A 72,089-nucleotide genomic window follows, 5' to 3' on the forward strand; every position below is an offset into this window, starting at 1 on the left:
ACTTTTTATCCATTCAGTCAGTCACTTTTCTCACCATGAGAGCAATGCCATATGATTTATAGCAAAGTCTACAGAAATTCATTAAATGAACATTATTTTTCATTTAATTTCATAAATATAAGCCATAATTTATTTTAAAATGCTGTTTTTTATATTATTATTTAACAGCAAGTATAACATTTTAAAACAAATGATTTTTATATAAAACTGAACAAATGATTTTCTATTGCATATTTCAGTGATTTATTTTAAAATGTACAATGAAATTGAGGAGAAAACCTGAATAAATCACTTTAAATGCATTTCCTCTTGCATTTCTGCAAACACAACTGATCATCATTTTTGAGTTTGTTCACTAATTAAAGGACACGTTATAAAAAATGTTATGTGGCATTTTAAATCATCAGCATATGAGAACTCAGAAAAATACAAACAAAATGTAAAAAGTGAATAGAGAATAAAAATCTAACCTATATATGAAATGATATGAGACACACTGAAATGACTCCCTTTAAATGAGTCTCTCTGAATAACACTTTCTTCAAATGACTCATTTGATTTTATCATACAGATGAGCTGAACACCTTCTATGCTTGCTTCGAGGCTCCAGCTAACGATGCTAATGCTAAAGCTAATGCTAATGGCTGCCGACAGGAAGAGAATGCCAACACCGGAAACATGTTCATCATCTCTGAGCATGACGTGAGGAGAGCCTTCAGGAGAGTGAACACCAGGAAAGCAGTAGGACCAGATGGAATCTCAGGTCGATTCCACAGAGCCTGCGCTGACCAGCTAGCACCTGTGTTCACAGACATATTCAACCTCTCCTTAACCCAGTCGGTAATCCCCACATGCTTTAAAGAGTCCATCATTGTTCCTGTCCCGAAGAAATCCCTCAACAACTATCGCCCTGTAGCCCTGTAACAATGAGACGGCCTACCTGGAGGAGACTAGGAATCTGGAGAACTGGTGCCAGAGGAACAACCTCCTCTTTAACGTCGACGAGCTGATAGTGGACTTCAGCAAAAAGCAGGAGAGGAGCTACCAGAACCCTGTGATCATCGAGAGCCCAGTGGAGAGAGTGGACAGCTTCAGATACCTCGGTGTTCATATCACGCAGGACCTGTCATGGTCCTGTCACATCAACACAGTGGTGAAAAAGGCCTGGCAGCGTCTCTACCACCTCAGATGCTTGAGAGACTTTAGACTGCCCTCTTAGGTGCTTAGGAACTTTTACTCCTGCACCATAGAGAGCATCCTGATGGGAAACATCGCAACCTGGTTTGGGAACAGCGCAATGCAGGACAGACAAGCTCTTCAGAGGGTGGTGCAATCAGCTGAGCGCATCATCCGTACCAAGCTCCTTGACCTGCACTAATTCTACAACAAGCGGTGCTGGACCAAAGCCAGGAAGATCGTGAAGGACCTCAGCCACCCCAACAATGGACCGTTCTCTCTGTTGAGGTTAGGAAAGCGCTTCCGCTCCCCGAAGGCCAACACAGAGAGACTGAGGAGAAGCTTCTTCCCGCAGGCTATACGGTCTCTCAACCAGAACTCCACATAGAACTGATTTGACTTGCACTATATTGCCAAAAGTATTCGCTCACCTGCCTTGACTCGCATATGAACTTAAGCGACATCCCATTCCTAATCCATAGGGTTCAATATGACGTCGGTCCGCCCTTTGCAGCTATAACACCTTCAACTCTTCTGGGAAGGCTGTCCACAAAGTTTAGGAGTGTGTTCATGGGAATTTTTGACCATTCTTCCAGAAGCGCATTTGTGAGGTCACACACTGATGTTGGATGAGAAGGCCTGGCTCTCAGTCTCCGCTCTAATTCATCCCAAGGGTGTTCTATCGGGTTGAGGTCAGGACTCTGTGCAGGCCAGTCAAGTTCATCCACACCAGACTCTATCATCCATGTCTTTATGGACCTTGCTTTGTGCACTGGTGCACAGTCATGTTGGAAGAGGAAGGGGCCAGCTCCAAACTGTTCCCACAAAGTTGGGAGCATGGAATTGTCCAAACTGTCTTGGTATGCTGAAGCATTCAGAGTTCCTTTCACTGGAACTAAGAGGCCAAGCCCAGCTCCTGAAAAACAACCCCACACCATAATCCCCCCTCCACCAAACTTTACACTTGGCACAATGCAGTCAGACAAGTACCGTACTCCTGGCAACCGCCAAACCCAGACTCGTCCATCAGATTGCCAGATGGAGAAGCACGATTCGTCACTCCAGAGAACGCGTCTCCACTGCTCTAGAGTCCAGTGGCGGCGTGCTTTACACCACTGCATCCGACGCTTTGCATTGCACTTGGTGATGTATGGCTTGGATGCAGCTGCTCGGCCATGGAAACCCATTCCATGAAGCTCTCTGCGCACTGTTCTTGAGCTAATCTGAAGGCCACATGAAGTTTGGAGGGCTGTAGCGATTGACTCTGCAGAAAGTTGGCGACCTCTTCGCACTATGCGCCTCAGCATCCGCTGACCCCGCTCCGTCAGTTTACGTGGCCTACCACTTCGTGGCTGAGTTGCTGTCGTTCCCAAACACTTCCACGTTCTTATAATACAGCTGACAGTTGACTGTGGAATATTTAGGAGCGAGGAAATTTCACGACTGGATTTGTTGCACAGGTGGCATCCTATCACAGTTCCACGCTGGAATTCACTCCTGAGAGCGACCCATTCTTTCACAAATGTTTGTAAAAACAGTCTGCCTGCCTAGGTGCTTGATTTTATACATCTGTGGCCATGGAAGTGATTGGAACACCTGATTCTGATTATTTGGATGGGTGAGCGAATACTTTTGGCAATATAGTGTATCTATGGTTACTATTATTAAGTTGTATGTAATAGGTGGTGTTTGACGGCAATCTGGGGTACTTATCTAATTATTTTGACAGGCTAACCCCTGTCTGGCACCCGAACTAGTAATGTTTTAGTTAAAATGTTCAATTGGGTGTCGCCACCGTTACAGAAGTGGCACCCGAACAGGGACTTGAACTAAAAAAAAAAAAAAGTGCATGAACTGAAAGACTTGAACTTGAATTACTGTGTTTACTGAGTTTAATGTGTTTACTGGGTTTAATGTTTAATATGTTTACTGGGTTAAACTGTGTGGTGTTTTGAACCTCTGTGTTGGGGGAAAACCTTTAAACCTCTTGTAAATTTTGAACATATTGTTTACAATCTTATAAATCTTGCCCTGTTGCCCCCAAACAAACCCATACATTCCAGTATTTCTATTTTGATTTTATTTGCCCAACATTTCATATTGCCCACACATTTACGAACACAATACGAACATGGCCACTACTCCCCTTTCCTCTTCAACTTCTGTGGAAATTGATCTCCCAGACATAGACACTCCTCTTTGGCCACCCGTGCAACAAGGACAATTTCTTCCACCTATTCAGGTTCCCAGCTATCACTCTACACCCACACACGTTGCACCCCACCCCAGGTCCCAAGTGCATTTTTCCACCACAGCTCCAGATGGCAGTCCTTCATGTGAGCCTGACCCGATGCAACTGTGTACCAGTGCATCCGCTGGAGATTCACCTCCCTCCTCACCAATCCAGCATGACCTCCCTGGCTACCTCCCTACTCCAGGAAGGGAAATCCATCAGCTCACCACCCATGTTCAAGGAAACTGGGATCAGTTAATTGACTGCATAAAACAGCAAGAAAAAGCTGTGAAAGAACTTACCTAAGAATCTGTAAAATCCATTTCTTTACATGAGGAAAAGCTTGCAATTCTGGCTGCAAAGGTGGAATACAACCATCAGCAAATCTTGGATATGGTAACTGCATGGAGACGAGATGAGGGAGAAAGCATAGATCAACTGACAAAAGCCCTGAAGGTGATGGTGGCAGAAGAAGTCCAGAGAAGTGAAATTACCTTCATGGTCGAACAGGTTTAGGTGGAATTACAAAAGGATATTCGAGCTACACAAGAATGTGGGAAGATTCATGAAAACCTTTCCAACAAGATTCAGCACTGTAGCACTCAACTAGATGTCATCAGAGACCACCTAAAAGATCTTCATTTGGAAATGAGGAAATATTTCAAAACACATGAAAAGCAAGTGGCAGACCTTTCAAAGACCTCACCAGTATCGGCACCCGGAACCAGTCTTTCATCTGCTCCTTCAGTGACTGCTCCATTGACACTTCCACCGCTTGCTGTCAAAAGTGATCATTTGAAACTAACTTTTCCAACATTTGGAAGACCTTGAGATGATACTGATCCACTGTTATATCTAGCTCGCTGTCAGGACTTTTTGGCCTTACATTCCCTGACTGATGCTGACCTCTTGGCTACCTTCCTCACTGTCCTATATGGCACGGCACGTGATTGGTGGGAAGTTGTTCGATCTTCTGTTACTACCTGGAACGAGTTTGAAACTGCTTTCCTCTCAGCCTTCCTCTCTGAGGACTATGAAGATGAGCTGGCGGAGAGGGTCCGAACTAGAACACAGGCAGAAAAGGAATCAATCAGAGACTTTGCTTTCTCATACAGAGCCCTGTGTAAACGGTGGAAGCCCTCCCTAATGGATAGTAAGCTAGTAAAAGTGATTCTCAAAAACATCAAGCCTTACCTAGCCAGCCAATTTCGTGGCAGAGTAAATACAGTGGATGAGATGGTGAAACTAGGCTTTCAGCTGGAGAAAGATTATGTTCAGCAGTTACACTATGAAGGACGGATGACTCAACCACAGAGCCCTACCGTCAATCGAGCTGTTGAAAGGCCACCAGTCCAGTGCTGGAGATGTAAAGGATAGCATCCACCAGGTAACTGTCCACTCTATTCCTCCCTGCGGTGACCCAGTCATCCAGTCAGCATCCATCTGCAGGAAATAAACGTTCCTTCCAGCCACAGAAGCATGGAGTATCACCATCCAGTAATGCCCTGTCAGTTTCACTTCCTACAAAGTCATCCAATAAGTCTGCCACTAATAAGTTTGTTTCCATACCTCAACAGTTGGTCGTACCCGTTCATATTGGAGATTGGAGAGGAAAAGCTATCTTGGATACGGGAGCAAGTTATACCCTTCTCCATGAGAGTCTCTGGAAGGAACTGGAACCCCCTACCAGCCTTCATCCCTGGAGCCTTGGTCCACTTCATTTGGTGAATGGAGAGGCCGAAGTGCCTTTAGGATGGACAAATGTTCTGATCACACTTCACCACAAAACCTTTCCTACTCATGCTGCCATTCTCACCTCCAAGGCCCTGGTTTATTCTGTTGTCTTAGGCCTGGACTTCATTTATTCCAGTGGTCTGCAGATTAATGTAGCTGACCAGAAATATTCCTTCAAGGCAAACCCCTAGGAAGACTATCCTTTTCAACCAGGATATGCCAGCGTTCCTGTTGGAAGATCCCCACATTTGGAAAAGAATTCCCAAACTCCACATTCAAACAAAACACTTTCAGTATTCAGCTCTATTCCTCCATTTCAATTCACACCATCACCACCATTAACCTATCTGGATGACCAAACCTTGATAGAGATGGCTGTTCATGAAGCTTGGAAGGACGACTGTTCTTCAACATTGTATTTACACCACTCACCCAGTTCCCATAAAGCAACAACCATATTGACTAACCCCTGAGAAACAAGCGGTTGTAAAGGAACAACTTAAAGAAATGCTGGAAAATAGCATAGTGGAACCGTCTTACTCTGCTTGGGCCTCAACGGTGGTGTTAGTCCTGAAGAAGGATGGGAGCTTGAGGTTCTATGTTGATTACCGTAAGGTAAATGCCATCACTGAGAGAGATGCTTATCATCTACCTAACATCACTGAGCTTTTGAGTCTCTCTCAGGAGCAGTTATCTTTTCCACTATTGACCTGAACAGTGGTTACTGGCAGGTGATGATGGACCCTGAGAGCAAATCTAAGACCACCTTCAGTTTAATGTGATGCCTTTTGGACTGAAAAATGCCCCAGCAACATTTCAGAGGTTGATGGAAACTATTCTTGGAGAATTGAGAGGGAAAATATGTTTTGTGTACATTGATATCATTGTATACTCCCCATCTCTGAACCAGCATCTCCAGGATCTCCAAATTGTCCTTTCTAGATTGCAAACTGCTGGTTTAACCATCAACCTGAAAAAGAGCAAATTCTGTCTGGAGGAACTGACATTCCTTGGTCATGTGGTGAACATCAAAGGCATTACAGCAGACCCAAGTAAAGTGGAAGCTATACGTTCTTACCCTGTGCCTGCCAACCTGAAAGAACCTTTCTAGGACTTTCAGGATGGTACCACAGATTTGTGCCCAACTTCTCTCAGGTCGCTGAACCTATCAATGCACTGAAGAAAAAGGGTTGCCCATTTCAGTGGACACAGCAATGTCAGGAAGCTTTTGATCAGTTGAAAGCCTGTCTAATTTCATCTCCCATATTAGGTCATCCTGATCTGCAACAACCATTTGTGGTCTATACTGATGCCAGCGACACTGGACTTGGTGCAGTTTTGGCCCAAAGGAAAAACAGCGGCCTGGAGGAGGTAATCGCCTATGGGAGTAGGACATTGAACAAAGCAGAGGTAAACTATTCCGTGACAGAGAAAGAATGTTTGGCAGTAGTGTGGGCACTAGAAAAATGGCAACATTATCTTGAACCCAAACTATTTACCATTGTTACTGATCATTCAGCTTTACAGTGGGTGATGAATTCCACTAAGACTACCAGCCGACTGATTTGATGGGCTCTCCGCCTACAGAGATTTGATTTTGTCGTGGAATACCGCAAAGGAAAACTTAACCTGGCACCTGATGCCCTTTCCCACATGCACTCCAGACCTGAATGCCATCTTTATTCCACCCAGAAAGAAGATCCAGAGTTTCCAGTCACTGATGCTGTCATCTGGAAGGAACAACACAAAGATGCAGAAATTGCACAAATATTTCAAGAACTGGCCAATGACGATAACCTTCTTAAAATGCAATTTGATGTAATTGAAGATAAATTGTTTCACAAGACTCACCTACCCAGTGGCCAAGTACATTTTTGAGTGTATATTCCCAGAAGTGTGATCCCAACCAACCTACAACATTATCATTCACATCCTTTGAGTGGTCATGTAGGAATTTTCTAAACTTTCAAAAGGCTGCATCATGTTGCTTTCTGGCCAGGAATGTGGACAGACGTGAAGCAACACGTCAAGAGATGTGTGAAATGCCAGACTGTAAAAGGTGAAAACCAAAAGCCTGCGGGAAAACTCCAACAAGTTACTACCTCACGACCAAGTGAAATGCTAGGAGTAGACATCACGGGACCCCTGCCCCGCAGCACTCACCAACACCAATATCTTTTAGTCTTTGTAGATTACTTTTCGCAGTGGGTTGAGTTGTTCCCCATGCGGAATGCCACTGCACAGACTGTCGCATCTCTCCTCAGGAAGGAAATTCTCTAACTGCCTCTAACTGCATTCTGTCTGACCAAGGTACACAGTTTGTTTCAGCTGTATGCAAAGAGATCTGTAAAATGGAGGATAAATCAAAAAAACCACAACAGCATATCCTCAAACCAACATGACAGAACGGGTGAACCGTACCTTAAAACAAATGATTGCACCATATGTTGAGGATAACCACCAAAAATGGGACCAGTATCTTCCTGAGCTAAGGTTTGCCATCAACTCAGCTGTACAGGAAACAATTGGAATGTCTCCAGCTGAACTACACCTGGGAAGAAAATTACAAGGACCAATAGACAAGGTACTGCATGGCCAGAATCTTCTTCCTGATACACCCTCTTACGGCCTTGTTAAACAGTTATCTCAGCTGCAGTCGAGAGCAAAAGGGTGTTGCAGAAAAGCTGCAGAGAGACAACTGAGAAGCTACAACAAAAAGAGAAGAGAAATTGTATTAAATAGAAAGACTGTGTGTGGGTAAGAAATTTTCCCAGTCAAGTGCACTTCACCACTTTTTAGTACCAAACTAGCCCCAAGATGGAAAGGACCTTACCGGGTGATTGAGAAGTTGGGCCTGTTGAACTACAGAGTAGCGATGGAGGCCACTGGGGAAGATGTCCGCACTGTCCATGTGTGCAATTTAAAACCGTGTTTTCCCACTGCAGAAGAGATAGACGCCCAAGAAAAGCAGAAACTCCGTGAAGTATTTCAGGAATCTCTGAAGATGAAGAGTTTCTAGGATTTTAATCTTGGTAACCTCTTCCAGCAACTGTGGGTTGTTTTCTCTGGGGGGGGGGGGGGGGGTTGGGGGGGGGGGAACAACTAAACGTCATGACGGCCAGCGAATAGGAACGGGAATTTAATTTGGGGAAGGAAGTGAGATAGTGATATATACAGCGGTCTAGGAACAAAATGGTGGGTTTTTGTTTGAGTGAGGATCAGAGGAAGAAGCCGCGAGTGTCCAGGGTGGTGGCTGCACCAGTATCAGCTGAGCACAAACTCACGCAGGGGTACAGCTGGAGTAAAAGCCGGAGGGTCGCCGAGATCAATATCCGAGCGCAGGACCACAAAGCCAGCACAAAGTCGCGTGTTGTCTCAGGAGTGAATGGGAAGTACCTTTACCTGGATGCCTTCTTTCCATGATGAAGATCCACTTCAGATCTGCTGTGTGAAACTCTGTCCCGAGTTCCCAAGCCGACGCTGCCGGCTGGATGGCCCACGGTTTGCCCCACACACACACACACACACACACACACTCGTCACTTGCATATCGCAACAACTCCCCTTAATGTGAGTATTTTTTATTTATTTTCTCTTTCACATCATAGCCCTTTGTTTTCCTTAATAAGAGACCGTCTGGATCTAATCTCGTTTGTGTTTCCTTTTTTTTGATCCTCGGTTCGGAACAGTAACTAATCGAGCACCAGAGGCTCGAAACTGCTGCTGTGAATACAGAAACCTCGCGATCGCCTCAGATTGTGTGTGTTTTTTTGAGGGTTTTTGATGGTTTTTGTGAGGGTTTGATGGTTTTGTTTAGTTTTGTGTTTTTCTTTAATTGTGGTCAAATGTATGATGTATAGTTTCCTATTTAAAGAAAATATATGCAAACCTTAAACGGACATTTTCCTTTCATGTGCATTTATTTCTTTTTTTACATATCTATGGTTACTATTATTAAGTTGTATGTAATAGGTGGTGTTTGACGGCAATCCGGGGTACTTATCTAATTATTTTGACAGGCTAACCCCTGTCTGGTGCCCGAACTAGTAATGTTTTAGTTAAAATGTTCAATTGGGTGTCGCCACCGTTACACTGCTTTTTCTGTTCCTGTATCTGCAAACTAATTCTCCATTGTGTTTGATGTCATTCCCTCAGGTGTGATTATGCTCTTGAGAGGGTCTTCTTTCTCAGCTGCTGCTATTTCAGATATTCAACCCAATAAAACAAATAAACTGAGTTTCTCAGTCGCCGTCACAATAAAAGACTGAGAGCACTTTTTTTTTTTTTTAACTTTTTTTACTCTGTCACTGGCCCTCATGTGATGTCATACTGGGATGGTTTATCAATAATATACCACAGAAATACATCTGGACTTGTAAGTATTATTTATCTAACAAGATGAGAGAAATTTGATTTAAATTGCTGTATAAATATTATCCTGTTAAATCCTTTATTTCCTTGAGATGTAAAAAGGACATTGATGCCAGCTGCTCTTTCTGTAACTCTGCTCCTGAAACAACTGTGTATTTGTTTTGGAGTTGTGTTTATACAAAAAACATTTTGGTCAGATATTCTTTTTTCATCCACAGTTTGTTTCCTGAGTTTACAAGACAGGTGTATATAGGACAGAACATCAGGGTAAATGGGAGACAGGTGACACAGTGGGAAAGCAGAACAACAGGAAGGGCGTGGCACAACACATTTGTACATTTGTATTGTGCCACACACATTTGTTCGTTGCTCTGGATAAGAGCGTCTGCCAAGTGCCAGAAATGTAAATGTAAACACACGTGAACAACAATGACAAAGCAGGCTATCATGAAACACCTGAAAGTGCCCCCTCTGGTGGTCTGACAGGGAAGTGTCCCAGTAACTCCTAACAACTAGAAGGAGAAATATTTTATTTTAAATGTAATCTTTATAATTGCTAGGTTGTTTATTTATGAATGTAATTTTATTAATTTATTAACTAATTTATTAAAGCACTCTGACATTGTAAGATATTTTAAAACTATTAAAAATAAGTTTTAAAAAAAATTCAAAGGCTGTTAGAATTTCACATTATGTTAAAAAACATAGCATATGCAAGATATTTATAATTTTTTATTTAATATCATATTTGTGAAAGTGTAGTTCTCTGCACTGTGTCAGCAGGTGAATCTGTAGAAGCAAGGTTCTATAAGAACTGAATAACGTTTAAAATCAGTAGGTTCAGATAGGATAATGAAGGGCTCTATGAAATGTAGAACAGCTACATAGATGGGTGTCATCAGTTACAGTGTAAATGAGGTAATGACATTTTAAGGAGATAAAACATACTGAAATATTTAGATTTTATATCAGAGACAGCATGGGTATTAATCCAGAAGGAGGGTCAAAGGTTGTTGCTGGAACACAGGAGAGAAAGAAATCAGGAATGAATTCACGTGTCTGCACTGTGATTAGGAAACTTATGGACTTTGAGTGCTTTTCTGTTTAGACAAACTGTGTGCTATTTGCTACCAGTTACAGGTACAATGTCTTATTAATTTGTGGTTTGGACTTCTAGAGTTACAGAAATACATCCTGTCATTGTTCACTTATTTATTCCTGATCAAAATCTGTACCACAAATGTATAAGGTGGTGTTTTTCAGTTTATTGATTCTTAGGTAATCTAAAATATACAGCAGACACAAGAGCAACACATTTGTTTAGTATAGACATAACGTAAGCATCTTTCCATCCAATTCACACACTGTGCTCACTGAAAAAGTGTAAACCAAGTCAGCTGGAATTGTCACGTCTCACTGTAAAAGAAAGCTGCACCCTGAAACACATTAAATATGTTGGGATTGAAATATTTGTGTTGTGTTTAGTGAATCTGGTGTTAATCTGTTGGAAGAAGCAAATCTTAGGTTAATACAGTCAATGTATTATGACAAAACATTTTTTTCAGCTAGTTACTTTATATGTGGTCACTCATTATTTTGTAGATTTTTTTTTACACATGTACGACTTTCAATATGCTGCTTCCATAAATAAACCTCCTACACATTTTTGGATTAAGTATTCTGCACATAATACTTAATTCTTTGTAACTGGAACCTGTTGTACACACAAGAAGTGGCTTCATGTTCAAAAATATCTGGTTATTATATTTATTGGTTCCTCCAAATAGCTAGAAGAAATATAAAATGCAAGCCAAACCAAAGTTTGGGTCTTAGGAGGTTAATAGTCAATGTACAGCAGAAAGTCATACAAGTGTAGAACTGTAGCTGGTTTTTCCCCCAGTTCTTGTTTCTCTCCAGTAGATTATTCTGAAAAAATGAGCAGCATACCAAATTATCTGTTGCATTTTATTTTCCATGTTTAAGTCCTTTAATATTCTCCCTGTGTGACTTGTCTTGTTGTATATGAGACCATAATGGGGTTACTGACAGAAACAATAGCAGGAATAAGAACTTAAAACAAGCTTAAACCACACTCAGAACGAGACGTAACACACAATCTTTGATGACTGTTGTGTAAGAATGAAACTAAATAAACATAAATCTCTACAATTAGTCTAAATATAAAAACGGCTAATACACAGTCAGACTGTAACAATAATTCTCACTTGTGTTTAACTCTCACTCTTAGACATCTATTTCATCCCAACATCAAGATGCTCCAGTATCTCCACATCACCCAGTTTCTCTCAGTGATCACACCAGTTAATGGATGAATGAGATCAGTAGCTAAGGGAGATACACTCATGAATATTAATGAGTCTCCTCCTGCCATCCTATGGTTTAGAAATTTGTGACAAATCCATCTGATGTTTGTAAAACCACAAAGTGCAGGTGGAGTGAAACGGAGAGCTTGAATTCTCCTCCACTGTACAGTTTCACACATAACACACACAGCCAGCTAAACATTTCACCCAAGATTAACAGCATAGTGCTAACAAGTACAAATACAGTAAAGACATGAGCTTTCAAAGTCTCAGTTTATTTCAAATGATTTAAAATACATCAATAAAATTAAATCATCTATTTCAGATTTCAGATTCTACATTTAAACAGACTTTTATTATTTTATTTTCCTCCTGTGGTTTATTTGTGTGTTGAAGCCCTGAACTGAAAGCTGTGGAGGAAAAAGTTCTTTGTAGTTATTTAAACTTAATGTCACATTATTTTAAATTAATAACTCTATTTCAACAAAGTAAATAATTCTTTTAACTCAAAATCAACTTTAATTTCATCTAATAACTTTCAGGATGTATCATTTCCAGTTTCACATTATTTTGATTTCATTGACAAGGTGAGCTGAAATAAGGTCACAGCACTTCAATAAACTTTTCACAATGAACTGTTCAGTGCTTCTGTAAAAACAAACTTTCACAAAGAATATGAATCTTTTAATCTGCAATATTTCATGAATGATCTGGAATAAAACTATCAGCTCTAACTGATCTGATTCACTCTTACAGAGCACTGAAGTGGCAGGATCTTTAGAGGAGATTCTTTACCATAAACACCTAGATATGGCAGTAATTTATCAGTAAATGTGTGTGTGAAAGTGTGTAAGTGTGTGTTAGTGAGAGGGTTGGAGAATGACAGCTTTCCTCTGTCCCAGTCCAGTTTCACTCTGATCCTCTGGAGTTTCTGTTCCACTGAGAGGTGAGTGAATGTCTGTGGTGTAGAACATGCCAAATATTTACCATCATAATACCTCACATACCAGATTCCATTTTTGGAGTATATCATCCCCTTCCTCTGAGCAGATTCTGTCATCACACCCACTAACCAGTCTGTACAGTCTCCAACTTCAACATCCCAGCAGTGTGTCCCTGAGTTAAAGCCCTCAGAGCCCAGGATACACCAATATTGATCAAATCTCTCTGGATTATCAGGAAGTTTCTGTTTCTCATCACTGCGTCTCACACTGGTCAGATCATCAGATACAATGAGTTTAGGATGAACAGTGTTGGGGTCCAGAGGTACAGGTGCTGAAAACACACACACACACACACACACACACACGATGGAGCTAAGCTAACTTCAACATTACATTCACATGGAACTAGCTAACATTTACAGAAACCAAGAAATGATAACTGTAATTACAAAATTAACAACTTGCCTTATGCAGTTTTCAGAGTGTGTTTAAATTAGAGATGTAACCAATCATTATCACAATTCTAATTCTATGATAACTCTAAAACTTTTATAAACCACTGAAACTCTTCGTTTTCACTCAGTCAATAGAAGCATTTCAAAATAAATGTTCCCTCAAATAAAATAATTACAAAATGAACAGATTAATAATAATAATAATAATAATAATAATAATAATAATAATAATAACAACAACAACAATAATAATAATCTTTTTCTTCTTCTTTGGGCTTTTCCCTTCAGGGGTCTCCACAGCGAATCATCTCTCTCCACCTATCCCTATCTTCTGCATCCTCAACACTTACACCCACTAGCTTCATATCCTCATTTATTACATCCATATACCTCTTCTTTGGCCTTCCTCTTTTCCTCCTGCCTGGCAGCTCCATGTCCAACATTCTCCTACCAATATACTCACTCTTCCTCCTCTGGACATGTCCAAAACATCTTAATCTGTCCTCCCTAACTTTGTCCCCCAGATGTCCAACATGAGCCGTCCCTCTGATGTACTCGTTCCTAATCCTGTCCAACCGTGTCACTCCCAAAGAGAACCTCAACATCTTCAGCTCTGCTACCTCCAGCTCTGACTCCTGTCTCTGTCTCAGTGATACTGTCTCTAAACCATACAGCATGGCTGGTCTCACCACTGTCCTGTACACCTTCCCCTTGATTCTCGCTGAAATTTTTCTATCACACAGAACTCCTGGCACCTTTCTCCACCCATTCCAACCTGCCTGCACTCGCTTCTTTACCTCTTTCCCACACGCTCCATTACTCTGGACTGTTGACCCCAAGAACTTAAACTCCTGTACCTTCTTCACCTCTTCACCCTGTAATCTTACTGTTCCACTTCCCCCCCTGTCATTCACTCACATGTACTCAGTCTTACTACGACTGACTTTCATTCCTCTTCTCTCCAGCACAAACCTCCACCTCTCCAGGTTTTCCTCCACCTGCTCCCTGCTCTCACTACAGATCACAATGTCATCTGCAAACATCATTGTCCAAGGAGACTCCTGTCTGACCTCCTCTGACAACTGGTCCATCACCATAGCAAACAGGAAGGGGCTCAGAGCCGATCCCTGATGCAGTCCCACCTCCACTTTGAACTCCTCTGTCTGCCCTACAGCACACCTCACCACTGTCCTGCTCCTCTCATACATGTCCTGCACCACTCTGACATACTTCTCTGCTACTCCTGACTTCCTCATACAGTACCACAGCTCTTCTCTTGGCACCCTGTCATACGCTTTCTCCAAGTCTACAAACACACAGTGCAACTCTCTCTGACCATCCCTATACTTCTCCATCAACAACTTAAAGATCGGCACTAATACACTTCTTCTCCATTCCTCAGGCATCTTCTCACTCTCTAAAACCCAGTTAAACAAACTAGTTAAAAATTCCACTGCCGCCTCTCCTAGACACTTCCAGACCTCCACCGGGATGTCGTCAGGACCAACTGTCTTTCCACTTTTCATCCTCTTCAAAGCCTTCCTGACTTCATCCTTTCTAATCTTATCTACTTCCTGTTCCACAGAGTTCACCCATTCTACTCTTTGCTCCCTCTCATTTTCCTCATTCATCAGCTCTTCAAAGTACTCCTTCCATCTCCTCTGTACACTCTCCTCACTTGTGAGTACCTTTCCATCTCTATCTTTAATAACTCTAACTTTCTGCACATCCTCCCCATCTCGATCCCTCTGCCTAGCTAACCTGTACAAGTCCTTCTCTCCATCTCTAGTGTCTAACCTAGTGTACAACTCGTCATACGCCTTCTGCTTGGCCTTAGACACCTCCCTCTTCACTCTGTGCTGTAACTCCTTGTATTCCTGTCTATTCTCTTCAGTCCTGTCCATGTCCCACTTCTTCTTGGCTAACCTCTTCCTCTGAATACTATCCTGAACTTCCTCATTCCACCACCAAATCTCCTTATCTTCTTTCCTCCTTCCAGATGACACACCCAGCACCTTTCTTCCTGTCTCCCTGATCACTTCTGCTGTAGTTTCCCAGTCATCTGGCAGCACTACCTGACCACCCAGAGCCTGCCTCGACTTCTGTCTAAATTCCTCACAACATTCCTCCTTCTTCAGCTTCCACCACTTGGTTTTCTTCTCCATCTCTATCTTTGACCTCTGCTTACAGACCATCAAATTCATCCTACACACCACCATCCTATGCTGTCTGGCTACACTCTCTCCCACTACCACTTTACAGTCACTAATCTCTTTCAGATTGCCTCTTCTACATAGGATGTAGTCTACCTGTGTGCTCCTACCTCCACTCTTGTAGGTCACTCTATGCTCCTACCTCTTCTGAAAATAAGTGTTAACCACAGCCATGTCCATCCTCTTAGCAAAGTCCACTACCATCTGTCCTTCAAGGTTCCTTTCCTTAACTCCAAACTTGCCCATCACCTCCTCATCACCTGTGTTCCCCTCACCAACATGTCCATTAAAATCTGCTCCTATCACCACACTCTCCCCCGTGGGAATACTCTCTATCACCTCATCTACTTCACTCCAGAATTTCTCTTTCTCCTGTAACTCACCACCTACCTGTGGGGCATAACCACTAACAACATTCAACATCACCCCTTCAACCTCTAACTTCAGACTCATCATCCTGTCTGACACTCTCATCACCTCCAGAACATTCCTCACAAACTCCTCCTTCAGGACCACACCTACCCCATTTCTCTTACTATCCACACCATAATAAAACAGCTTGAATCCTGCTCCTATACTACGAACCTTGCTACCCTTCCCCCTGGTCTCCTGTACACACAGTATATCCACCTTCCTTCTCTCCATCATATCAGCCAGCTCTCTACCTTTCCCTGTCATAGTACCAACATTCAGAGTTCCTATTCTCAATCCTACACTCTTACCTTTCCTCTTCTCTCTCTGTCTGCACACTCTCCTCCCTCCTCTACTTCTTCGACCAACAGTAGCCCAATTTCCACCAGCGCCCTGTAGGTCAACGGCGCCAATGGCAGTCGTTGTTAACCCGGGCCTCGACAGATCCGGTATGAAATTTAGATTACTGACAATTCGCATGGTTAAATTTGGCAATGTTTTACGCCGGATGCCCTTCCTGACGCAACCCTCTCTATTTATCCGGGCTTGGGACCGGCACAGAAGTCACTGGACTGTGACACCCATGGCTAGATCAACAATAAAAATAATAATGATTATTATTATTATTATTATTATTATTATTATACTGCTAGAATTAACTTAATTTTATTTAACAACTGCAAAAAAAAAAAAAAAACAGTGGGCAAAAATATCAGATAAAAAAAAAGAAAGAAAGACTCTTACTGTATTGGACAGTGTCCTGCATCTTCTCCCAGACTCTGAACTTCAGGTTGGCCAGATGTTTTGCCACATGGATCAGTGCTCCTGAAAGCTCCTCTGGATGCTGCAGTGTGCACTGGGCTCTGCAAAAACATTCAGGAGTCAGTGTTGCTGTGGCTTTGGATTCAGAAACACAGAGAACCAGAGAGACAGGAACCACATCACTCACCTTTTCACTGTGGCCTTGTAGTTCTGGAAAACAACAAAGCAAATATCAGTGGATATGATTTACATTTTTACACCACTGAAATGTGACGTTTCTGATGATGGAAAGAAGTTTGACTTTCTCACAGTATAAATACTGACTAAATGATCCTCACTTGTAAGAACAGGACGTCTTCAGCTCTCATCTCCTCTTCTACGGCTCTGATTGTGTCTGAAAGAGATGATGTGTCTCTGCTCAGCTTCTCAATCTTCTCCTTCATCATCTGACTCTTCTGCTCCTCTTCCTCTCTCAGTGCAGTGATCCTGACTGCCTCTTCATCTCGTAGAAACTGGTGAAGCTTCTCAAACTGCTCCTTAATCTGACGCTCTGTGTGTTGGGCCTGAATCTGCAGTGAAGAGGAAATCAAATGAAATAGAACTGATTTTACAATGATGAAGAATAGAATTCTATCAAAACCATGTTAATGATTGTAACCTTTATATGTTCTGCAGTCTGACTCCAGTTCAGTTTACAGTCTTTAAAGATCTTCAGTTTCTCCTGTAGGGGCTTCAGTGCAGTTTTGATCTCCTCCTGAAACAAATCAACACACTGCATGGAGACTCTGTGTTTCAGCTCTTATTGTACACATCATTAACTCAGATCACTGTTTATTAAGAGGGTTTAACTCTAAATATGTTCAATATGAGTTTATAAATAATGTGACAATATTATCTATAGTATATTCTCATTTAACAAGCACTCAGAGAAGCTTTTAAAATCCACTAAGTGCAGAAGGAAATTGTAAAAATTATATATCTGCTCTGGTTTATGCAGGAGACACTTCAGATGGTGAAAATCTGAATAAAACAGTTATATTTACAGCATTTGGCAGATGCTCTTATACAGAGAAACCTATGTTTATCTCCGTTATACAAATGAGGAACAAGGGCCTTACTCAAGGGCCCAGCACTAGCATCATGGTGTCCTGGGATTTAAACTCACAACCTTCCAAGCAGTAGTCCAACATCTTAACCACTGATCTACCACTACATGAATAAACTGATCAAAAACCAAATACAATACTGAAAACAGATATTGTTAAGTAATATAAGCTTCTTTCACAGGTACATTTTATTTACCTTACAGTCTGTCACTGCCTCATCAATGGGGCAGAATTTGTGGTTGGTGTGTTTCCTTGAGTCCCGACACACCACACACACCGGCTGTTGATCGTCCAGACAGAAGAGTTTGAGTTTCTCACTGTGCAGACTGCAGACTGTTTCAAACCCTGATGAAGAGCTCTGATTTCTCTCCTGTAAGAAAGTCTCACACAGGTTCTTTAAGGCCAGATTTGTGGGAGGTTCAGACATAGATGACTTCCTCCTACATACAGGACATTCTCTGGATCCTTTGGCCTCCCAGAACTGCTGCAAACACACTTTACACACACTGTGACTGCAATGCAGTAAAACAGGATCCTTGAAGATTTCACAGCACACAGGACAGGAGAAATCCTCCTCTGAAAACTTAGAAGCCATTTTCTTTTACTGCTGCTGTTGTTCTCTCCAGTCCGAACACTCAGAGTTTCACTTTCACTTTGATAAAAATTAAACACACGCTGATTTCAGGATTGTTTAGGTCCAGTTAGTAAACACTTCCTTACACAGGGCTGAAAATGAGACTCAGATTTCTCCATAAACTGAGAATAAACCTAATCTCACCAGAGCAGAACACTGCAGACTGTTTCTGAAGGACTGCAGTCGTCTCAGACTCCACACTTCCTTAATAGGTGGAGTTTTACAGAGACACGTTATAACCTGTTACAGTCATCAGTTACATCAGAAACAGCACACAACACATGTTTAATTACTGAGTACAAATGAATTAACTGTAATTTTGGTACAAATTTATCCAGTGATGAATTTCTCTCTTCTGGACTGAGAATAATGATTTAATTCCTGAATTCTGTCACTATTCCAGTTTAGGACACAAGATCCCAGAATGCACTAATTCTCAGTGGGATGAACTGGATCTCAGTCAGAAGTGTTCAGTCTTATAAACAGCAACAATTACAGCACTTTATCAACACATATATGATGAAAATGAATCCTTTATTAATCCAGTCTCGTAATCTTGAAAATAGTCTTGTTTTTAAATACAATATGTCCAAATAACACATGAATGGGGAGAAAAATGTGTGTGGAAATTAATTTCCATGCATCTAAATTTTATTAAAGTTCATGAAAGTTGGATATGAAAAAAAAAAACTTTGCATCACATCTATTAAAGATTAAATTGGTCATAAAGAACCGAGCAGAAAACCGTGTGAAGAAGAAGAAATGTGTCTTGTCTCTTTAAGAGCTTTGGGGAAATCTCGCGAGAAAAGGTGTGAGGGGGGAGGGGGGGCGTGATAATAAACAATGTGAGAGTCTCTCTGTGTTGATTCACTTTAAAGACAATAATTTAGCAGTAAAGGTGAAGCTAGGTTTCATCAGTTATGTGGTGTGGGAATATATTCCCCCTCCTTTACGGTGTTATAATTGCCAGTGCATGGGACATACCACTACTGTTTGCAAAGGGAAAATGTGATGTGTAAAATGTGGAGAAGATCATGAGTACAGGAAGTGTCAGGAAGGAACTAAGATGAAATGCTGTAATTGTGGGGGAGAGCACAGTGCTGCTTATGCAGGATGTCCAGTGCAACAGCAGGCTCGGGACATCCAAAAGGTAAAGTCCAGTCAGAATTGAACATATGCAGAAGCTCGTAGAATGAAACAAAAAACAGAAACAAGAATCCAAAGGGAACAGGCGCAAACTTCCCAGGCGATTGAGTCAATGAAACAGCTGAACTTGTCAAGAAACAACTCAACAGATAGTATAAACATGAGCAGAACTGATTTTGTGCTGTTTACCTGTGCAGTAGTGAATGGCTCTGAACAGCTGGAAAGAAGATCAGACAAAATAAAAATTGTGGTAGAATAGAACAAATTCTTGAACTGCACTGGTATATCAGCGGAGCAAATCCATAAGATATTAAAACCTAAAGAAGGAAAAACAGAAGGAAGCATAACAACAAGCTATGATACATCTCAGTGTAGTGATACATAACATCATCATGTCTTTCCTATTACTTCATTGGAATGCCAGAAGCTTGATCACTAATGGGCAGGAGTTTAAAAATACACTGCAGATATGAGTAAATCTCCTGATATAATTTGTGTAGAAGAAACATGGGTACATAAGTCATTGGACTTTAAGCTGAATGGGTACAAAGTAATAAGGAAAGATAGAAATAATGGTAGAGGTGGAGGTTGTGCTACATTCATAAAAGAAAATGTGATATACAGGTGTGTAAATAATGAAAGTAATGCAGAGAGCATGTGTATAGAAGTAATGGGTATACAGGGGGTAATTAGAATAGTAAATTATTATAATCCTTGTTCGGAATTATCAGTAGGCATTCTAAAAGGTGCCGTGGGAGAATCATCAAACAAAATGATTTTATGTGGTGATCTTAATGCACACAGTAGTATTTGGGGTAGCAGGAACACAGATAAAAACGGTGAAGTAATAGAAGAATTCATGGAAGAAAACACTCTAATATGTCTAAATGATGGCAACCCAACAAGAATAGACATAATAAGAGGTACAATGTCATGTTTAGATGTCACAATAGTTTCAGCATCATTAGCTGGAAAATGCATATGGTCAGTAGCTAAAGATAATATTGGAAGTGATCATTTTCCTGTGATCTGTGAAATTCAAAATAAGATTCAATTAGAAAATGGTAATTTAGGTTTAAGATGGATATATAAAAAGGCGGACTGGGAAAAGTTTCAAATGATATGTAAAGAACAGTTTGAAAATCTGTCAGTAGAGGGCAGTGTTGATGATAGGTACGATAAAATAGTGAATGGCATTTATCTGGCAATGTCACAATCTATCCCACTAGTAAGTGGTACAAGTAAAAGAAAGAATGTACCATGGTGGTCAGAGGAATGCTCGAAAGCAATTAGAGAAAGGAATAAATCATTTACATTTTTAAGAAGAACACTGACCCCAGAAGCAGTCATAGATTATCACAAGGAAACAGCTTATGATAAAAAGGTTATCAAAAATACAAAGAAGACAGCATGGCAAAACTTCTGTAACACGTTAGGAAGGGAAACGGAAATAAATACAGTCTGGAGTATGATAAAGAAGATGAATGGGATTGACAGCTTTAGGAATATACCTGTGATGGAGGAAGGTGGGAAGGTTGCCATTACAAATAAAGATAAGGTCACAATGCTGACTCAAACTTTTGCCAAAGCCCATAGCATTGAAATATTAGATGATGCATTCTTAATAAGACGACAACAAATTATGAATATATTTGGAAATACTTGTAAGAAAAAGCAAGATTTTAATAGTATTTTGGATGAAGAGTTTAGTTACTTTGAATTAAAATTAGCAATTAATAACTCAAAGAATACAACACCAGATAAAGATATGATAAGTTATAAAACATTAAAGAAACTACCAGCTAAAGCATTAGAAGCATTATTGGAATTGTATAATTGTATATGGAATGAGGACATCCTTCCTAAGCAGTGGAAGAATGCAATTGTGCTTCCTCTAGCTAAGCCTGGGAAAGACATAACAATTATTGTTTAAATTAAACTGAATAGATTAGGTATAGGTGGGAAAGTTTGTAATTGGGTTTTAGACTTCTTATCTTATTCTTAGCGTACCTTTCAGGTTAAAATTGGAGAAGAAACATCAGAGCCTTATAACATTCTAAATGGAACTCCACAGGGTAGTGCAATTAGTCCAATATTGTTTAATTTAATGATTAACGATGTTTTTGATAAAATAAGGAAAACAGGAATAGGATTAGCAGTTTATTCAGATGATGGAGCATTATGGAAGAGAGGACGCAATATTAAAAATGTAGTTAAAGGCATACAGGAGTCAATTAAAAAAGTGGAGGAGTGGTCCCTGGACTGGGGTTTAAAGTTTTCAGTGTCAAAAACAAAGTATATGTTATTCACTAAGAATCAGAAGATCCAACATTTAGGTTTGAAGCTGTACGATCAAACATTGGAAAGAGTACCTATTTTTAAATACCTTGGTTTATGGTTTGATGAAAAATTAACATGGCAACAGGTTATGTGATGTATGTGGTGTATCTGAAAATGTTTATCATGTACTTTTTAGATGTGGTAAATACAGGATATATCGTGATATATTATTTAGTCACGTTGGAGTAGAAAGAATGACAATTGAAGATATTCTAGGAAAAGGTTTAAAGAATAGACAGGTATACAGAGCACTGATTAAATATATATATGACTCAGGTTTAGGATCTAGACTATAATATGTGTGGATGGGAGTATTCTACCCAATCTGGGACATGAAGAGCTAATTGTGAGTGTTAGAGGAGCTGAACACACAGCACTAGCATGAGCATGTGAACTGAGTGCACCATAGATTGGAAGGAATACAGAACATCCACCAGAATACCCCCTTCTCAAATTTCAGACTCTTCACCTATGTATGCTTATTTCACATCCAGTCCAGTAGGTGGCGAGAATGCTCCAAAGGAGTTATTCACCAGTAAACAACAACAACAACAAGAAGTTAGTTAAAGATTGAAAACTGCTGGAGGTTATAATTCACACACACACACACACACACACACACACCATTTTAGAAGGTTTTCTCTAAATCTTTTGCAAAGGCGTGCACAAGACCCTTATCAAGAGGATGAGAGTTTATCTATAAATAAAAGGCTCTAGTGTCCCTCTGTCACTTTACATCACTTGTCACAATTATCCACGTGCAGATGGTGAGTTTATTTTGTTTAAACTCTTGTGTCTTAAAGGACATCAGCACGAGGCTGTAGTTGAAGGAGCATGACATATGAAGATGATTGAAGGCATTTACACTGAGGCATTAATTATCTTTACAGCTTTAATGAGAAAACCAACCGAATAACAAATCCAGCATTATAAACATTCTTAAGCTTCACTCCACCATATAGCCTACTCTGGGTCCCCCTAGCGGCTGTATGGTATAATACACCCCAGATAATACACAATACCCTGACATCTCCTTCTTTAAGTTAAATACTTCAGGTTATATTTCTGTTTACTTTATGAACATAATAACATTCATATTACCTTCTTTTCTAGTAACCTTACAACACAACACTCTCTCTGTATGTAACTCTAGAGCTTACCGATCAACATTTGTTTATTTTTGCATTAAACATACCATTACTCTGTTATTGTTGTAACATGTCACAATTTCTTACTTCACATCAAATCTCAGAATATTCATTACTCTGTTGTGTTTATAACCAAATCTGGTCACATAACACATTTAACATGATAAAAACACTAACAGTACTGACACACTGACAGTATGTAATCATTCACTTTCATTTTTTCCATCTGTTCAGTAGGCTTGATCTCTCTGTCTGATTTAGTGATGTTAGATTTCATTGCATCAGTTCTGCTGGTAAATCAGAGTCCATACGAGGCTGAGCTTTCAGTGGTGATTGATCTGGACTTGTCACTGTCTTTAAAGTCCTTTTCAGAACTCCTTCAGTGAAGATGTCTGAGATTTCTCCTTTTCCCTGCCTCCTTTTCACTGTAAACCAATTTGAAAGTGCCCGTGCCTACTAGATCCTTTTGAAACTTTTCACAAGCAAGTCTGTACGCTCAAATTGAAAATCCTGATTTGGGCGTACCTCGTTTCTGAATCTATCAGCCGGAGCTCCTGGCATCCACCGACACCACAGTTTCCTTTTCTGGATCGTAATATTCCAGGGCTGGAGTTTTAGTGACCACATCCTTAAGTTTACTGAATGCTCTTTTTTGCTTGTGTTCCCCTGTCCACTCCCCCACTGTCCTTTTCTTTTGCACTTTCTGCACTCGTTATGTAATGCTGGACATTTTCTGATGTTTTTATGTCCTGTTTTACCACACCGGCCACACTCTGTGTCCTCTATTCTGTCCTCACCACTTGTGTTTCTCTCTCATCCAGGGAGTGTTTGTTACCTTTGATGAGTGCCTGGAGGCTACCTCTTGCCCACTGCCCACTGACTGACCCTCCTGCTGGCTAATCTGCTGTGCAACATCCTCAGCCTGCTGTGTCATTTGCACTGTCATTTTTAAGGTAATTGCTGTCATAAGCTGCATTCTCTCAGAAGCTCAGTGAATTTAAGCATGGTGGCGTGATAGAAAAATTCCTATAAACACACTCCTAAACCTTGTGGAAAACCTTCCCAGAGGAGTTGAAGCTGCAAAGGGTGGGACAACTCCATCTTAAACCCTACAGATTAAGAATGGGATGTCATTAAAATTCAGGTGCAGGTAAAGACAGACGTCCCAAAACTTTTGGCAATATAGTGTAGTTTATAAATAGGAACATGAAGTAAAGATGGTTTATTTATTTATTTATTTATTCATTTACTAACACTTATTTATTGCTTAATTATCTGTCTGTTTAGGCTATTTGTGAATGAGTTTAGGTGTACATGATCCTCTCAATGTATTATCCACCTCCTTTAGACACAAGCCATAGTACATGAAAGATGCTGTCTAAAGCTACTGGCTAACTACCTTAAGTGTAAGTACCTCCTGATCTTCTCTGAAAACTTGCTGATGATGGGAGTAACCAACAGAGGGTTTCTCCATCACTGCTGACTGATATTTTTATTTCAGTGTGATAAATCTATGGTGTGTGACTCTGACTGACTTTCCCCCTCATTACTGCATGTCCTGACAGTGACAACACATCATCAGGTTATACCCCTGTAGGGTTTTCTTGGTGTGTTTCTCATGCTGCAGAAAATACAATCATAAAAGTAAATTGTATGAATTTACATAGCTAACTGTATGGAATAGTTTCTTTTAAAACCAGTGTGAGTTCTAACACAGTGTTACAACATGCCCCCTGTGAACTACTGAGATTCAGACCTCAATACTCAATTCTGCAGCTGAATAAACATTTAGAGACTATGTAGTATTATAACTGAGAGATTATAGATTAAAATGATAGTAAATTTGTCTAGTTTTAAATATAACACCAAACACAATGCTTTTATTATCTTCCAAATTTGTTTGATATTTTTTTAACACAGTGTTGGTATGGCAACCAGTAAATACACGAAGTTTCATCATAACAGCGTAGGAGGAAAATACTAAATGAAGTAGAAATTTATCTCTAAAGGGAAGATCAGTTTGAGATGGCGGCGCGGCAGTCGCACGCAGCGGCCACTCTGGAACCAAAATGGCGCTTTCTTTTTGTTTTAGCGCGAAATTAAAAGTGCATGGACGCCAAAGACAGTGGTGTTCATGTATACAACCGCCAGGCGATACTACAGTACAGAAATCATGCAGTTACTAACGTGCATGATGATGTACTCTGCAAACTTCGCAAACTCGGCTTGCTGCGAAGACCAGGCCTTCAGTCCTCGGCGTTGCCTGATGCCGGTGGGCGGGAGAGAGGACGTCACAAATGGTGTTCGAGGAAGCGGATGCGCGGTAAACGGGCGGGTGTCCGTGCTAGGCTAACAACAAACCCTAGCCAGCCGGCACTCCCTTCCATCATCTTGTCCATCGTCTGCTCACTGGATAATAAACTGGACTACATCCGACTCCAGCGAACTACACGGCGTGAGTACAGAGACTGCTGCGTCTTTGTTTTCACGGAGACGTGGCTCAGCGACAGAGTTCCGGACGCCGCCATTCAGCTAGCCGGGCTAACCGTGTTTCGTACCGACAGGAATGCAGCTCTGTGCGGTAAGACTCGCGGTGTGTTTACATCAACACGGAATGGTGTAAGGACTCTGTGCTTGTTTCTAATTACTGCTCATCGCTAGTGGAGTTTGTGACTCTTAGATGCAGACCTTTTTATTTACCCCGGGAATTCACCACCACTTTCATTATCGGAGTGTACATTCCACCCAGCGCTAATGCTAAGGAGGCTCTGTGTGAGCTGTATGGAGCTATTAGCGAGCTAATAACAGGCCTCTGGTGAAAAGAAATCCATTCTAACAATGTACTCAAAGTCGTTACACCATTTACGAAACTTTTCCCAGTCACACTGATCAAAAGTTACGATTTCAGTAACGCTCCTCCAGTGGATGTGCCCCAGTCCAGATAACCTGAAAAGCGCTACGTCTGCTGATTCCGCATTGAAAAAAAACCCGGCTGTACAACCGTTTGACAACGACCAATACTGAATATGTTTATGCTCTAAACTTTTTGCAAATCTCCCCAAAGTAGATTTCAGCTTCTTTGGTGCATCAGGACAAGTGGCCATAGCTGCGCTCAAAGAATCACCGATATTTCACAAGTAGAGACAGAGTATTTCAAGGGAAAAATGGTGAGTGTGTCTTTATTTTTCAAATTTTGTGTGTGTGTGTTTGTCTGTCTGTCTGTCTGTGTGTTTGGCTGTAAATCCATTTAAAGTAATGACTTTAGACCTCACACGCACGCGCACACATAATTTATATTGTTCATTACTTATTGCACTACCTCTACCTGTCATCTGCTGCTATAGTTACATTTATGTTTATTTCTATTTGCACTACCTCAACTGCTGCTGTTGTATTTTTGCACAATATTTTTTTACATCATTTCATTTTATCTTATTTTATTTCACTTACATTCCATTACACATGTTCTTTTCTTTCTTTTTCAGTGCTAAGTGTCCTGTGTTCTTTTGTGTTGTCTTTCTTGTATTTATTGTCTTCAGCACTGTCTTGTCTATGCTCTGTTTGCACCGAGCTGCACACTGTGCACTTTCTTAAGACAAACTTCTGTCCTAGCTAGGTGGTGTTTTTTTGTGTTGAACTCTTTGTTGTTGTATGTTTCTGTAGCACCAGGTCCTGGAGAAACGTTGTTTCATTTCACTATGTGCTGCGTCAGCTATATGTGGTTGAAATGACAATAAAGCTTCTTGAATCTTGAATCTTGAAGAATTTTGCTCTCTAAGGCTGAACATCTCTCTAGACTCACTTATGCAGCTCTATCTTTATATATTATACACTTTAAATAAAATGAAAAAATGTTATTGGATTTTGTGGAAGAACAACAGTTAGGACACTGTCTTCTTAACCTTATTCTTCTTTACATTAAGAAACTAAAAAAAACATTTTACTTGGTGACTGGTCAAATATCAGCAATAAAAGTTGAGCTATCTGATTATTGGGTTGCTGTATAACATTAGTAACGTTAATATAGAATGCTGCTCAAGAGATACACTGATTGTTAGCTAACTAAAGCGTAACTAGCTCTGCATGACATAATTATTTAATTTATTTACATAAATACACAATAAAATCCTTCACTGTTGAGAGCTAACATTAGATTTCATTTTATTTCATAGAAAATGGCTAATCTGATGACCACAGGACATGCTCACCTCTACATCTTCACAAATATGATGTTGAATTCTTGTAAGAAGAAATCGTATGTTACTGAGGAGGCAGAGCAAGAATCTGAATATTAAAGACTTTCTTACTGTATATATATATATATATATATATATATATATATATATATATATATATATATATATATATATATATATATATATATATATTCACACACTATATTGCCAAAAGTATTTGCTCACCCATCCAAATAATCAGAATCAGATGTTCCAATCACTTCCATGGCCACAGGTGTATAAAATCAAGCACCTAGGCATGCAGACTGTTTTTACAAACATTTGTGAAAGAATGGGTCGCTCTCAGGAGCTCAGTGAATTCCAGCGTGGAACTGTGATAGGATGCCACCTGTGCAACAAATCCAGTCGTGAAATTTCCTCGCTCCTAAATATTCCACAGTCAACTGTCAGCTGTATTATAAGAACGTGGAAGTGTTTGGGAACGACAGCAACTCAGCCACGAAGTGGTAGGCCACGTAAACTGACGGAGCGGGGTCAGCGGATGCTGAGGTCGCCAACTTTCTGCAGAGTCAATCGCTACAGACCTCCAAACTTCATGTGGCCTTCAGATTAGCTCAAGAACAGTGCGCAGAGAGCTTCATGGAATGGGTTTCCATGGCCGAGCAGCTGCATCCAAGCCATACATCACCAAGTGCAATGCAAAGCGTCGGATGCAGTGGTGTAAAGCACGCCGCCACTGGACTCTAGAGCAGTGGAGACACGTTCTCTGGAGTGACAAATCGCTCTTCTCCATCTGGCAATCTGATGGATGAGTCTGGGTTTGGCGGTTGCCAGGAGAACGGTACTTGTCTGACTGCATTGTGCCAAGTGTAAAGTTTGGTGGAGGGGGGATTATGGTGTGGGGTTGTTTTTCAGGAGCTGGGCTTGGCCCCTTAGTTCCAGTGAAAGGAACTCTGAATGCTTCAGCATACCAAGACATTTTGGACAATTCCATGCTCCCAACTATGTGGGAACAGTTTGGAGCTGGCCCCTTCCTCTTCCAACATGACTGTGCACCAGTGACCAAAGCACAAAGGTCCATAAAGACATGGATGACAGAGTCTGGTGTGGAGGAACTTGACTGGCCTGCACAGAGTCCTGACCTCAACCCGATAGAACACCTTTGGGATGAATTAGAGAGACTGAGAGCCAGACCTTCTCGTCCAACATCAGTGTGTGACCTCACAAATGCGCTTCTAGAAGAATGGTCAAAAATTCCAATAAACACACTCCTAAACCTTGTGGACAGCCTTCCCAGAAGAGTTGAAGCTGTTATAGCTGCAAAGGGTGGACCGACGTCATATTGAACCCTATGGATTAAGAATGGGATGTCACTTAAGTTCATATGCGAGTCAAGGCAGGTGAGCAAATACTTTTGGCAATATAGTGTATATATACGGCAAATCATCAAGGTAAACGGGAAACCGGTGACAAGGCGGGAAGGCAGCACAATATGGAGGGCATGGCACAAAGTACAAGGGAATACAAACAGAAAAAGCAGACTCCACCAATTCACCTGCCAGCACCCCCTCCAGTGGTCTGGCAGGGAACTGTCCCAGTGATTTCTGACAGGTGCATTAGGTAAGATTAGGTATCTAACAGTGGGTTTGACAATTGAATGGTTAACCCATGCTCATGAAGCTCCGCCACCAGAACCTAGAGTACAGTGCCGATAAAATAAGTGACAGGAGGCACATTAAAACACAAACAAGACCAAAAGTCAGTTTTCCAAAACAGAGTTCTCTCAGTGATTTAATACATTTGTGCTAAAGCCATTCGTTAATCTGTTTAATCTGTTTTTGTTTTTTTTAAATCACGTTGTAGATAACTTTCAGGTTATAAGGAATAATAAATGGAATACTGCTCCTTTAAGTAGGTGTTGTGTGCTGTTTCTGATGTAACTGATGACTGTAACAGGTTATAACGTGTCTCTGTAAATCTCCTCCTATTAAGGAAGTGTTGAGTCTGAGACGACTGCAGTCCTTCATAAACAGTCTGCAGTGTTCTGCTCTGGTGAGATTTGGTTTATTCTCAGTTTATGGAGAAATCTTTCGCATTGATATAACTGTGAAAAGAAGTGATTACTAACTGGACCTACATAGGTGTTGTTTAATTGTGAATCTCTGAGTGTTCGGACTGGAGAGAACAACAGCAGCAGTAAAATAAAATGGCTTCTAAGTTTTCAGAGGAGGATTTCTCCTGTCCTGTTTGCTATGAAATCTTCAAGGATCCTGTTGTTCTGCCCTGCAGTCACAGTGTGTGTAAAGTGTGTTTGCAGCAGTTCTGGGAGGCCAAAGGATCCAGAGAATGTCCTGTATGTAGGAGGAAGTCATCTAAGGGTGAACCTCCCATAAGCTTGGCCTTAAAGAACCTGTGTGAGACTTTCTTACAGGAGGGAAATCAGAGCTCTTCATCAGGGTCTGAAACAGTCTGCAGTCTGCACAGTGAGAAACTCAAACTCTTCTGTCTGGATGATCAACAGCCGGTGTGTTTGGTGTGTCGGGACTCAAGGAAACACACCAACCACAAATTCTGCCCCATTGAGGAGGCAGTAACAGACTGTAAGGTAAATAAAATGTACATCTGAGGTCATGCGTCATGTAAAAAAAAAATGAGAAAGAAGGTTATATTACCTAACAATATCTATAGGTTCAGTATTACATTTGCTTTTTGAATAGTTTATTCATATAATTATCAAATCTGTGAGTCTGCAATTCCATCATGTACAGATTTTCATCATCTGAAGTGTCACCTTCATGAATAGGAGCAGATATATAATGTATAAAATGTTCTTTTGCATTTGGTGTATTTTAAAATCTTCATTCAGTGCTTGTTAAAGGAGAATATACTATAGATAATATTGTCACATTATTTATAAACTCATATTGAACATATTTACAGTTAAACCCTCTTAATAAACAGTGATCTGAGTTAATGATGTGTACAATAAGAGCTGAAACACAGAGTCTCCATGCAGTGTGTTGATTTGTTTCAGGAGGAGATCAAAACTGCACTGAAGCCCCTACAGGAGAAACTGAAGATCTTTAAAGACTGTAAACTGAACTGGAGTCAGACTGCAGAACATATAAAGGTTACAATCAATAACATGGTTTTGATAGAATTCTATTCTCCATCATTGTAAAATCAGTTCTATTTCATTTGATTTCCTCTTCACTGCAGATTCAGGCCCAACACACAGAGCGTCAGATTAAGGAGCAGTTTGAGAAGCTTCACCAGTTTCTACGAGATGAAGAGGCAGTCAGGATCACTGCACTGAGAGAGGAAGAGGAGCAGAAGAGTCAGATGATGAAGGAGAAGATTGAGAAGCTGAGCAGAGACATATCATCTCTTTCAGACGCAATCAGAGCCGTAGAAGAGGAGATGAGAGCTGAAGACGTCCTGTTCTTACAAGTGAGGATCATTTAGTCAGTATTTATACTGTGAGAAAGTCAAACTTCTTTCCATCATCAGAAACGTCACATTTCAGTGGTGTAAAAATGTAAATCATATCCACTGATATTTGCTTTGTTGTTTTCCAGAACTACAAGGCCACAGTGAAAAGGTGAGTGATGTGGTTCCTGTCTCTCTGGTTCTCTGTGTTTCTGAATCCAAAGCCACAGCAACACTGACTCCTGAATGTTTTTGCAGAGCCCAGTGCACACTGCAGCATCCAGAGGAGCTTTCAGGAGCACTGATCCATGTGGCAAAACATCTGGCCAACCTGAAGTTCAGAGTCTGGGAGAAGATGCAGGACACTGTCCAATACAGTAAGAGTCTTTCTTTCTTTCCTTGAGTAAGTGTGTGTGTGTGTTAACTATTAATTTCTTTTTCTGTTCTTTTTGGTTACTTTTTTTCTGCTTTTGTTATGTAGAAAAGAAGTTACTCTTGTGATATTATTATTAATGTGTTCATTTTTATTTTATGTGATTTGAGGGAACTTTTATTTTGAAAGGCTTCTATTGCCCTCAGACTGTTCAGTGTTCGAAGAGTGAGCAGAGGGACTGAGTGAAAACATGAAGAGTTTCAGTGGTTTATAAAAGTTTTAGAGTTATCATAGAATTAGAATTGTGATAATGATTGGTTACATCTCTAATTTAAACACACTCTGAAAACTGCATAAGGCAAGTTGTTAATTTTGTAATTACAGTTATCATTTCTTGGTTTCTATAAATGTTAGCTTATTCCATGTGAATGTAATGTTCAAGTTAGCTTAGCTCCATCGTGTGTGTGTGTGTGTGTGTGTTTTCAGCACCTGTAACTCTGGACCCCAACACTGTTCATCCTAAACTCATTGTATCTGATGATCTGACCAGTCTGAGACGCAGTGATGAGAAACAGAAACTTCCTGATAATCCAGAGAGATTTGGTAAATGTTTGTGTATCCTGGGCTCTGAGGGCTTTAACTCAGGGACACACTGCTGGGATGTTGAAGTTGGAGACTGTACACTCTGGGGTGTGGGTGTGATGACAGAATCTGCTCAGAGGAAGGGGGAGATATACTCCAAAAATGGAATCTGGTATGTGAGGTATTATGATGGTAAATATTGGGCACGTTCTACACCACAGAAATCCTCTCACCTCTCAGTAGAACAGAAACTCCAGAGGATCAGAGTGAAACTGGACTGGGACAGAGGAAAGCTGTCATTCTCTGACCCTCTCACTAACACACACTTACACACTTTCACACACACATTTACTGATAAATTACTGCCATATCTATATGTTTCTGGTAAAGAATCTCCTCTAAAGATTCTGCCACTTCATATAAATACTGATTACTAAAAATTATATGTCAAATTAGATTCCATATTATTAAATGAAATTAAAGTGATTTTGAGTTAAAATAATGGTATACTCTGAAATAAAGAAATAATAAATCAAATTAATGTGACATTAAGTGTAAATTACTAGCATGTTTTCCTCCACTGCTTTCAGTTCAGGGCTTCAGCAAACAAATAAATCACAAGAGGAAATTAAAATAATAAAAGTCTGTTTAAATGTAGAATTTGAAATCTGAAATAGATGATTTAATTTTATTGATGTATTTCAAATCATTTGAAATAAACAGAGACTTTGAAATCTCAAGTATTTACTGTATTTGTACTTGTTAGCCATCTGGAAAGAGGTACTGAATCATTCGAACCCGCACAACCTGTTGAACAGCTTCTTCCCTCAGGCAATCAGGTATCTCAACAGAGAACTGAACTGAGTTGGACACGGACGAGCACATACACACACAAACATGCACACATACACACACAAACATACACACACAACTGAGAATTGTTCTCAACAGAGAACTGGACTGTGCTGGACATGGTGTTGTACACACACACACACACGCACACAACAGAGAGCTGGTCTCAAAAATAGAACTGAGCTGGACACACACATACACACACACACAAAATTTGTCCTGTTTACTTACACACGTCACTTTTACATTGATCTTGTTTACACTTTAAATATTTTATAAATACTTTTAAATATTTATAACTGTTCACTTGGTCACTTAACTAAATGTATCTGTTTTAACTTAAATTACTTTGTTACTTCTACATGTATATTCACTGTATTAACCTGTTTCTATCCGTCTTTGCACCCACTCATAACACTGTTTTTTTGCACAAGAGTCGGCGTTATATGTCTTATGCTAAAGCTTATGCTAAAGCTTATATGTCTTAAGCTTATATGTGCTAACACTAAAACTAATGCTACAGCTAATGCTAATGGCTGCAGACAGGAAGAGACTGCCAATACCGGAAATGTGTTCATCTCCGAGCATGACGTGAGGAGAGCCTTCAGGACAGTGAACACCAGGAAAGCAGCAGGACAAGATGGAATCTCAGGTTGTGTCCTCAGAGCCTGTGCTGACCAGCTAGCACCAGTGGATCCATTACAGTTCACCTACTGCCCGAACCGCTCACCTGGACACTAGAAAAAGGAAAATTATGTTAGAATGCTGTTTGTCGACTACAGTTCAGCGTATAACACTATAATCCCCTCCACACTCACCACCAAGCTGGAGCAACTGGGACTCAGCCCATCTTTGTCAGTGGATCTCCAATTTCTGGCAGACTACAGGCAGTAAGGATGGGCAGACATGTCTCTGCCTCACTCACCCTCAGCACTAGAGCCCCCCAGGGTTGTGTTCTGAGCCCCTTGCTGTACTCTTTGTACACATATGACTGCATGGCCACTACCAACACCACCAAAATTATCAAGTTTGCTGACGACACCGTTGTGGTCGGATTGATCTCTGACAACAATGAGATGGCCTACCTGGAGGAGATTAAGACTCTGGAGAACTGGTGTCAGAGGAACAACCTCCACCTTAACATCAGCAAGACTAAGGAGCTGATAGTGGACTTCAGCAAAAAGCAGGAGAGGAACTACCAGACCCCTGTAATCATGAGAGCCCAGTGGAGAGTGTAGACAACTTCAGATACCTAGGTGTTCACATCACGCAGGACCTGTCATGGTCCTGTCACATCAACACTGTGGTGAAGAAGGCCGGCAGCGTCTCTTCCACCTCAGACACTTGAGAGACTTTAGAGTGCCTGCTAAGGTGCTAAGGAACTTTTACTCCTGCACCATAGAGAGCATCCTGACGGGAAACATCGCAACCTGGTTCGGGAACAGCAGGTTGTGCAAGACAGACGAGCTCTTCAGAGGGTGGTGCGATCAGCTGAGCACATCATCAGTACCAAGCTCCCTGACCTGCATTCAGTCACAACAAGCGGTGCTGGACCAAAGCCAGGAAGACTGTGAAGGACCTCAGCCATCCCAACAATGGACTTTTCTCTCTGTTGAGGTCAGGGAAGCACTTCCGCTCCCTGAAGACCAACACAGAGAGACTGAAGAGAAGCTTCTTCCCGCAGGCTATACGGTCTCAACCAGAACTCCACATAGGACTCAACTGATTGGACTTGCTATGCTTCCTACACACGTGTTTAAAAACACCAGAACCAACCACACCGTACATTTGCACATTACAGGACTGTGGTATACAATACACAATACATAAAACATAAACATATATGGCAGATTCTGCTCCCGTTTATACACAAAGAGGACTTGTGTACATCTGCACTTTAAAGATGACAATACCAATAGACAATACCACTGTTTCTCATCATCTCATCAACTTATTTCACTACATGAACACCCCGTACTGCTGCTGTCTGCACCTTGCACATTATTGCACACTATTCACTTTATATAGTTCTGTATAATACAGTTGTTTACATTTTACATTTCTTTACATATATTCTATATTTTATATACATATTCTGTATACATACACTATATTGCCAAAAGTATTCGCTCACCCATCCAAATAATCAGAGTCAGGTGTTCCAATCACTTCCATGGCCACAGGTGTATAAAATCAAGCACCTAGGCATGCAGACTGTTTTTACAAACATTTGTGAAAGAATGGGTCGCTCTCAGGAGCTCAGTGAATTCCAGCGTGGAACTGTGATAGGATGCCTCCTGTGCAACAAATCAAGTCGTGAAATTTCCTCGCTCCTAAATATTCCACAGTCAACTGTCAGCTGTATTATAAGAACGTGGAAGTGTTTGGGAACGACAGCAACTCAGCCACGAAGTGGTAGGCCACGTAAACTGACGGAGCGGGGTCAGTGGATGCTGATGCGCATAGTGCGAAGAGGTCGCCAACTTTCTGCAGAGTCAATCGCTACAGACCTCCAAACTTCATATGGCCTTCAGATTAGCTCAAGAACAGTGCGGAGAGAGCTTCATGGAATGGGTTTCCATGACCGAGCAGCTGCATCCAAGCCATACATCACCAAGTGCAATGCAAAGCGTCGGATGCAGTGGTGTAAAGCACGCCGCCACTGGACTCTAGAGCAGTGGAGACGCGTTCTCTGGAGTGACGAATCGCGCTTCTCCATCTGGCAATCTGATGGACGAGTCTGGGTTTGGCGGTTGCCAGGAGAACGGTACTTGTCTGACTGCATTGTGCCAAGTGTAAAGTTTGGTGGTGGGGGGATTATGGTGTGGGGTTGTTTTTCAGGAGCTGGGCTTGGCTCCTTAGTTCCAGTGAAAGGAACTCTGAATACTTCAGCATACCAAGACATTTTGGACAATTCCATGCTCCCAACTTTGTGGGAACAGTTTGGAGCTGGCCCCTTCCTCTTCCAACATGACTGTGCACCAGTGCGCAAAGCAAGGTCCATAAAGACATGGATGACAGAGTCTGGTGTGGATGAACTTGACTGGCCTGCACAGAGTCTTGACCTCAACCCGATAGAACACCTTTGGGATGAATTAGAGCGGAGACTGAGAGCCAGGCCTTCTCGTCCAACATCAGTGTGTGACCTCACAAATGCGCTTCTGGAAGAATGGTCAAAAATTCCCATAAACACACTCCTAAACCTTGTGGACAGCCTTCCCAGAAGAGTTGAAGCTGTTATAGCTGCAAAGGGTGGACCGACGTCATATTGAACCCTATGGATTAGGAATGGGATGTCACTTAAGTTCATATGCGAGTCAAGGCAGGTGAGCGAATACTTTTGGCAATATAGTGTATATACCCTACATTACTTTATTTATATTTTATTCTATTTATATTATATTTTATTTGTATTTACCTACTGTGGACGGTAGTTTTTATATTTTATATTTCGTATTTTTATATTTTACATTTTATTCTTCTTCTGTCTTGTGCACTTATGTTGTATGTTTAGTTTGTAAAGAATGCACCTATGTAGGAAAAGTTTTGTTCTATGTTTGTCCGTGTCACCTGTACTTTGTTTTCTTTCTATGTAGCACCTCTGGTCCAGGAGGAACGTTGTTTCATTTCACTGTGTACTGCATCAGCTATATATGGTTGAAGTGACAATAAAGCTTCTTTGATTTTGACTTTTGACTTTTTGACTCTCACTTGTAGCCATCTATGCCAATATCAAGATGCTCCAGTATCTCCACATCACCCAGTTTCTCTCAGTGATCACACCAGTTAATGGTTGAACAAGCTTTCATTTACATTTACATTTCTGGCATTTAGCAGACGCTCTTATCCATAGCGACGTACAAAAGTGTTTCAAAATCTCTATCAATTAATATGTTAACACTGGTTCAATAGGTCACAAATTTAGGATATTATTAGCCTAAAACTGAGGTTTTTTTTTTTTTTTTAAATGTATACATATTTAAAACGTATAACACATGAATTCACCACCGCTTTCAATTTTGGAGTGTACATTCCCCCCAGCGCTAATGCTAAGGAGGCTCTGTGTGAGCTCTACGGAGCTATTAGTGAGCTGCAGAATGCTCACCCCAACGGACTGTCCATCATCGCCGGAGATTTCAATCATGCAAATCTCAAAACAGTGCTCCCTAAATTCCATCAGCATGTGGACTTTGCTACGAGAGGGGTGAACACGCTGGATGTTTTTACACAAACATTCCCAGCATATATTGTGCAGAGCCCCGCCCCCACCTCGGCTACTCAGACCACATCTCTTTGATGTTGATTCCAGCATACAGACCACTTGTCAGACGCTCTAAACAAGTTAAAACCTGGCCAGCAGGAGCCATCTCTGCTCTTCAGGACTGTTTTGAGTGCACTGACTGGGACATGTTCAGGGAGGCTGCAACCAATGGTGCCTCTATCGACTTTTAGGAATACACGGCAACAGTGACCGGCTACATCGGGAAGTGTATCGATGATGTGACTGTCTCCAAGACCATCACCACACGCTCCAACCAGAAGACGTGGATGACTGCAAAAGTGTGTGCTCTCCTGAAGTTGAGAGACTCCGCCTTCAGAGCAGGGGACAGGGCGGCCTTAAAAACAGCAAGGGCCAAACTGTCCTGAGCCATCAAAGAGGCGAAGCGCATACACGCCCAGAGAATCCACGGCCACTTTCAGGACAGCGGTGACTCGCGGCGCATGTGGCAGGGCATTCAGATGATCATGAACTACAGGACAACATCACCTGCCTGTGACAGTGATGCCTCCCTCCCAGAAACGCTGAGTAACTTCTACACTCGGTTCGATGCACAGAACATTGTAACAGCGAAGAAGACCATCCCTCCTCCTAACAACCAGGTGCTCTGTCTTTCCACAGCTGATATGAAGAGGACTCTTCACTGACATCTTCAACATCTCCCTGAGGTTTATCGTACCAGGGGGTGTATAGGGAGGGAGGTGTGTGTGGAGGTACAAGGTGCGAAATGCGAATTAGCATATGAATGAAACCACCTTGAATGTTCTACAGTACCTACTGGATGAAAGCACAATTTTCAAAACAGAAAGATCACCTGTGATTGGCTGAGACATGTGTTGCTATTGGTCAGTCTGGGCAATTATAATACTTGTAATTCATATATATATATATATATATATATATATATAATTATTTTATTTATATTTATTTATTATATTAATCTATTAAATTTGTTAAAGATATATTATAACAATATAGGTGTCATAAAGGCTAATAGTAAATATTAGGAAAACAGACATTTGGGAGAGACATGTTGATAAAATGTAAGAGTTTTATTAAATAGACATATGAAATATAAATACACAAAAACTAGCCAGAGATTATTGTCATGGCATCACGTTTGGCATCAAATGTCTTTTTGCTGCCTAGGGGTCGTAGGTATGCGGGTGGTGTTCTGTTAGACGGATGCCCAGTTCACAGACGCCGGTGATGCAGTGCTGCATACTTTGAACTGGCTTCTAGGCTCATCTGCAGCTTAGCCCACAGATTGCTCAGCATCTGGCTGCGGAATGATGGAGGTCTCACAATGCACCCCGAGACTCCATCATCGTCTTCTTCATCTGACATCATGTCAGCGGTGATTCCCCTCCAGAAGTCCACTTCGTCCACAGCCAGTACACTTTGCCTCACCTCCAAGAGCTGAAAACACAATTGTTACATATAATAAGCATAAACATGTACATCATTACAGTTTATACTAATACAACAGAAATAAGTAAAACGAATTTAATTCTAATCTGTCTTACCCTCTTTCTCTTCTGGCGACTCCAGGCTGAGGTCTTATTAGCTGCAGCCACACTTGCTAGGATGTACCAGAAATTTCTATGCACAGTCTCATAGTATGTCTTGCAGGCAACTGGAAAAAAATGAATGGGTTTTTTAAAAACTACAACCAACCAAACACAACTACACAGATAAATAACAAAAACAGGATTAAGAACAACCACAAGGTGACAAAATGTAATAACACTTTACACTTTATGTGGCTTGGACGAACTTTCGGTTCTAGCTCTGTGTTGTTCTTGTGTTTGAACTCTATGTTGTATGTTTCTGTAGCACCAGGTCCTTGTTTCATTTCACTATGTACTGAGTCAGCTATATGTGGTTGAAATGACAATAAAGCTTCTTGAATCTAACAACTAAATAACAACAACACAGTGAAAATTGCTTACCAACAAAGTCATTTTTATCCAGGCCTTCATCAATTCCGCGCTTATGGACAGTGGTCCCACTAAAATGAGGTGACCATCTCATTATATGGCGAGCTTAATCTGTGGAGGCAAAACGTACAGAGTTAAAACAACGTGTTTATTTGCTTCTGAAACAACACAGTGCATGTTAGTCCATATCTTTAATCCGTACCCGTGCTCCGGGTCATAGCATCTACAGTTTCCTCAGAGTTGTGTAGCTGATGGACTGCCTCCTACAAAATACAAGTCAAAATGCTTTGTTACAAAACTTACACTGGTTTTGCCAAATGAAAGCATGGGTTATGTCGTTAGAAGAATTTAGACTTACCGCGATTTTAGGACTGTGCAGTTGCCTCTTCCTCTTCGGTTCCTTGGCTAGCCATTGTAAACAGCAAGGTAAATGTAAAGAGTGAAGAAAATATAAAGAGCGGAGGTAAAAATGAAAATGGTAAGAAAATTCCAGGAAAGAGTAACATCTCTGTTTGTATGTTTTGGTTCCGCGCTTTGTCTCGTGACCTCGTCTGTGATTGGAGGAACAAACCGTGTCACCGTGACCTAGCACCCGATTGGCCGAGGCTCATCACATGCAAAGTAACGTAACCAGGAAGAGCTCGGAGAGCATTAAACTGTACAGTGGAGCCTCTGTCTCCATTCCAGCAAACAATCTTGGATGAGGATGACAGAAATGCGATGTTGACCATGTAACATCAAATGTACCCTGAAAATTGTATAACTGAGATTGACTGTTTTGCCCAGACATGCAAAAGGGTAACCCACCATTGACCCTGTAGCAGAACCACATTTCTCCCTGTTGAGCACATTGCTGGAAGATGTGTGTTAAATACATCCACTGTGCATTTAAGCAAATCAACAGAAAGAGTTACTGTAGTCATGCCACAATGTACAGTGGTTGAGGTCTAGGAGTGCTGTGAGGATCAGACTATTTTCTTAAAATGTTATACTATTTTTTTTAACTTTATGTAATCATTTGCTATATAATTTGTTAGTTGTATACAATAAAAAGTATTTTCTGTAATGAAAGTGAAGTCAGCTGAGCGTTATTGACATTCTACTACATGTAGGAACATGCAGTGGAACAAAATGTTTTATCTCTAAGGACCAAATTACACAATTTCACTTTCACTTCACTTTCATTAAATGTGTTAGATAAATAAACTGAATTGATAAAGCATTGAACAAATGTGGATTTTCTTTATTTTGGTATGGTTGTTTTTAAAAGAAAAACTTGTTGTATATAATTATATAAATAAAATTAAATATATGTACATAAATAAAACAAGACAACATTTAACCACAACCATACCAAAATAAAGAAAATCCATGTTTTCAATGCTTTACATATATTAGGCCTGTCAATCGATTAAAATATTTAATCGCGATTAATCGCATGATTGTCATGAGTTAACGCGAGTTAACACTCTCTCTCTCTCTCTCTTTCTCTCTCTCTCTGTGTGTGTTTACCTGCCTCCGTGTTTGTTTATCTGCCGCTTCTACTCCACTTCCGATTCCCGTCTGCGTGACAATACACTTACGCTCATCCCAAATGCTCTCGTTGGTTGACACACGTCATCACCTTTATCCCAAGCCAATACAAAACGAGATCCCACCCCTCCCATCACCCGTGGTTTGTCTGTATGTGTATTCAGAGCCACTGAGCAGCAGACTTTTGAAATTATTTACAAAATACTAAAAACTGTGTTAACGCGCGATAAAATATTTGTCAGCGTTAATAAATTAATGAGTTAACGCGACAATAACATGTTAACTTTCCCAGCCCAAATATATATATATATATATATATAAACACACACACACTTATTTGTTTATTATTATTAATGTTTTCTGTCTTTTAGTGGTACACAAGGTAATTAGTCTAACTAGACACGACGTGATATGATTCCAGCAATAGGAAATTTGTGTCCATACTGAACACGATCAATCATAAAACACAGCCAATCATAACAGTTTTTCTCTGTTTGTGTGCTTTCTCATACTGCAGCTGAAGAGATCACAGTCCGCACACACATACTTACATACAAGAGCGCACATGCTTAGAGAGATACACCCCTCCACTTCTTATAGCTTTCCTTATAAAACTTGAGGGATTTATTATATATTTCTGCTATTAAACGTCTATAATCAGTCTCTCCTCATCCATTTTTGATGATTAATATTAATAATGTGCAGAACTTTCATTGAGATCTCTGTATAGGCGAAGCTGTCAGCCGTGATGTCGCAGAAATAAAAACAGTTTCTAAAACTGGTTAGGCTGGTCAGGACAAAAACTGATTAATATGGAAAAGATACATTTTACTCACGTGTCGCAGCATCACTTCACGTGTAGTTAGGACACGGTGTAAGACAAATCTCAATTTAAAATTCAAGCAACAATTTAAAAGTCTATAATTAAAATAAGACTGAGCTTTTTATACTAGATTTTCTTTACATTTGGGTAATAAGCCCACTCTCAATCAGTGAGTCCCCCCTCCCCACACTACCCTGGTTTGCATTTGTATAGCTCACTGTAGTCATTTACATATGAAAGCTAAACCCAGGCCAAGGTGATAGGAACATGGGGGGGTCAACTGCCAAGCCTATTTCACATCAATTTTTGGCAGTTCCCGACAATTATCTGTGCTGCCTGCACATTCCCGTGAACAGTAATTAACCTGAAATTCTGTGGCAATTTACAGTGTTGGTAACTGACGAAAATCACACTTTTCATGCAGTGAAAGGGAGTAGAGCGTCTTCGTATTTAGCTACTAAACTTTGGAATAGTCTTCCTGACAGTATTCAGGGCTTAGACACAGTCTCCCAGTTCAAACGTAGACTAAAGACTTATCTCTTTAGCCTGGCATACATTTAACACATAACCTTGTGCTCCAGTACATCTGATTAAATGCACATTATCATCTAGTGCTGCTAATATTATGAACAGCAGCTACGCTAATTCTGTTCCACTTGTTTCCCTTCTTCTACCCATCCCGAGGCATACAGAGACTGTGCCAGCTCTAGTGGCATCCAGAGATGGACCAGCTCCAGCTGGGTTCTGCTTTGTGAGCATTGGGATATTCAAAGCAACAATGCCAACCTTATTTGGAGGACAACAACCTCCTTATTAATTTACATAACATTCTACACATGCTGTATCGGCATCACTCAATTGACTATGCATAAATGCACAATATAATCACACTCTCCGCTGTCACCCAAATGAGGATGGGTTCCCTTTTGAGTCTGGTTCCTCTCAAGGTTGCCAGAACTTTCCAGCAATTCATAAGTGCAGATGATTCTCGTAATATAACGACACTGGTACACCTACAAAGATAATGTGACCAATATTCTCTCTTTCTTTCTCTTAGTATATATGAAGCCTGATGACAGCAAAAGAAAATCATTTTAAATAAATCAAGATAAAACTAAAACAATCACCCCAGTGACCTCCCTGGGCATTCCTAATAAATACTGGTGTTATATACTTATTTAAAGATAGTTATGTCAGAAACACACTTATAGATTTTTATTCGCTTTCACAATGAATTAAAAATTAATCAGGTGTTAATGTATACTAAAATGTGGAAGGCATGACACTTCCGACTGAGATCCAGGTCATCTGTGGGAAATTTCTGAAACTTATACTTGTCTTATACCTAATCATTAAGTACGTTTGATTTTAATCAGTAAGGGACGGTTAATGCTAATTTTAATTCTAATTTTAATAATTTTGAATACTTTCTTTTAATCCTTAAGATAGATCCGAGTCAGGTTTAATCATTAAGACATGAACAAAGAGATTAGATAAATTGTTTAATCATAGGTAATGATTAAGGATAAACTGGTTAATCATTAGATTCATTCGGTTATGTTTAATTATATGATGATTCTCATTTTGGTAATCAGTACTTACTTTCATTGTTAATCACTGATATGTTGCATATCTAATTAGCATCTCTAATTTATTGATTATTTGAAAACAATCATAGTTATTTGATTATTTGGTTATCTAATAATTCTTTCACTGTTAAGCACCTGCCATAATCATTAGTCAGCAGGTAAGCTTAGGATAAATAGATAAAATTAACATAAACCTAAACGTAAAAGTTATAGGACAAAAAATATATATAAAATCATAAAAAATAGAGATGAGCAAAACTGGCTGAATCATCGTTAGTGGGTTATTATTCTCGAACTTTCTGGCTTTGGAGTAAACATCACAAGGACATAGGCTAGCACATCGTACCATATCACGGTGTTGGCTCCACTGAGACCGAAAAAACATGTTGACGAAGTTCAGAATCCTTGGGCTTAAGGGCGAGAACACCATAACAGTCTTATTTGACCCAATTCTGACTAGAGTGTTTATTTTAGGAAAATTAAAGTTAAAACTACCCATATATAATGTACAGGTGTTATATCACATCTTATTATCTCCTGAAAATAAAAAAAGCAGCTTACCTTAGCAAGTGGAAAGTTGGTAAAACTCCTTGTGGCATAAGTAAGAACTAAACAATAGGCACCGAGACGAGAGGGGGTTTGGAGAAGATGTTATTGAAGTGCCAGCAAAATATTATTGCAGTGGCGGATGTTAATGTAAACATAGGGACACAACACACCGAGTAAGTGTAATGGAAAAGCACAGACTTTAATTGAGAGAATTTAGGAATTTAAATTAAATTAAAGTAAACTGACTACTCCTAGCCTAAATAAATCAGTAATAAATAAACTCAACGTAAACCAACCTAAACTGCATACAGAGCTATTTTGCCCTTTTATTTTTACCTTATTAGCAGTATTACTTGGGTAACCTGATGTAGATTAAAGATACTGCTCGCGGCCTAAATAGTGGGAATACATAGAATGGTGTAAATGTAAATGTGATAATAAAAATAGTGGTAAGGTCCTCAGATTTCTAATAAATGTCAGCCAGTCACCTTCAACTACACAGGAACAACAACAATGAATACATGGAACATGTGGGTGAATGTTGAATTAAAGGTGTAAAGGGTATAATGACATAAATGTGTTTTTTGGGCTAAATAAGGTTTAATAGAAGTTAGATAGATCAACAATATGTGTCAAAATTAAAAACTTGTGGCCCATAGAGTGTATGAAGGCCACAGAAAGGTGTTTTTCAGGGGGAATAATGGGTGAACGTGAAAACAATCCATAGAAACATAGAATCCAGCAAGGTTAGGCAGCTGGGCTAAAGGGTATATATACTGGGGGATTTGTGAAGGGGGTGTACTTGACTGCATCGATTCATGAATCCGTGTATTTGAGTGCCAGTTTCGGTGATATTTTTTCTAAATAAAACCGGTTGCTTTTTCTCATCCAAGCCTAGAGGAGTACTTTATTTCTTTGTTTTTCTGCAAATTTCTAATTGGAACTATGCAACTATTGGATTATATTGGTAATTGGAGAAGGCTCTAGGACCACCCTGTGGTGTCCACCTGGAGGGAGGCTCTGGGTTCCGACACATCCCACTGGGAATTAGAACATTCTGGGTCTTGTTTCCTTAACTGAATGAGAGGCCTTAACAGATTACATAAATTAAATCATATCAAAATTGTTGGTAATTCATCTGTAGTCACTGGTTAAAGGTGCATTAGATAAAATTAAGTATCTAGTAGTGGGTTTAAAAAATTTAATGGTTTCATGCATGCTCATGAAGCTCCACCACCAGAACCTAGAGTACAGTGTCTATAAAATGAGTGACAGGAGGCACATCCAATCACAAACAAGACCAAAAGTGAGTTTTCGAAAACAGTTTTCTAACTGACTTAATACATTAGTGCTAAAGCCATTCTTTAATCTGTTTAATCTGTTTGTTTTTTCTTAATTTTTTTTATCAAGTTATTGATAACTTTCAGGCTATAAGGAATAAAAAATGGACTCCTTCTCCTTTAAGTAGATGTTCTGAGCATTTTCGTGTCATAACGTGTCCTGTAAAACTCCTCCTATTAAAGAGGTGTCGAGTCTGAGACGACTGCAGTCCTTCATAAACAGTCTGCAGTGTTCTGCTCTGGTGAGATTTGGTTTATTCTCAGTTTATGGAGAAATCTCTCTCATTGATATAACTGTAAAAGGAAGTGATTACTAACTGGGCCTACAGAGGTGTTGTTTAGTTTTTAATCAAAGTGAAAGTGAAACTCTGAGTGTTCGGACTGGAGAGAACAACAGCAGCAGTAAAATAAAATGGCTTCTAAGTTTTCAGAGGAGGATTTCTCCTGTCCTGTGTCCTGTGAAATCTTCAAGGATCCTGTTGTTCTGCGCTGCAGTCACAGTGTGTGTAAAGTGTGTTTGCAGCAGTTCTGGGAGGCCAAAGGATCCAGAGAATGTCCTGTATGTAGGAGGAAGTCATCTATGGATGATCCTCCCATAAATCTGGCCTTAAAGAACCTGTGTGAGACTTTCTTACAGGAGAGAAATCAGAGCTCTTCATCAGGGTCTGAAACAGTCTGCAGTCTGCACAGTGAGAAACTCAAACTCTTCTGTCTGGATGATCAACAGCCGGTGTGTTTGGTGTGTCAGACTTCAAGAACACACACCAACCACAAATTCTGCCCCATTGATGAGGCAGTAACAGACTGTAAGGTAAATAAAATGTACACATCATGTTGCACAAAAATTTGAAAGAATCTAATATTTATTAACAACATCTATGTTTTCAGTATTGTATTTGGTTTTTGATCAGTTTATTCATGTAGTGGTAGATCAGTGGTTAAGATGTTGGACTACTGCTTGGAAGGTTGTGAGTTTAAATCCCAGGACACCATGATGCTAGTGCTGGGCCCTTGAGTAAGGCCCTTGTCCCTCATTTGTATAAAGGAGAAAAATGTAAGTTGCTCTGGATAAGGGCATCTGCCAAATGCTGTAAATATAACTGTTTCATTCAGATTTTCACCATTTGAAGTGTCACCTGCATAAACCAGAGCAGATTTATAATGTATAATATGTTCTTTTGCACCTGGTGCATTTTGAAGGCTTCTTGTTAAATGGCAATTGTAAGGACTGGCCCGAGGCAGATAATTGAGAATCCATTTGCAAATCTTTAATGAAAGTACCAAAAAAACAGGCTAAATATGATAAATGGGAATACTGAGACAAAGGGTCAATAGAAAAACACAGAAAAGCAAACGAAACCGAAACTCACAAAACCAAAACTCGAAAACTGGGAAACGTGAAAGAAAGACCATACACAGTAAATCCAAAATGCAATAGTAATCAAACAAGGCTTGGTACATTCTGGAAACAATACTTTGCATTGTGGCATTGCGAACACGCTGCTTAAGAAGAGAAAAACCCCGGAAGTGTTCTCGGTAGGTGCATTAGAATTTGGGCGGGGGGGTCCCTCTGTTGGCCTGATGTCAAGTCCGATGTTACAGAGCCCCCCTCTCTACGAACACCTCTTGGGGTTCTACAGGAGGGCAACCCCGGGGGGCGAGGAGCTGGTCGGCCTGGGTGTAGGCGATGGAATTCCTCTATTTGAAAGGGGTCCAAGATATCTTGGGTGTCGACCCAGGAATGTTCTTCCAGGCCATATCCCTCCCAGTCCACCAGGTACTGTAAACGCCCGTTGTGGCGTTGTGAATCTTTGAGGGCACACACTCTATAGGCGGGGGCCTGTATATTTCCAGTGGCGGTGGCGGTTCAGAACCGGGTGATTCAGTGTTCAGTGCGGCATGGGCTGGCTTGAGGAGAGACACATGAAATAAAGGCACAATGCAGTATGTGGCAGGGAGCTGGAGGCTGTAGGTGTCTGGGTTGATTTGCCGTTCGATGCAAAATGGACCTATAAACCAGACCCATTGTTCCACCTGATAATCGGGGTGTGGGCGTCTACAATGATTGGCCTGAAGTCTTTGGCATCGGATGGCCCTTTGTATTTGGAGATGTGCTTTCTCCCATAACCCTTGGCTATGTGTGAGTTTTGGGTGTATTCGGCCCATGGCAGAAACTCACTCCACTGGTGCTGTTCTCGACTGCAGTACACCCTGGATACCTCCTGAGCTCTTGGTTTAGATGTTCCGTCTGCCTGTTCGACTGAGGGTGGTAGCCCGAGCTCAAGCTCACGTTGATCCCCAGGTGGTCACAGAAGGCCCGCCACATTTGGGAGGTGAACTGAGAGCCCCGGTCAGATACAATGTCCTCTGGCAGACCATTGTTCCTGAAAACCTGATGAAACAATGTCATGGCTGTTTCCATTGCAGTTTGTAGCCCCTTTAGAGGGACCAGTTTGCAGGCCTTGGAGAATCTGACGATAGCCACAAGAATGGTGTTATAATCTCCCGAGTTGGGCAAATCCGTGACAAAATCTACCGCGATGTGGGGCCAGGGCCATTGGGGCATGGGCAGAGGCTCTAGTAGACCAGCGGGGAGCTGTTGCCTGGTCCGGGACTCAGCACAGGCGGTACAGGCCTGGACGTGGGCCTCCTGAACCAGAGAGGGCCACCAGAACGTATTCCGTAGCAGTGCGATGGTTCGGCGGATGCCAGGGTGGCCTGAGCTGGGGGCCTCATGTACCCACTGTAAGATGTGTGGATGAAGTGATGAGGGCAAGTAGACTTTGGACGGTGGGTAGGCTGATGGGGCAGGCTCATCTGTGTGGGCTCTTTGGATGTCTTCCATTAAATTCCATTGGACAGGAGCTAGGATGATTGAGGAGGGAAGAACGGGTTCTGGCTGTGCTGGTGAGCTTAAAGGGTTGTTACGGCAGGACAGAGCATCCGCTTTACCATTTTTGGTGCCAGGGCGGTAGGTTACCGAGAACTGCAAATGGGTGAAAAACAGTGCCCAGCAGGCCTGACGGGGATTCAGTCTTTCAGCGTTATGCAGGTATTCCAGATTACAGTGATCCATCACATCAGGACAAAGAAGGGGTGCTGTGCTCCTTCTAACCAGTGCTGACATTCTTCTAGTGCCACCTTGATTGACGGTAACTCCTGATTTCCCACATCATACTGTAATTTGCCGGTGTCAATTTTCTGGAGAAGTAAACGCACGGGTGCATCCTCCCGGGATCTCCGTGGTGTTGAGATAAGACTGACCCTATTCCACAGCTGGAAGCATCCACCTCAAACATGAAGGGGAGTTTGGGGTACAGACAGTGGATAATGGGTGTGGTTGTGAATCTCTGCTTTAGTTACTGGAAGGCAGATCTAGCCTGCTCGGTCCAGGAAAGTCTTTTGGCCTTCCCTCTCAGAAGGGAGATGAGGGAGCTTGTGATGATATATATACACATCTGTATAAAACATCGATAAAAGTTAGCAAACCCCAAGGAGCACTGTAAATCATTTATAGTAGTGGGTTCAGGCCAGTCCATGATAGCTTTCATTTTACTCGTGTCCATCTCCACCCCCCCCTGGGAAATCACATACCCCAAAAATGTGATGGTTTCTTGATGAAACTTGCATTTCTCAGCTTTGAGGTAGAGTTGGTGTTGCAGTAGGTGAGTGAGTACTGTGCGGACATGTCGCACGTGGTCCTGATATGAGGGGGAGTATATCAATATATGCAATAACATACTTACCCATCAAGTCCTTGAATACATCATTGATGAAGGCTTGAAATACTGCAGGAGCATTGGTAAGCCAATGGGGCACGATTAACTTTTAGGAGTCTGCAGGTGTTTTGGGGCCCTGAAGAAGTTCTGACATGTCCTGACATTTGTGTATTTTTTGGTTACTTATAAACATATAAATGGCTAAAGTCTGATTACACTGTATTCAGCACAAACTGCACTACAATAATATGTGAGCAGCATGTATGTACAAGTTTGTGTACTGGAGAAAATAACAGTTATGTGTGATTATTGAAAACAACAAAAAAATAAGTCACTGAAATAAGACCACAAAACACATTCATAACATTTGTGTACAAGACTTTTGTGACCTGGATCTTGTAGCCTGGTGTTTTTACTTCGAAATGATGTGACACTCATCCTGCTCACTTATTCAAAGAAAACAATACATTCATTTAAATTTTCTAAGACACTTTTTGTTTAGAAAGGCCATATGTGAGGAGGTGTGAATGATCATGAATAATGCTGTAATTCACACCAGAGAACACAAAGACCCACATAATGAGCTGCATAATTACCCCTTTCAGTCAGGTATGAGACTGAGGAAAGTGCTACAAGAAAATAATCTGAGGACAAAAACATTTTTGTTTGTAGTTTATTTTGAATAACTCAAGATTCACTTGCAAGAATCCCAGGAACAGTTCAAGATAAATAAAAAGTGTAAAAACAGACATTCAGGGTAAAATGTATACACATACATATTATATATATATATACACATTAAAAAACTGTCCAAAAACATGCATGCAGGGTAAAACTGTAACAGGAACAATTCAAAATAAAAACTGAAGAAAAAAAATAAACATTCAGGGTAAAACAGTGTCTGGGGGCGTGGCCTTGTATGTAGATTACCCAGACTGTTTTCCCTGTGAATATCGTGTGGGCGTGTCCTGCCTCAGGTCATTATCAGATAATGAAGTGTGACAGAAATTCTGTGCCTCTCCTTGGTTTCACACGGATTACATAAACTGAGAATGTTTGTTTTCGATGTGACTTCATCATTTAAAAGTAGACCCTTTAAGCTTTCTATAGATATATTTCTCATGTCTGTGTGTGCAGTATATTTTCGCGGAGACTGAGACGGCTGAAAGCGCACCCTGTTTATTTTCTTTATTTTCCAAAAGCACAACATTTTGTGGATATTGTGAGTGTACATAAATAAAAGTAGACCCTTTACAGATTCAAATGATGTACTACACTTATGTGTATGATCAAAAATGACGGAGCATTTTAAGTTCTTTTCACGGTTACCAGAAAAAAATGCAAGTGTTCCTGCCGGCGGGTTTGCTGATTCCTAAGGGTTAAGTACTCATAATGTCCCCTTGTTGTGTAAGGCTATTTTCCAATTCATCTCCCTCTCGAATTCTCACCATGTTGTAGGTGCTACATAAATCCAGTTTCGTGAAGTAGCAAACGTCACAGAGTTGTTCAAGAGCTGCCGGCACCAGAGGAAGTGGATGGGGTGTCGGACGATGAGCACATTCAGTCTCTGGTAGTCAATGCATGGGTGCAAACCTCCATCTTCTTTTCAATGAAAAAGAAACTTGCAGCAGCAAGGGAGGTTGATGGTCGAATGTAGCCTAGCTCTAAAGCTTCCTGTATGTACTCTTCCATTGGTTTACTTTCCGTTTCTTGCCGTAATTCAAGGAGCTGGATGGACACATCCTGACCTCCCACTGGATATTCAAACACTTCCTGTAGAAGCCCTGTGAAATACTTGATCGAAGACCTTACGTTGGGGATACCAAACCACAGAGGCCCAGTCCAACGCTCTGGCCCGACTGCAGATGATTGAGAATCCCTTTTGCAAATCTTTAATAAAAATACCAAAACAACAGGCTAAATACGATAAACATGAATACAGAGGCAAAGGGTCAATATCAGAAAAGCGAACTGAAACTCAAAAAAACAAAACTTGTGAAACCAGTAAACATGAAACAAAGTCCATACACAGTAAATACAAATAGCAATAGTCATCCAAAAAGGCTTGGTAATTTCTGGGAACAATACTGTTGTGTTGTGGCGTCGCGAACATGCTGCTTAAAAAGAGAAAAACCCTGTAAGTGTTCTTGGTGGGTGCATTAGAATTCGGGCGAGGGCTCCCTCTGGTGGCCTGACGCCAAGTCCGATGTTACAGCAATATACTGTAGCTAATATTGTCACATTGTTTTGAAAATGATATTGAACATATTTACAGTTCAATTTTCTTAATAAACAGTGATCTACATTTTAAAATGTGTACAATAAGAGCTGAAACACAGAGTCTCCATGCAGTGTGTTGATTTGTTTCAGGAGGAGATCAAAACTGCACTGAAGCCCCTAAAGGAGAAACTGAAGATCTTTAAAGACTGTAAACTGAACTGGAGTCAGACGTCCTGTTCTTACAAGTGAGGATCATTAGAATACGTCACATTTCAGTGGTGTAAAAATGTAAATCATATCCACTGATATTTGCTTTGTTGTTTTCCAGAACTACAAGGCCACAGTGAAAAGGTGAGTGATGTGGTTCCTGTCTCTCTGGTTCTCTGTGTTTCTGAATCCAAAGCCACAGCAACACTGACTCCTGAATGTTTTTGCAGAGCCCAGTGCACACTGCAGCATCCAGAGGAGCTTTCAGGAGCACTGATCCATGTGGCAAAACATCTGGCCAACCTGAAGTTCAGAGTCTGGGAGAAGATGCAGGACACTGTCCAATACAGTAAGAGTCTTTCTTTCTTTTTTTTTAGTAAGTGTGTGTTCAATGTTTATTAACCATTAATGAAGAATTACAGTGGCTAAGAAAAGTTTACAATAGAATTAGAATTGTTATAACGATTGGTTACATCTCTAATTTAAACACATGCCTAAAACTGCATAAAGCAAGTTGTTAGTGTGATTGCATCAGCAATCTCACTCTTGTTATTGTCATTAATTATTATTATTGTTATTATTATTACATGGTTCCAATGCTACAATGTTGCTCATGTCGTGATTGTGTGCTATTATTTTCATGCTGATAAGTATTGTCTATATATTGTCTAAGTATAGTTTATTTTATATTCATTTTTAAAGGCATTTTTTACGGACTTTACTTCCTGGTTTCCGTACGGACATTTAAGGAGAGCGCACACACTAGTTCGTTTTTTCTCGGAGGTGATCGGTAGATGCTGTGCATGTAAAACATTACTCCACTGATCTCAGTAGTATTATAAGCTGCAGTTTAGCTTATTTGGTAGCATGCTCACCTCCTATGCTGTAGACCCAGGTTTGAGACCTGACAGGGTTAAGTGTATATTTGAAAATGTCTTGCAAGAGTTTAAGCAACATAGTGCTTTGCTTTTCGCAATCACACTCGCATTTTCTTCTGGAAATGCAACATTCTAGTTTTAGTTACAGTTATCATGTCTCGATTTCTGCAAATGTTAGCTAGTTTCATGTCAATGTAATGTGTGTGTGTGTGTGTGTGTGTGTGTGTGTTTTCAGCACCTGTACCTCTGGACCCCAACACTGTTCATCCTAAACTCGTTGTATCTGATGATCTGACCAGTGTGAGACTCAGTGATGAGAAACAGAAACTTCCTGATAATCCAGAGAGATTTGATCAATATTGGTGTATCCTGGGCTCTGAGGGCTTTAACTCAGGGACACACTGCTGGGATGTTGAAGTTGGAGACTGTACAGACTGGGATGTGGGTGTGATGACAGAATCTGCTCAGAGGAAGGGGAAGATAATCTCCAGAAGTGGAATCTGGTGTGTGGAGTATGAATATGGTAAATATAACGCAGTTTCTTCACCACAGATATTCACTCTCCACCCAGTAGCACAGAAATGCCAGAGGATCAGAGTGAAACTGGACTGGGACAGAGGAAAGCTGTCATTCTCTGACCCTCTCACTAACACACACTTACACACTTTCACACACACATTTACTGATAAATTACTGCCATATCTAGGTGTTGCATCTAAAGAATCTCCTCTAAAGTTCCTGCCACTTCAGTGCTCTGTAAGAGTGAATCAGATCAGTTAGAGCTGATATTGTTTTATTCCAGATCATTCATGAAATATTGCACATTAAAAGATTCATATTCTTTGTAAACTTTTGCACTGAACAGTTCAAAAGTTTATTAAAGTGATGTGACTTCAGCTCACCTTGTCAATGAAATCAAAATAATGTAATATCTGGAAATATTGATAGAATATTCAGGGCTTCAACAAACAAATAAACCACAGGAGGTGTTTAAATGTAGAATCTGAAATCTGAAATAGATGTAATAATTTAATTTTACTGCTGTATTTTAAATCATTTGAAATAAACTGAGACTTTGAAAGCTCATGTCTTTACTGTATTTGTACTTGTTAGCACTATGCTGTTAATCTTGGGTGAAATGTTTAGCTGGCTGTGTGTGTTATGTGTGAAACTGTACAGTGGAGGAGAATTCAAGCTCTCCGTTTCACTCCACCTGCACTTTGTGGTTTTACAAACATCAGATGGATTTGTCACAAATTTCTAAACCATAGGATGGCAGGAGGAAACACATTAATATTCATGAGTGTATCTCCCTTAGCTACTGATCTTGTTCATCCATTAATTGGTGAGTTTTTCAGTATTATTATATCTATAAATATTAAAGGACTTGGAACTAAAACATGGAAATAGAATGCAACAAATAATTTTGACCTGCTGCTCATTTTTGCAGAATAATCTCCTGGATAGAGAAACAAGAACTAAAAAAAGAAAACAACTAAAGTTCAACACTCTGTATGACTATGCTGTACATTGACTATTAATTTATGGAAGCTGCAGATTGAAAGTCGTACAATAAAAATCTACTGTAACGTCGCCGGTGCCTTCTCAGGCAAACCCGCGGCCACCAGCACGCTCCCTTATAGCCTCCGGCTCACGTGCCAGCAATTAGCGCAGCTCGCGGCACCTGCATGCGTCGCTATTTAGACCTCAGAATCCCTTCACTCCGCGTGCGGACACAGTCTGTGCTGGAGTTAGGGTGGTGTGCTGTATCGAAGCGCATAGCGCGGCGAGAGGTAATTTCTAGAGGTCTCGGATTACTAAAGGCATCCCTTGACTTCTCTTCTCAGTATTTGATTCAGAGCGCTAGGCAACGTTCTCGGTTCGAACCCCGCTCCGGACGTGCCTTCCACACACCAAGCACTGTACTCCACTTTTCATCTGCACTCCATTAAACCCTCATTATGAGAGAGAGAGAGAATGAATCTATATCACTCGCATGTAAAATGTAAAGATTTTTTTAAAACTTACTTTTAATACTTTTAAAATATTTTTTACTATTAATACATTTATATTCATAAATAAAAATAAATATTTCTCCTCCATCTTCTAGTTGTCTGGCGCTACTGGGACACTTCCCTGTCAGACCACCAGAGGGGGCATTTCAGGTGTTTCATTATAGCCTGCTTTGTCATTGTTGTTCATGTGTGTTGTGCCACGCCCTTCCTGTTGTTCTGCTTTCCCACTGTGTCACCTGTTTCCCATTTACCCTGATGTTCTGTCCTATATACACCTGTCTTGTAAACTCAGGAAACAAACTTCGGATGAAAAGAATATCTGAACAAAATGTTTTTGTATAAACACAACTCCAAAACAAATACACAGTTGTTTCAGGAGCAGAGTTACAGAAAGAGCAGCTGGAGTCCAAACACACCGTCCCGCTATGCTTTCCTTTGCAACAATCCTCAACTTTACCGAGCCACGCCCGTTGAATAGTGGAAAAGCACTGACAAATCAGTATGTGCACATAACAATTCTCTACACTAGTTAACGTAAGGTGTACACGGCTCTTTTCAAACTAAAAGCCCCATAACTTGATGGATACTCCGAATTATTACACAGGAGATGATAAGAAAGTAACCTTCAATGCTACCCCCATGGCTAGTTATGCTTTAGTTAGCTAAGCGGACAGACGGATGAGTCTATATTAACGTTATTAATGTTATACAGCAATCCAGTAACCTAATACCAGGAGGGGAGTGTATGACTATGATGATGTTGATTAAAGAAGTAACTGAAACTGCATGGAATTCAAAAGAACAGATGATTAGATGAGACAAGGGGATTTTATAAGGGTATGTGCAAAATGCCATACGATATGTACATGTGTCCTGTGTGTTATTTAATGATTAATATCTCCCATGGGGTAATGTAGTAAACGTTCTTGTAGCTTGAGTGAATGTAAAATATAAATAGTTGAAGTTGTTTCAAATGTTTTAATGTAGTCTGTTGGCACAAGAGCAGTACAGTCTTGGATTGTACATGAAATTGCACAGAAGTGCTCCTAATAGTAATGAGTCCACATACTTTCAAAAAGTTCAGGACATTATTAGTCTCGGAGTGAATTAAGTGATGGCAGCTAACAATAGATGGGTGATTCTCACGAAACCATTGAAACACCACGGCACTAATGATTTTAAATAAAAAAAGTGTAATTTAGTAATATAAAAAAGCATCAGAATAAAGACAATACTGTTCTCTACCTTGCACAATGTGTAATTTCAACACAAAAATTTTAGATTTACAATTTTTTTATGAAAATGTACTCTATTGAGATCTTATTATATGCATTGAGAAAAAATTAGTAAAGCCATCATGGCTTCTCTATTGTTAGCAAAACAACCTGAGGCACCTCATCCTCTGCAACACCATTCTCATACACCACAACCATTTAAGGCCAGTTGTGGTAAAGAGAACTTTAAATATCTCTTATGAATTTAATATTAATTTCAAATTTCCTGAATGTTGATATTTTGCTTTATGATTTGTTTCATTGTAGACAATCAGCAAGTGTGAAAAAAGCTTTAGCAAAGGCCAGGGTGACAAAGTTCAGGGAAAAATTCTACAGAAACCCAGAACTGCTGGAGGAGTACAGAAGAGGGAGGTTAGGAGAGAGAGAGAGAGAGAGGATAGGTTTGGAGATGTTACAGCAGGTGTAATTAGCAATAAACACCCTAAAGTGTTAGGAAATGTACATGAGAGTACACACACACACACACACACACACACCCCTTTAGCCACTACTATAACAGAACTTTGGTGCTGGATTGAGTGTACTGGTCATACTGGGGGAAATTCCCACCCCACTAATGCATGTAGGTCATGTGATTCTGACAGCAGTGACAGCAGCCTAATAAATTTGCTGCACAATTTTGTTATAATTTAGTAATTTAATTACATAATAAATAAACAGTTATTTGTTCTTCTGTTATTAATTTGTTTTATTTTCTTGTTTACTTTATTTTTCAATTCATTTCAAAGATTAAAATTAAGCTCTACCCCACCCCACAACTTCAGGCCCAGTATAGAACACACACACACACACACACACACACACACAGAGTAAGCATCAAGTCTATACTATTTGATGTATACATAAAATGTTTTTCCCCATGTTATGAGACTAATTTAATGTAATGCTTGCTTTCCGCTTTCAGGAATCAAAAACGAAAACAAACTGGTAAGAACTAACTAAGAAGCAACATGAAAAGAAAAAAAGACAGTGGTCAGTTATTTTTTAGTGCCATGGTAAAATGGTTCATGGTTTTTAGGTAAACGTTTGTCCTGTTTATTCCTGTTTTAATGTTTTTCTTAATTTTTTTTTTTTGGCTTTTGTATTTTCGAAGCACTGGACAATAAAACGTTTTGAACTTGAACGCATGATTGTGCAAATATTATCTGTTTCTTTCTGCATTATCTCAGACTAGTATACAAGTCTCAGTATAAATCTCAGACTAGTATACTTATCATCACCGAAATAATTAACCTCATTCCCGAAACCGATGTTTATTAGATGTTAATTTAAATAGAAATATAGCACTTTGATTTTAAATGCATGTGCAGAATCTTAAAATGATGTTCTCTCAGGTTGGTCACGTCATTTTGAAAAAATGTCAGGTTTCTTCAAAATATATATTAAAAAATATGGTTGTAAATTGTGTACTGTGTTGCAGTAATGAGAGAAATCAGTCAAAATTTAAAAAACTGTTAAATTAAAAATAAATATTATTTCAGAACTTCAAGTAACTGTGCATGACTATTAATAATCCATTTGTAAAACTGTGAAAATGTATTTGCTTTTCTATCAGTGTTGATGTTTTCAGTGTTGCAATAATGAGATTTTTTAGGACTTATTTTGGAAATTATGTTCAAAAAGGTGTTAAATGGTAAAAGTTTTTAAATTAATGTTCACAAATAGCAGGTTGGCTAGAATTACATTTACATGACATTAACTTCATCATTTGGCAAACACACTTTCATCCAAAGCAATTACAATAGTTAAAATCAAACCAACAAACGAGCAACAATATGTAAGTGCTGTGCAATTCAATGTTGTGTATCTCTTGTTGTCCCTTTTTTAAAGTGTAAGCCAATTTTATATTTGTCTGGGATGTGGTAGAATAGATGGTGTATTACTAGTGAGTTTTTGAGGGTTCATTTAGGCCTATTTATTCATTTATAATTTGTCTGGTAGTCTACCTGTTACATCAGCTAATAAGCTTAGCCTACACGATTAGCAGTCTGGTTGGAGTGTGTGGCCCACCATTTGGAAGGTTTGATGGGTATTTTCAGGTTGTCACAGTTCTCAGTCGTGTCAGATGTACACATAACAGAAGAAAAACAGAGATTAGTTGAAGTAATGAGAAAAAGACGTCCTACTTGACAAGATGAACAACAGTTTAACTGTTTAGCCAAAACGTCACGACCCAACAGATGTTGGTGAGGATGGAATAACAACAAATCTGGGATTAAAAGAAAGAATTTCTTCCTTTGACTCTGTACGGCACCAACTGTATATGGTTGAAATGACAATAAAAGCTTTTTGACTCTTGACTCCTGACTTGACTCATTGAGTTATAAGGGTTATCAGGCCATCTTCAAACAACTTGCAAATCCTCACCATTTTACAGTGAGATCATTTACACATGGAGCATCACGGGGAATTTGGAGGCCAAGTCAACAGTGTTTCCTTTCCTTACAATGTGGCTGTTTTAATTTTCCTCCTAGAAGAGGCCACTCTCATTAGGAAATATCCCAGGATGCCCTAACTTCAGGATGGCATTGAGTCTGTGTTACCTTCTGGCTCAACGTTTTAGTTATGCGGTCATACAGTAACTAGCTACTCTGCACACAATCTATACTGTCATACATGATGCTGGAAATTAACCAGTGGTCCACATGATGTAATAGAAAACATTATACATCATACACACTTCCTGATATCCATTGTTTGTCTTTGGTTGATGTCCAGGAGTTAGCATGGTCACTCTGACACTCTGCAGCTCCATATGCAGTGAGCTGTGCTGCTCTGTGTGATCTGAATCCTTTCTATCAGAAACACCAGTTACTTATTCAGCAGTTTGTGTTGCAGTAGATCTTCTGTGGGATCGAACCTGATGGCTATAGCCTGTACTCTCCATTAGACACAAGCAGCTTTAACAAATTAAACCATGACCTAACTGACTTCCTGTCCACCCCTCCCCCACTCTTCTCTTTCATTTCCTTTACTATGAAGCTCCTACACTCCACGTCAAAATCTAATGACCTTACTACATGACATTGTATACTCACATCACACACACACACACACACACACCCTTTTCTTCATATTTGATCTCATATCATTCACATGATGTCAGATATTTGGATGTCACATTTTATAATGTCATGAAGTTAGAAAATGGCATCGTTTTAGTCACGTGGAAAACGTATTATTTATTATTATATACAATAAAATATATTTTCTTTATTAAATGATAATATTGATGATAATCATTATTAAATGTTTTAGTTATTGTGACTATTTTTATACTTCTTTTCAAAGCTACAAAAACAATAATGTTCTCATTGTGTGAATAATTAGGCACATTTAATTTTTATTATTATTATTATTATTATTATTATTATTATTATTATTATTATCTCTGTGTATTGGATGATGTGTGATCTGATCTGAGATCTGAGTTTGAACTCCACAGAATTAATGTTAACTCCAAGAAAGCTGCACTTATTTAATTTTATTATTGTTATTATTATTATTATTATGACTGTTTCTATGGAAACAATGAGAATCAGTGCATTAATATAAACCTGCACTACTGTCAGAGCTGCTGTTATAGAAAACTAATCAACACCTTCTGACCAATCAGAGTCCAGAATTCAACTGTGACATAATACAGTTTAATAGCTACAACAGTCTGCATCTGATACTAGATATAAAAGTGTCAAATATTTTCTTATTGAACATTTAATCACAGAACTAAATGCAGAAATGTTTTCACACAGATGCAAAAGGACCAGATCAGTGCTGTTTCAGATTTCAGAAAAAAACAATCCCTGTAAGAGTCATTACAGCGTATGAAAAAACAGATATTCAGTGTGAAAAACCTGGAGTCATGTAAGTTTCTTAATTTTTTTCTAATTATTTTTAATGAATAAAAAAGTTAGTATTTTCTTGTCTATTGTTTCTTTATGGTTGTGTGTAACAGAATCTAACTTTATATTATCTTGGAGGTTTGGGGCGTGTCAGAGTGTCTGATTTTCTGATTTTATTGCAGTTTCACACTGATGTAAATCTTCTCTCTCCTCTGCAGCTTTACCCTGAAGAACGGTCATCAGCTGTGTGCAGATCCCAGTGTCGAGTGGGTGAAGGATCACATGAACACAATTAACCAGCGTCTGTTTAACAACCTGACCAATTCTACAGAGAGTGTTTAAATCCTCTCTCAGGTTCTCTGTGGGCATCTATTCTCTTACCTGTTCTGCCTTCAAAATCATGAGAGCTGAAACTTAGGTTCAAACCTGTTTTCAACAATAAGGGAAACTTGAGGGGCAGCCCTCTCCACTTGGTACCAGTTTTTCATTTTGTTATTCTGCTGTACTGTGGTGGCCACTCCTTGAGGCCTACTTATTATTTCTAGTCCTGAAGACATATATCAGAAAGTACAATGCAAAGTGTTGGATGCAGTGGTGTTAAGCCACCATTGGACTCTAGAGCAGTGGACACGTGTTCTCTGGAGTAAGTAATCACGCTTCTCTGTCTGGCAATCTGATGGATGAGTCTGGGTTTGGCGGTTGCCAGGAGAAGGGTATTTACCTGACTGCACTGTGCAAAATGTAAAGTCTGGTGGATTATGCTGTGGGTATGGAAGTATAATAGTGCCAAAATTCCAGAAATAAAATAGCATATTGAATCACATGACCTGAATAAAAACTTGTCACAAAAAAGAAGTTTGAAATTTTCTGTTTTGCAATTTGATCTGAATGAAAAAAATCCTTACAGCATTTCCAAAAAAATACAACTTTCATTATTTTTCAACCTCAAATTCAGGTTGAAAAAATTCAGGCATTAATATTCAGGTCGACAAAATACGAGCCTTTAAATTCAGGTTGACAAATTCAGGTCGAAAAAATTCAGGCTTTAACATCCGGGCTATTACAGGAAGAGCAATGGATTGCAGATTTCTGGGCCCATGTTGCTGTGCACTTTAAAGTGTGCATCCTGCTCCCTGTGCAGTTTACTTGGAGGGGAATCACTTGCCGATTGGAACGCAGCTCTTGTAATGAATCTGCAGCGGAGAAACGGTTCTGAGGAAGATTGCAAAGGAATTGCGGGCTGTGAAGACAATGGACCAGGGGGTAAGTTAGTGTTATTAACTAACAGGGTAGTACGAGTTATTTTAATCTAATATCAGCCTAAAAAAAGAACGTAACTGCACTTATTGACTACCATTGTGCCGAAGACACAAAAAAGACAAAAAAAAATTAACAGTACACTAAAATGACTCCTACTGTCCTGTCAATTAATAATCCTGGATACTAGATAAAACTAATTTAACTTACCCCTTGGTCAATTGCAGGGGTGTTTCTAGGATTTGAAAACATCAGGGACTGAGTGTGAAACATCAGGGGATAATTAGGGAGAGAGGTTAAACAAGAATAACATGATTTGTAAGGGCATTTTTATGTAATATGGTTTAATAATAGACACAAACAGTACGCAACTTTAGAAAATTTCATTCAGTCTTTTTTCTGACTCCTCCCATAATTTTGGAGTCTTGCTACTAAAACGGAGCTCATTTAATTCATTACATTTTCTCTCTCTCACAGGTATACCATGTAATATCTCTTTTACAGCTTGTGTGTGAAGCAGTGTCAGGTAGGTCCTTTTTTTATTATTTTACAATAATCTATATTATACTTCAACCTCTTATTTCATTCCTCATTTATGCTGCACTACTGGATGTATTAGTCTTTGTTTCTTTTTTTTTCAGCCTCTCTTCTCTCCTCTCTCATTCTCTCATCTGTCTTGCTGCTTATATCTTGTCTACTTCATGCTCTTGGTGACTTTTCTATCCTATTTCTTTGAGGGTGGAATCATCAGAGAGTATCTCCGTGACTGGACTTGAGCAAAACGGTCAATTACCACAGTAGTATTTATAGTACTGAGAATTCCTTTTTCAACTGACAGAACAGCCAAAGCAACGGCCCTTGGTCCATTGTCTTCACAGCCCGCAACCCTTGTGCAATGTTCCTCAGAGCCGTTTCTCCGCTGCAGGTTAATTACAAGAGCCTTGTTCCAATTGCCAAGTGATTCCCTGCAAAGTAAACTGCACAGGGAGCAGGATGCACACTTTAAAGTGCCCTGCGACACGGGCCCGAGACATCAGCAATCCATTGTTCTTCCTGTAATAGCCCAGATGTTAAGACCTGAATTTTATCATCCTGAATTTGTCAACCTAAATTTGAAGGCTTGTATTTTGTCAACCTGAATATTAATACCTGAATTTTTTCAACTTGAATTTTAATACCTGAATTTTTTTCAACCTGAATTTTGATACTTAATTTTTAACGGGCATCGGCAAGCAGTTGTATATGCCTCGCCATTAGGGTCATAATGACTGGAGTTCTCGCGAATGATTGTGTAATAACATAATCAACGCAGCAAACATTGCAAGGTGGGGCCCATGTGGGCCCCATATGGGCTTGAAACCCAGATGGGTTTGTCCGCAGGTTCCACGTGGGCCCCCTCTAAATTAGCCCATATGAATCCCACATATATTCTGACTGGGGCAAATGTGGGGCCCAACTGGGCAACCTACATGAGGCCCATATTGGTCCCACTTTGTGAAGCCCGTGTGGTATATACAAGGGCCCATTATAGGTTTATCAGTGGGTACTGGACTGGCCCCACATGGGGGTGTGTGTGTGTGTGTGTATGTGTTTTGAGGCATCTCAACTGGACAGTATAATTATTTATATTCAAACAGTTTTGTGCTTAATTCTTATTTTTAATTTACCTGTGATTTTTACATTCTGGTGCTATCCCAAACATTTTTTTTTAAGTGATAAAAGCAACATCAGGATTTTACTTTGGTAAATGTCTAAATGTAAGAGTCTATAAAGAAAAAAGATGAAAAAGGTGAAATTTTAAAAATCAGGTTCTGATAAGGTTCTGTATATCAAATACTTTATTGTCATCTTTATTATCTGACACATTCAATCAAAATTTTCGGGGTTTGGTAAAATGTTGATCAACATTAACAGTAAATCTCAAGTATAATACTTTACCAGCATCTGGTTTTATATAACCAATGGTACATAATACTTGGGGAAAAAGAAATAAACAGTCAAAAGTCAAAGTGATATTTCTCCCAAAAATGAAAATTCTGTCATCATCTCACTTGCATGTCGCTCCAAACCCTTAAGAAATTAATTTATTTTCAGAACACAAATGAAGACATTTTTAATGAAATCTGAGGTTTCAGTCCTTCTGCTGAAAGTCTATTTCCCCAAAATCAAGAAGTTTAATCACAGTCTTCTGAAAAGACATGATCACTTTATCCGATAGATTTAATTAAGGTTTTATTCACATACAGTACTTCTTGCACTTGATGCATGCATATTGTGTTTTTCTGTTCATCTTGGGTCAACACACTTCACAGCGCTTCTTTTTGTTGTTTGATGGCTGCAACCTAGAATACTGAGAAGATCAGCAATTTTACTTAACACCTAACATTTACACCTCACTCTCGCAAGGCATGAGTGTCAGCAGCATCACACACTTACTTCAGGCAATGCAAATTGTGGTTCTGTAGGTCGGTTTGATGGGGCACCAGCATTCTCCTCGTGAATCCTTCTCATGATGGCTGCTGAGGCTGGGGTTCTTGGAACATGTTGTCTTCTCATGTGGATTTGAGGTCTCACCACTGCCTTTCCCAGTTCCTCAAGAAAGAGTTGTCTCCTCTGGAGCTTCCCTCTGTTCCACTCTGGGTTCAGTGCCATCAATGACAAAGGCGTTATACGCTGAGATGTCCAATATGTCAAAGAATATCACAATTGACCAATGTAGGGTCCTCCTTTTGCAGCTGTAGGCAGTCACCAGCTTGTCCATGTTGTCCACCTTTCTTTTTGTGGTATTATAATCCATCATGATCTCTGGTTTTTGATGCTCCTGGCCACAGATTATCCCATCCCTGTGCAGCATACTCATAAGTACCACATTCTTGCCTTTCTTTGGCCAATAGGATACCAGAGATGTGTCAGCCATGTACACAAACTTGGAAAAGTTGACAGGCCTGTTCTTTGTAGTCAGCAGTTGGGGTGGGAGCTCAGACTTGTTTTTTCATAGTATTCCCACCATGGTCAGCTTCCTCTTTAGGAGTTCCTGTCCCAGTTTGTGTGAGGTTAAAAAAAATTGTCGCATGTGTCCACTGAGTCATGTTCAGGACAACTGTCCTAGGGGCTCCTCCATCAGGTTTCCCTGTGTAGACTTGTAAGTTCCAATCATATGAGGAAGTGGCATCACAGGCAGCCCAGATCTTTATACCATATTTTGCAAGTTTAGATGGTATATACTGCCTAAAGGTGCAACGGCCCCTAAATGGCATCAGCTGCTCATCAATGGTGACTGTCCTGATGACTCTCTCTCTCTCACACACACACAGAAACAGCAGGCCCAGGCAGGAGGAGGACAGTGTAGGTAAACAGGACCTACAAGTTCCACATTTGTATTAGCCTCTGCCCAAACATCCTGTATGTAATATAAATGTGTAGGGGGATGTACAGTGTGTGGTCATTGAAAATGTGTTCTGATATATGATCTTCACAGAAAATGACCCAAGGCAAATCATTTGATAAAAAATGAAAACACCATACAAGGGTTAAATGACTTTTGTCATTCACATTGGAATTGATTATAAACTCTGTGTAAGAATTTCTTTCTGTTTCTGTATCAATAGCTAAACAGTCTGAATAATGTAGTATCTGTAAAATGTACACTATAGTGTTCTGCTGGTTCTTGCCAACTTTCAGTTCTTCACAATGAGATAAAGTTCATTCTTTTGATATTTTTGTTACTATTTGTCACATCCAGACACCCCCACCCTGTGCGGGGCTTGAACCCAGACTTCCGTGGTGGTGCGTGCACCGGCACGCCATAGAGACAGACCCATACGCAGGATACCACGAGGTACTGCTTTATTGACATAGACAGACAAACATGAGGAAGATGAACCTAATCACTAGACTAACACAACACTAACTAAACTAAAACAAACAAAACCTCTAACATAAATTCCACCATGACTTTAACCAGAACATGGAACATTCAACAATGCCAGGTACGCAAGGATCCCTATTTATAGGGCTACACATTAAGGTTAATTGGGAACAGGTGACACAACAGAGTAGGAGAACAATGGGAAAGGCATGGCACAAAATACAAACAAAGAAGCAGGCTTCCAAGGTTCACCTGTCAGGGCCCTCTCCGGGCGTGGCAGGGAACTGTCCAGCTGTTCATGACACTATTATTATTTCTTCTTCTTCTTCTTCTTCTTCTTCTTCTTCTTCCTCCTCCTAGACACAAAATCATCAGGGACTCTCACACACACACACACACACACACTTTGTCTGTTTTAATAAAAAAAAAAAGGCAATGGATCATTGGATCATGTAGAAGCCAAAAGAATCATCATCATAGGTCAAATCTTCAATGAATAGAGACTGAATCACCTGTCTAGGTGTGTGTGTGTGTGAGAGAGAGAGAGAGAGAGAGAGAGAGAGAGCCTCAAGTGGTGGCCTGGTGCAGAAAATATTACCATGACCTCAGACATTATTCTTTTGAAACACTTTCTGGGCTGAGAAGTCGAGGGACTTTTGGGGATACATTTTAAATGGGGATGAGTCCATGTGAAATACCATTCCTGCAGCATTCTAAAAAATATCTGCTGTTATAATAGCTCTCTGACTAAAAGTTCTCAGCTAGGTAAACTACAATAATATACATTTTAAGTCTAAAGTCACAGGATTTTCGCCATTTTATCTTCTGTTCGGAAGGTCTCCAAGACTACCTGTGGATCTATTGTTTGGCTTGACCCTTGAATCATGAACTACTGACCACAAAGAGATGTTAGGAAATGGAAGGAAGAAATGCAGGAAGCATTCTGTTAGAATTTTCAAACTCACTCAGAGAAAATCCTGAGTCACGCTGCTGCCGCTGCCTCTAGAGCTGAATTTAGGGAAGAGATGCTACAGAACCACGCAGAGACAGTGATCGAATAGCAGAACTCTTTGAAATTTAATGAGATAAACAGGGAGTATTTATACAGAAGAAAGTTATAATCTTTATTATTATCTATAGCTAAACAAAAGACGTCGGCAGAAACAGACGTGGTGGTTGACGTGTTCACTGGCAGTTTTGTTAGTTTATTATGAAAAGGCCTATCTAAGATACGGAAGAAGGAACTGTCACTGAGTCAAGATTCAAGATTCAAGATTCAAGAAGCTTTTATTGTCATTTCAACCACATACAGCTGGTGCAGTACATAGTGAAATGAAACAACGTTTCTCCAGGACCTGGTGCTACATAAACATACAACTACTAGTACAATACAAAACAACAAACACCACCACAGAGCTAGGACAGAAGTTTGTCTTAGCCACGTAAAGTGCACAGTGTGCAGCTAGGTGCAAACAGAGCATAGACAAGACAGTGCAAAAAAGACAATAAATACAATAAAGACAACACAAAAGAACACAGGACACTTAGCGCTGAAAGGAAATAAAAGAACGTGTACTGGAATGTAAGTGAAATAAAATAGATAAAGTGAAATGATGTAGAAATAAAGTATTGTGCAAAAATATTGTGCAAAAATACACAGCAGCAGTTGAGGTAGTGCAAATAGGATAAACATAAGTATAACTATAGCAGCGGATGACAGGTAGAGGTAGTGCAGTAAGTAATGAACAATATAAATTATGTGTGTGTGTGCGTGTCTACACAGTCAAGAGAGAGTGTGTGTATCAGTGTGTGAGAGACAGAGAGTTAGTATACAGTTCAGTCCTGAGTGAGAGTGTGTGTGAGAGTGTAGAACAGTTCAGTCCCGGGTGTTGAGGAGCCTAATGGCTTGAGGAAAGAAACTGTTACAGTCTGGTTGTGAGGGCCCGAATGCTCCGGTACCTCTTTCCAGATGGCAGGAGGGTGAAGAGTGTGTGTGAGGGGTGTGTGGGGTCAGCCACAATACTGTTGGCTTTGCGGATGCAGCGTGCGGTGTAAATGTCTGTGATAGAGGGGAGAGAGACTCCGATGATCTTCTCAGCTGTCCTCACTATCCGCTGAAGGGTCTTGCGATCTGAGACGGTGCAGTTCCCAAACCAGGCAGTGATGCAGCTGCTCAGGACGCTCTCGATGGTCCCTCTGTAGAACACAGACAGGATGGGGGGAGGGAGATGGGCTTTACTCAGCCTCCTCAGGAAGTAGAGGCACTGCTGGGCTTTCTTGGTGATGGAGCTGGTGTTGAGTGACCAGGTGAAGTTCTCCGCCAGATGGACACCAAGGAATTTGATGCTCTTGACGATCTCCACAGAGGAGCCATCGATGGACAGCAGAGAATGGTCACACTGTGCTCTCCTGAAGTCAACAACCATCTCTTTGGTCTTGTCGACGTTCAGGGAGAGGTTGTTGGCTCTGCACCAGGCTGTTAGATGTTGCACCTCCTCTCTGTATGCTGACTCGTCGTTCTTGCTGATGAGACCCACCACGGTCGTGTCATCAGCGAACTTGACGATGTGGTTGGAGCTGTGCATCGCTGCACAGTCGTGAGTCAGCAGAGTGAACAGCAATGGACTGAGCACACAGCCCTGAGGTGCTCCAGTGCTCAGTGTGGTGGTGCTGGAGATACTGCTCCCGATCCGGACTGACTGAGGTCTCCCAGTCAGGAAATCCAGGATCCAGTTGCAGAGAGAGGTGTTCAGGCCCAGGAGACTCAGCTTCTTAATCAGCTGCTGAGGGATGATTGTGTTGAATGCTGAACTGAAATCTATGAACAGCATTCGAACGTAGGAGTCTTTGCAGTCCAGGTGTGTGAGGGCCAGATGGAGGGTTGTGGTGATGGCGTCTTCCGTGGAACGGTTAGGACGATGAGTGTCTGTGTTCAGCACGTGTTCCCAAAACAGAACAGAAAGAATTTCTAGGACAAAACAAAGGATATCATGGTAATAAGATGAGGTCAAAAACAAATGATGACAGGGCCGCAGTCAGCCCTGGACAGAACGTGCCTAGATATAGAATATATCACATTCAAAATCAACTGCAAAGAAATCGAGCAGAAAGAAATAAGAAGAATTATGATGGGAAGGTGAGGAGCTTCATCTTGTGTCCTGGAGATCATGTGCTAGTGCAAAACTTAACACCCAGAGGTGTTAAGAGGGTCCAATTTACGAAGTGATACCAGAACAAGGGAAAGGGAGATCCTGATCTCTTGCTTCTTGGTGACTACTTACTGTTGGAGGTTGACCTCAGAACTGAGTCAAGGACAAAGAAAATCATCAAAGAACCAAGACTAGTAGACAGGGATGAGTCAAGTCCAGAAGAAGAGGAAGAAGATTCTGAATTCTACTACTTACCTGTCCCCCAGTCTCAGCAACCTGCAGATCAAAACAGTGAGTTAGATAACACAAACCTACCTGCTGTTCAGTCCAGACAACCTGAAAAGGAAAGAGAAACAACTGATTCAGATGTGATGGTAAATGATTATGGGACAAAAGTCCAAATGCAAGATAAATGGGTACCTCAACAGGAAGTAGATGTTATGGAGGAGGAACAATCAGTTGGAGAATCTGGAGGTATGTCTGATGTTCATGCAGTTCCGGGTGAAGGTATCGGTGAAGGAGGACAGGGATACAGATGGCCTAGGAGAGGAAGGAGGCCACCAAAGACATTCACATACGATTACCTGGGTACACCGTCATTCAGACACAATAGCGTTTCAGTCCACACCATACGAAATGCAGAAATTATCACATGGACTTACCTAGTACCACACAAAAAGTCTTTATTGATGAACTTTGGGTAATTGCACAGCATATACATAAGTGGGAACAATTCAACCTGAGGAACTGTTTTGTTTAGAAAAGAAATGTCAGGACGACATTTTTGTTGAAGGGGAGAGTGTGGTGGACATAGAATTAAATATAATGTATATATTATGGAAAATATTTCAAATGTTGAAAGTGTTATCTTTGTTTCTTTTATCTTCATTTATATTTATGATTAATTATGTCTGTTGCTCTGTTATTGATTACTGTTCCCTGAGAGTATTCACCTGTGGGGGGAGGGCCGCGTGGTGCTCAGTCAATACAGACACGGGCAGTGAAACAGCAGCTCCGGTTCCTGTCTTTTTATTGAACATTATTTTCCCCATTCACAGACGTTGAGGGTACTACATTGGCCCACCTTTTGCAGCTATAACAGCTTCAACTCTTCTGGGAAGGCTTTTCACAAGGTTTAGGAGTGTGTTTATGGGAAATGAATGAAAATCAATAATCCTCAAAATATTAGAATGTTTCATAAGATAATCAAAGAAATGATTCATAATACAGAAAAACTAGAAAACTTCTGACTAAAGTACGTTCATTTATGCACTTAATATTTGTTTGGGGCTCCTTTTGCACAAATTACTGTTAATGCACGAGGCCCAGGTTGCTTTGTTAGCGGCCTTCAGCTCATCTGTATTGCGGGGTCTGGTGTCTCTCATCTTCCTCTTCACAACACTCCACAGATTCCCTATAGGGATCAGGTCAGGTGAGTTGGCTGGCCAGTCAAGCACAGTAATACCACGGTCAGCAAACCAGTTTTGAGTAGTTTTGGCACTGTGGACAGGGGCCAATTCCTACTGGAAAAGGAAATGGCCTAACTAACCAGTGTGGATGTGTTCATTGATAGAGACTTCAAAGCACTTTTCTATGTCACTCTGGATAAGAGCGTCTGCCAAATGCAGTAAAGTGTAAATGTAAATAATGTTGGAAATACATTATTTTTAAATCTCCAGTGAAAGATAAATAGTCAGATTGTGATGGTTATGTTACAGAAGGCCAAAGACTCATAGTTTTGTTTCTGGTAGTGACCTGTGCTAAAGAAAGCCCATATTTCTGTCCTTTCCTCTTCTCCTCATTTCACATATCTTTTTAAACAAATCCTTATTTGCCATTTTATTATTCATGAGTGTCTGTGTTTCTTGGGTAATTGTCACACTGCTTTCCAGAATGATGGCCTCATGCTGAGGACAGGCACCGAGATTCACTTTAAACTATAAGAGTTAGCTTTGGATTTTGACTCAAATGTATGCATAATAATAATAATAATAATGATAATAATAATAATGATAATAATAATAATAATAATGATAATAATAATAATGATAATAATAATAATAACTATTATTATTATTATTGTTGTTGTTGTTGTTATTATTATTATGATCCCCCAGCTCTATCACACACAGTGTATATAATAGTGAGTATAATAAACTATAATTATTATGGTTAGTCGTAATTGTAATTATTAGTCTTCATCTTGTTGTTGATCTACTTTTTATTTACTTTATTACTTTTTATTTATTTCAGTTACCGTTTGCTTTATTTATTTATTTAGCTCAATATACTGTATATAATAAGAAATATTGATGTAGCAACCACCATCAAATTTTCAGCTTAGTATTTTTCTTATTATGTAGATCAAACGTTATGAGCATTTGAAATCTGAAAAAAATACCATTTTAGAGAATTTTTGCTCTATGTAAATGCCTTTGAGAAACGCAAAACATGAGTTTGTGAATCCGGGTCAGTAAAAATTGCCTTTAAATTTCTATAGCTTTTGATCTAGAAGAGATATTGCCTTCAAACTTTGCATTCCAATGGATGTTGTTTTTAACATAAAACCACTCTATACAAGAGATTTTTAAGTAGAAAGTCAGTACGTTTTATTTTTTATTTTCACGAATAACCATTAAGTCATCTAGACCATTTTAAACATGTAATACATCACATAACATAAACAATTAATAAAGGTGTTTTGTAAAATATTGTAAATACTTTATAGCTGATATTTTTAATAAATCACATTTTCAAAGCACATTTTCAGTGAATCATGTTGCGGTGTAGTTATATATTTGGTATCACAGTTTCAGTTACAGTGAGTATACATCAAGTAAATGATATGAATTAGCATTAAAACACTCAAGTTGTCAGGTTTAGGCATTACAGTTCAAAGACAAGGTTTCACTTCATAACTGTTGTAGATTTAATAAACATGTCTCTATATGATGTATGAAGTTCATGACATTTCCTGCCTTCCAGGATTCATACATTCTGGGATCATGCCAGAGGCAAGAAGAAATTCTGGCTTTTCCACTGTAATCAATGTTTTGTCTTTAATTTGATATAAAACACAATCTGGAAAATATTCACAGGATCAGCTGAATCAGTCAATGAACCGGATCCGCGAGTCAGCTCAGAATCAGCTGAATCAGTTAATGAACACGGTGACAGCCATAGGACAAATAAGAATCGGGTTATTAATTTAGACCTCGGACTCATGAATCATGAGTTAATATGCAGAATCGGATGATTTAACTCGGGTGAATCAGTCAGGACCAGTACTACAGCCACTAGAACATCATTCAGTCAGCCAGTACACCTGTTGAGATCAGGGGAGTGAAGTTTACCTGCACAGCTCCTACCGCTGACCTCCGTTACACTTGCTACAATCGTGACCTATGATATTCATTTCATTTAAACAAACAAAATGAAAACAGTACACATATTAAGAAAAACAGTGGTAAATAATTGTGGGCATATATATATATATATATATATATATATCAAAAATATTTTCTTATCAAATAATTTGATGCAGTATTCACTCGTTAAATAACTGAAACATTTCCCCGATTTAATGAATGGATTTATCTCCTGTCTCGGTAAAGTAGCTACACAAAATGGCGTCTCGGTAAAGTAGCTACACAAAATGGCGTCTCGACTCTCTCACTAATCGAGGACACCGCGCAGGGTCTAAAGATCGGGAAGCGTGGATTTAGATGTAAATACGAGCTGCAAAGCTGAAAATAATATACAACAATATAAAGGTCGTAATCTCTACTTTCAGAATATATAACCGTTTTGGCTGTAGCAAATATTTTGGGCTGACTTTGGGAACTAATTTCTCAGAGTAGGGTGGTGATGTGTAAATAAAGTTTGCACCGATAGAAACTGTATCCATCCGCGCATACACAGGATGCTGTACAATAAACACATGGCACTGGTCATTACACGGTCAGACGGTCAACTTAACAAAGAGCAGTGTTTTATATTTATATCAGATTAAAGGGAATTTTATTGGCTTTCTAACCAATGTATTTACATTCAATTTGAACCACAAACACTAATTTAATAGCGATTTTGGGACACTTGGTACAGGAAATGATGGATTTTCCCCCTGGTTACTGCTGACCAATCAGCACTCAGGGTGGTTGCGCGGTGATTTTTTTTTTTTTACTGTATCACGTGACCGCACTTGTTTTCTCGCCTGGACGGCTCTCGCTGGTGACGTCATAGCGCAGAATTCGAACAGATCTGAAAACGTAAAAAAGTAGGCGGAGCTTTCAGAAATCTCCTGGACGCTGTGAGAGTAAGGTGTTTATTAAAGTTACTTTGAACAGTGAAGAGATCATGAACTTTTTTGGAGCATTTAGTGGTCTTCCACTGCGCCCTCTGCTGTTAGCGGCCGGAGCTGCAGCCGCGACAGCCAGCATTTACACTTATGTTAAACGGAGCGAAGATACGACAGCGGAGCCCGAGGACACGACCGAAGGTACAACTATTTCTCAGTCCTGGTGTAACCATGCAGTGCTAAGTTTACTTCTCTCCTTTAGAAAAACATGAATTCAGTAGATTTGTTCAGTTCTTCATAAGTTAATAGCCCTTATCCAGATGGTGTCCGGCGCTCGCGCTGCTTGAAAGATGCCCTGAGGGGTGAAATCACTCTCTCTTTCTGTCCAGCTACATGGAGGATTTTAGCTTCATGAATGTAGAATAAAATCTGTCAGTGTGTCCTTCAGCCTTAACCCACAGTAGACATGTAGATAGTGAAGATCAGTAAAGTGTTTTTATTCTGGAGACCCGTGAAAAAGTGGGAATAGTTGTGCTGTAGAGCTTCACCCGGATCAGAAGTGATGAAAATATCGCTTGTGTGGAGTTCAACACTTCAATAATAGAGGATGATGTGTGATGATCTACTGTTTTATTTTTTATTTTAGGTCCTGACACAGAGGTTGTTAAAGACCAGATGATGGTAAGTTTGTTCTGCTCCTAACTTTAACCCTATAGTGTACATTTCCAGTCTCTTACTAACAGCAGAACTGCAGGCTCATATTTACACCATTCACACTCCAATGTTTCTTTACACTAATCACACATTCTACATTTAGTCTCCTCTTTACAGAAGTTTATGAATATTTTCTTAATATGAAG

General features: G+C 40.1%; 4 protein-coding genes across 6 annotated transcripts; 2 read left to right on the forward strand and 2 right to left on the reverse strand.

The window, feature by feature from the left end:
• Positions 1-11,854: 11,854 nt before the first annotated feature.
• Positions 11,855-20,892, reverse strand: LOC131354347 (zinc-binding protein A33-like). Its single transcript, XM_058391886.1, has 6 exons — positions 17,926-20,892; positions 17,282-17,377; positions 16,962-17,192; positions 16,811-16,833; positions 16,606-16,724; positions 11,855-13,113 (listed from the first exon to the last, which is right to left on the reverse strand). The coding sequence occupies exons 1-6, from the start codon at positions 18,322-18,324 to the stop codon at positions 12,569-12,571; spliced, it is 1,413 nt and encodes a 470-aa protein (XP_058247869.1). The 5' UTR covers positions 18,325-20,892; the 3' UTR covers positions 11,855-12,568.
• A 5,254-nt stretch (positions 20,893-26,146) lies between these two features.
• On the forward strand, positions 26,147-32,215 carry LOC131354348 (zinc-binding protein A33-like). Of its 3 annotated transcripts, XM_058391890.1 has the most exons (8): positions 26,147-26,164; positions 29,186-29,245; positions 29,625-29,798; positions 30,228-30,323; positions 30,413-30,643; positions 30,772-30,794; positions 30,881-30,999; positions 31,482-32,215. In XM_058391890.1, exons 1-8 carry the CDS (start codon positions 26,162-26,164, stop codon positions 32,012-32,014), a joined length of 1,239 nt encoding a protein of 412 aa, XP_058247873.1. In that variant the 5' UTR covers positions 26,147-26,161; the 3' UTR covers positions 32,015-32,215. The 3 variants fall into 3 exon arrangements, with proteins under 3 accessions (XP_058247873.1, XP_058247872.1, XP_058247871.1); XM_058391889.1 differs by lacking the exon at positions 29,186-29,245 and having other exon boundaries at positions 31,482-32,213; XM_058391888.1 differs by lacking the exon at positions 26,147-26,164 and having other exon boundaries at positions 29,062-29,798; positions 31,482-32,214.
• Positions 32,216-37,806: 5,591 nt separating this feature from the next.
• On the reverse strand, positions 37,807-39,863 carry LOC131354350 (uncharacterized protein C14orf93 homolog). The gene is made up of 5 exons (XM_058391892.1): positions 39,007-39,863; positions 38,851-38,911; positions 38,661-38,759; positions 38,235-38,344; positions 37,807-38,127 (listed from the first exon to the last, which is right to left on the reverse strand). Exons 3-5 carry the CDS (start codon positions 38,740-38,742, stop codon positions 37,903-37,905), a joined length of 417 nt encoding a protein of 138 aa, XP_058247875.1. The 5' UTR covers positions 38,743-38,759; positions 38,851-38,911; positions 39,007-39,863; the 3' UTR covers positions 37,807-37,902.
• Positions 39,864-44,655: 4,792 nt separating this feature from the next.
• Positions 44,656-52,572, forward strand: LOC131354349 (nuclear factor 7, brain-like). The gene is given in 5 exon segments (XM_058391891.1): positions 44,656-45,293; positions 50,572-50,654; positions 50,656-50,772; positions 50,859-50,977; positions 51,742-52,572. Coding segments are annotated over 5 exon segments (1,263 nt in total). The 5' UTR covers positions 44,656-44,894; the 3' UTR covers positions 52,287-52,572.
• Positions 52,573-72,089: the final 19,517 nt, after the last annotated feature.

This window comes from Hemibagrus wyckioides, linkage group LG06, assembly GCF_019097595.1.
Source record: "Hemibagrus wyckioides isolate EC202008001 linkage group LG06, SWU_Hwy_1.0, whole genome shotgun sequence".
Taxonomy (NCBI): Eukaryota; Metazoa; Chordata; class Actinopteri; order Siluriformes; family Bagridae; genus Hemibagrus; species Hemibagrus wyckioides.

Bases quoted from the DNA above. Each gene is read 5' to 3' on its own strand.
- LOC131354347 (XM_058391886.1), bottom strand. From the start codon at position 18,324: ATGGCTTCTAAGTTTTCAGAGGAGGATTTCTCCTGTCCTGTGTGCTGT. The intron at 17,193-17,281 runs GTTACAATCATT...TCTTCACTGCAG, and splicing joins AGACTGCAGAACATATAAAG to ATTCAGGCCCAACACACAGA. The intron at 16,725-16,810 runs GTGAGTGATGTG...ATGTTTTTGCAG, and splicing joins TACAAGGCCACAGTGAAAAG to AGCCCAGTGCACACTGCAGC.
- LOC131354348 (XM_058391888.1), top strand. From the start codon at position 29,400: ATGGCTTCTAAGTTTTCAGAGGAGGATTTCTCCTGTCCTGTTTGCTAT. The intron at 30,324-30,412 runs GTTACAATCAAT...TCTTCACTGCAG, and splicing joins AGACTGCAGAACATATAAAG to ATTCAGGCCCAACACACAGA. The intron at 30,644-30,771 runs GTGAGGATCATT...GTTGTTTTCCAG, and splicing joins AAGACGTCCTGTTCTTACAA to AACTACAAGGCCACAGTGAA.
- LOC131354350 (XM_058391892.1), bottom strand. From the start codon at position 38,742: ATGAGATGGTCACCTCATTTTAGTGGGACCACTGTCCATAAGCGCGGA. The intron at 38,345-38,660 runs GTAAGCAATTTT...ATTTTTTTCCAG, and splicing joins GGATAAAAATGACTTTGTTG to TTGCCTGCAAGACATACTAT. The intron at 38,128-38,234 runs GTAAGACAGATT...TTGTGTTTTCAG, and splicing joins GTCGCCAGAAGAGAAAGAGG to CTCTTGGAGGTGAGGCAAAG.